The sequence below is a fragment of the Eptesicus fuscus genome, chromosome 4 (assembly GCF_027574615.1).
Source record: "Eptesicus fuscus isolate TK198812 chromosome 4, DD_ASM_mEF_20220401, whole genome shotgun sequence".
Lineage (NCBI taxonomy): Eukaryota > Metazoa > Chordata > Mammalia > Chiroptera > Vespertilionidae > Eptesicus > Eptesicus fuscus.
Genome location: NC_072476.1, coordinates 25,070,518 through 25,134,556, shown reverse-complemented (window position 1 = coordinate 25,134,556; position 64,039 = coordinate 25,070,518). Strand labels below are relative to the sequence as shown.

The following is a 64,039-nucleotide window of genomic DNA, read 5'->3' as shown; positions in this document are numbered from 1 at the left end:
TGTGTGATTTTGTACAAGTATCTTCATCTTCCTGGGATAAAATTCCCTTATTGTTAGGCTTGGCCAGTGACACGGGCTGTGAAAGAATTCATAAATGAGAGAAGAGGTAGATGCAAAGAGAGGGAGTTTATGTTTCACAAAGGGAAAGGGCTAGTGCATTGCTAATCAATAAAAGGGCAAGAAACAAAAGATGGTTTCCCCCTTTAAAGGGTAATGGCTGCTGTTACTAGGTGACAAGAAAGGGAGTAGGGTTTTGGGGGCTGAAATTGAGCAGACATTGGGCGGGGGTTGTAGTTTGTTTTTCAGGAGATAGCCAGGGCATATGTCATAAGGGGATGTTTTATCAGTATTTTCCCAAAGCCTATAAAACATGCTTAGAATAAAAGTTATGAAGAGTTCAAAAGAGGCTTGTTTGAAGGGGAGAGGGAAAAGGAACTTTCTACTAAGTAGAGCAGGGGTGGGGAACATCTGGCCCTTGGGGCCATATAAGGCCAGAGATATCATTTGCTCTGGCCCTGCCAAGGCATTAGGGCTGAATTATTAAATGTTTGGCCAAACAACAGCAGGCTAATTTTTAAGTTGATAATTTTGTATGGCCCTCTAATGATGTTATAAGTATCCAAATGGCCCTTGGCAGAAAAAAGGTTCCCCGCCCCTGAACTAGAGATTCCTTGGTGAGTTATCCCTGAGTTGTAAAAACAGTAGGGAGTATGAGTATGCAAGAATGTTGCCATGAGAGTAGCTTATCTTGCCCAGGCATTTGAACAGAGGGGCTGTTTGAATCAGAGCAGCTAACAATCTTGGGGTTTACTTACCAGGTACTTCTCATAAATTGTGGAAGGCTACATACAGCAAGGAAAAAGAGGCCTTTTTCTTGTCCTAACACTTACCTTTAAATAGAAAAATAAGATACAATCACTTTTATTTCTGAGGACTGAATTAGGGATAAGTATGCCTTTTCTTTTTGAAATTTTGTTCCTCATTATAAAAATATTTGTTTATTATAGAAAATGCAGAGAACATTGAAAGCTGCAGAGGGGAAAAAAGGAAAAATCATGTATAAGCAATATTTATGGATAGCCACTGTTAAACTTGACAAAATTCCTTTTAAGATAGAAAGTACAAAGGGAGGGAAGGAGGATGTGAAGAAAAAATATGTTATTTCTTTTTCACTTAACGTGTTTTCTTTTATCAAAAGTTCTTTATAAACATTTCAGTGGCTACATAATATTAACATCATACAGATAATTTTTTAAAACATTATCTTGCTACTTAACATTTTGTTTCCAAATTTTCCTGATAATAAGTAACTGGGTCATCCATAAATCTTTGTCAACATTTTTCCTTTTAGAGATAAGAGACCTAGAAGTGGGATTACAACAAAACTCAGAACATTTTAATGCTTTTGAGAGCCAGATTTACACTCTTAGGAGCTCTAGATGATAATGTTATATCACTCTCACTTTCAATAAGTATTTGGGTTTAAAAAGTATATTAAAGTGATTTGAAAAAAACTAGCAACTTCAATTATTTTACAAGAGCAGTGTTCCTTACATGTTTTATAGTTACTTGGATAAAAGATTATAAAAGCGTAATATGTTAATTAGACCGGGATTGCAAGGGAAGCCCGGGTCCCGGATGCCAGAGGGAAGCCGGTGCTGGCAGCCAGGAGAAGGAAGGCCTACTCTTGCACAAATTTCATGCATTGGGCCTCTAGTCTACACTAATAAAAGAGAAAGATGCAAATTAACTGCACCTTTGTGACACCCACCAGCCAATCAGGACTGAGTATGCACATTAACCCAACAAAGATGGTGGGTTAATTTGCATACACAGGTGCCCAGCGGCCGGGGGACGCAGGCGTTTTACACCGCCCCAGCTGCTCTGGGCCTCTGGGAAGCGTGGGAAGGAGGAAAGGCGGCTCTGGGCGAAGCGAAGGCAGAAAGGCGGCTCTGGGCTGCAGCAAAGGCTGTGCCAGCAGCCAGGGTAAGGAAAGTCCATTCTGCACGAATCTTCATGCATCAGGCATCTAATATAATAATAAAAGTATAATATGCTAATTAGACCAGACATCCTTCTGGACAACCTTCCAGATGAAGCCATGGCAGCGGGGGACGCGGCGGGCGAGGGCCAAGCCCCTTGCATGAATTTCATGTATCAGGCCTCTAGTATATACAGTATATGAAATCTAAAGGTGTAAAGTAGAAATTGAAAGCCCCTTTCTCACAATACTAACCCTGTGAAGTTACCAATATAAATGTTTTGTTATATATCCTCCCAGATATGCATCTTTGATTTTTTGCCCTCACATACATACTTTACATATTTAAAACATTATTTTCATTGGATAGATGCCTAGAAGTAGGTGAAAGGTTAACATGGTGGTACACAAGCAGGCTAAATAGCCATCTCAGATGTTGGATAAAGAAAAATTGAGTCCAGTTGGCATGGTTCAGTGGTTAAGCAACGACCTATGAACCAGGAGGTCACGGTTCTATTCCCAGTCAGTGCATTTGCCTGGGTTGCAGGCTCAATTCTTAGTGTAGAACGTGCAGGAGGCAGCTGATCAATGATTCTCATAATTGATGTTTCTATATATCTCTCTCTCACCTCCTTCCCTCTCTGAAATAAATAAATATACATCTTTTAAAAAAAGAAAAATGGAATTTATTTACGGAAAGGGGACAGAGGATGGGATAGCCAAAGGGAAGGGCTGCACAGCACCGAGCCAAGAGGACATTGGGTCGATGATGGTAGCACCCAGGAGCTAGAGTTTCATCCTTACAGGCAGTCCCTGGCAGGAAACTTTTGTCATCAGTGGGTTTGGGGGCTGAGGTGGTGGGCTTGGAATGCGGATGGAATGCAGGTGTGCGACCAGGTGTCTTTAGAATAGTTTCAATTCCCTATTATCGTCTGACTCCTGGTGTCCAGCAAGTTTCCCTGGTCTTTTGATCTCCTGTGGTAGGAAGCTTACAAATGGCCGTTAAGGATCATATTGCCCTATAGTCTTAACAGTAGGATTGCTCTATCAGTGGATATGCATTTTTAAACATTTCCAACAAATTTTTTCTAAACACTTAATTTCTTAGAACAGTTTTAGATTCAAAGCAAAATTGAGAGGAAGGTACAAAGATTTCCCGCATACCCCCCTACCCCACACATGCCTAGCCTCCCCATTATCAACATCTCCTACCCAGAGTGGTACATTTGTTTACCACTCCATCCCCTTTCTTAAATTTAATTTTTCTTTAAGAGATATATGTTCATTGATTTCAGAGAGGAAGGGAGAGAGAGGAGAGAGAGAGAGAGAGAGAAACATCATGAATGCACTTTGGAATGCACTTTTAAAAGTATATGTTGCTAAATCTCCTCTCCTCACCCCAGATGCCAGTAAACCAATTGGCACCCATTTGTTTACCAACAGTAAAAGTGGACACAAAAATAATACGTGCTCTCTGCAGAAAATCTTAAGTTGAGAAAATAAGTAGGAAGAAATTTTAAATAGTCTGTTAGCCCCAATACCTAGAACACTTTTGGCCATGTGGTGAATTTAATTTCAGCATGTAATTTCTACTATTTTGAAGTGGATGTAGGATAAAAATAGAGAAGAATCTTTTTCCTTGTTGGTGAAGCACAAAGTACAATGGCTATGCCAATAAATTAATTCACCCATAGTCCTCTTTCCCAGGAATTTAGTTGAGAAATCTTTACCGTCGGAGATGGGAGCGGGACTGGGGGTGAAAAAGGTGAAGGGATTTATAAGTACAAATTGGTAGTTACATAATAGGGGGGTATAAAGTACAAAATAGGGAATACAGTCAATATTGTAATAACTACATATGGTATCAGATGGGTACTAATCAAGGTGATCACTTCAGAAGTCAAATAAATATCTAATCACGGGGTTTTCCACCTGAAAATAATATAATATTGTACTCAACTGTAATTTAAAAATTTAAAAAAATATGTAATTTAAAAAATCTTTACCCTGTCAGATCTTTGGACGAGCAATTTAGCATTCTCACCTCCACGGTAACCCAAGGTTCCTTCGCCACCACCCCCCAAGTGATTGATAGCGACTGCATCCAATAGAATATTTTCATTTGCGATTTCCAACCAATCGAATGGAAGCAGGGGCCTTGGGGGCGTTACCACCGATGCAGATTCGGGCAGCGTCTTCCCTGCGTCAGTCTTGCGTCATCAGTCTGCGCCAAGGGCACGTTTGGCCCGCTTCGCCCAAGGGAGTAGTTGCTTTGTTGTCGCCGACTATGAGCTGCGCCCCGCTGATGGCGTCTGTCTCCCTGTGGCGGCTGTGCTTCGGTGCCCCGCGGCCCCTCTCAGGTAAAGTGGGAGCGCGGCCGCGGCCCCGGCCCCGCGCTGGGCGGGACGCCCGGGAATTTTCGCCTGGGGTTTGGACCGGCGAGGTCACGGGGAAGACGTTTACAGTAACGTCACAGGACTGCGACGGAGCGCGACTGCGAGACCTGAAACACGGGGTGCTGACGGCTAGGGGGCCCTGTTGTGCGCCGCAGGAATGCGGGCCTGGTTTTCCGCGAGGACTTTCTGGGGCGGCCTCTAAGGGTTGGCGCGTTGGGGAACTGCACTGCACACCTGTGCCCCGTCCCTGCAGGTGTCGGGGTTCCCGGCTGAGGACACTTTAGGGTTTTGAAAGTTCAGTGCCCCAGGGTGCCCTCGTTGCCTTCGCTCAGGGCCTTGTCAGGCAGAGTGTAGTCACGCGACCGGCATCTGTTTCCCCCATCCCCACCCCCGAGCTTGTTAGAAATGCAGATTCTCAGGCCCCTCCACTGACCTACTGGGTGCTTTACCAGGCTGTAGTATTTTAACAAGCTCCTGGAATGAACTGTGCACATTAGAAAGTTTGAGAAGCACCAGGGTAGTTGAAGGAGCATCGAATTTGGAGTAGGGAGACTTGGGTTTGGGTCCTGGCTTCTCCTTTTCTTGGTTCATCTGAGCTGCCTCAGAAAATTGTGAGGTCGCTTTCTGCAAGTGAAGTTGTTCGTGTACCACCTTCCGGGATTTTGCCTAATAGCAATACTACTTGTACTTTGGATTATTAAATATATCTTATAACCGTATTCCATTTTTAAATTAAATAATTTCAGGGAAACTAAATCCTTATGATAAACAGAAGACCCAAATTGCCTGCCCCAAATCAAGTAATCAATACACTGAAACCAAAAAGTTGTTAAATGTATTAGATACTGTGGCCTACTAAGGCCTGAGCCCTAGACCATCTTTTTTCCTGGTAAAATAGGGAGATTAGCCTTAGCCAGTTTTGCTCATGGGTAGAGCGTCAGCTTGCAGACCAAAGGGTCCTGGGTTCAATTCTGGTCAAGGACATGCACCTCCGTTGCATGAGGCAACCAATCGATGTGTTTCTCTCACAGCGATATTTCTCTGTCTTTTCAACTCTCTCTAAAAATCAGTGAAAAAATATCCCCAGGTGAGGATTTAAAAATTTGTTTTAAAAGGGAGATTACCAAGTGTTAGGATTTGTCAGCTATAAACAGACCATTGTCCTTGATTAAATCAAGAAGACTGGAAGAGAATTTAAAAGAGAATAATAACTTACCACATGGTCAATATTTAATGTACGATCATAAGCCATGTAAGATCTTCCCATTTACCACTTAAAATCTTCTGGGTAACATTATTGGTATATGTTTCACACTTTGGAAAACATAAATATAAAAACGATGCGTTTGAGAGCTTCTACCACTGGCCCTCAGGTTTATTTTTTTAAAGTGTGTGACAATACAGGCAAACTCATAGGATTGTTGAACATGAATTGTAACGCTTCTTTGTTGAGCCAATGGGCATAACAGAATAAGAATCTTTTTTCATTCATAAAGTTACCTTGCTTCCTGTATCTCATTTTATTTTCATGGTAGCTTAGTAAGAAAGGTTTTGTTATTGTATGTTTCCCTTAAAAGGGAAATAACCTGATTATTACCAATTTGTATGTAAGAAATGGCAATTCTGATTTATCCAAAGTTAGTGTTGGAGACAAAACACATATTTTCTGGCCCTAGCTCTGTGCCTTTTCTAAGGTCCCGTCATGCTTATTAAAGACACCTTGCAGAGATTGTGAAAAGATAGAAATGGCAAGTGTTATGATACTCAATTCTCCACGTTACCTCTCACCCCAGATCATTTATTAGGTGTCTGAATCTGGAAAGGTGGTACAGGCCTAGGGAACAATCTAGTATGTTTTTAATCTAAATATAATCCTACCCAGAAAAAGTCAGCTGTGTGTTGGAATTCATCCTATGTACTTTTTAAAAAGTGTGGTGTTTTTTTTTAATGAGTTGTCTGTAAAGTTCTTTCCCATTGACATGTTTTGGTGTGGGGGGTGGGGAGTAACAAAAGAAAGAACAAGCAAACAAGATTAATTTGAGAAGTAGAGCCAGCTCATCATTTTCAGTGTCAATTCCTGGATCAATTTTTTGCCCCATCCTATATAATAAAGAGCTAATATGCTAATTAGACCTGACAGCAGAATGACCTTCTGGAAGGACCAGTGGGCAGGACCGTGGGGCTGTGAGGCAGCTGGGGCTGCGAGGGCTGAGCCCCTTGCACAAATTTCGTGCATCACGCCTCTAGTCTTTCTATAAGAAGGTCAGATTGATGAGAGCACCAGTCTTTGGACTAGGAGGCAGAAACTTGCAAGAGGCTACCTTGACTTTATCAAATGTCTCAAATTGTTCTCCACATAAAAATATGGCCACAGTTAACATTGACCCATTGTCAGAAGGCAGAGAACTGAGTAGTACATTATACCTGGCAGAATTTGGAGTGCAGGAACTGGAGTCTAGTTTCTTGAGTCAAATATGCTCAGTGAGGTGGAGCAGGTTGTGCAGTGGAGTAGACCAAAGCTGGGTCACCATGCTTCAGTCCTCCATGCCCACCCACACTCTTGTGTTTAGTGAGGCATTTTAAACCACCTGGCCAAAAAATTCAAATGCAGAATAGTTGACCCTAAATCCCACCAGGCCTACCCCATCACCTTATGTCCGAAGCACTCAAGCTTTTTAATGAAAAAACTACAGATGTACCCCAAATGGAAATTTCCACATATTTTCTGGGTGTTGAAGTTAGATTAAATGAAAAATATCTGTTAAAGACAAAGACATGGTTGTCATACATAAGGCTTGGAACACATCTCAAGGTGATACCAATGCAGGTTAAAGTTCACTTTACAAACTAAGTATTTTCTCTGGGTCTCCATTTCCATATCTGCAAAATGGACTGAAGACAACTTACATACCTAAACACATTACAAAACGCTTCTCTCAGGGGAAAAAACTTTTGAGATGCCGCCATATGAGGCTCAGAATACAAATCCAGGTGTCACTATTAGCAAATTTTTAAAGACAATATCTAATCTGTCCTGAAGAATTTACATTTTGAAGGCAAGAATAATTCAGTTGAATTGGATCTGTACCATAATGAGATGAAACCTAAGTTCTAAAGCTTATTTCTCAAAATCAGATGCTCATGGATATGGGCATTTTAAGAGAATTTAAATCTATGGTTCTCAACCTTAGCTGCAGAGAATATTCGTATACAGAGCTTTTTTAAAATATCAGTGTCCCCTTCCAGAAGTCAATTGGGGAGGAGCATTCATGGTTTTGAAAGCTCCCTAGAAGGTTCTGTGTAGCCAGGGTTGGGGTGAGTGAACTAGAGTGGTGGTCGCCAACCTTTCGGACCTCACGGACCACCAGTGGTCCGCGGACCACCGGTCGGCGACCACTGAACTAGAGAACCATGCCTATCTAGAGCCAGCTGCCACATTAACTGCCTTAAGAGAAGTTAGACTCAGTATTTCCATATCTTCATACACTTAAACCAGAAATCCAGGTGTTTAGCTGAAGTCTTTTGATTTAAGTGTAGGTAACAGTCACTTCTTTTAAAAACCAATACTACAGGATAAACAATACACTTAAGGGCATGTCAACTAAGGGGAACTCATTTGTTACCTTTGTTCTAAGGTACCGCTTCCTTCTGTCTGTAAAAAGAAACATCTCAGTTTTACTTGAGAGTAATGAAGAATAAACACTTGCATTGCAGCTTATGGAAGAAGAATCAGTGTCAGATTTTGCAGCTCAAGAATGACTTTAGATAATATCAATCGGGCAGCTGTGGATCGAATTATCCGTGTGGATCATGCAGGTGAATATGGAGCAAACCGCATCTATGCAGGGCAGATGGCCGTTCTGGGTCGCACAAGTGTCGGGCCAGTCATTCAGGTAGGCGCTGCTTTATGTCTCTCAGCCTGGTCTACTGAACAAGGCTTACTGGGTGGGGACCCAAAGGCCTTCAAGTAATGAGTCATAATAGGTCATGTATTCTTAGGGGGCATACTCTTTGTCCCCAAATGAGTAAAAATTGGATATTGGGGAGAGAAGAGTGGAAAGAATATTATTCTTTCTATGTATAGAGCACAGATGGACATCCTATATAATAAAAGCCTAATATTGCTAAGTGTCTGACCGTTTTGTTCAACTGTTTGACCAGTCGCTATGATGTGCACTGACCACCAGGGGGCAGACGCTCTGACTGGTAGGTTAGCTTGCTGCTGGGGTCTAGCCAATCGGGACTGGGGAAGACGGACCGGACACGCCATGGATGAATCCATGCTCCAGGCCTCTAGCTTAGTACATACTATCTAATAAAAGAGTAATATGCAAATTAACCATCACTCCACTACACCCACAAGCCATGACCACCAGCCACACCCACTAGCCAATCAGGAGAAAATATGCAAATAAACCCAACCAAGATGGCTACGGCCACAGAGAGCAAGAGGGAGTCTTGGGTTTCCCCAGCAATGGAGGAAGCCAAGCTTTCCGCCTGCCCTTGCCGGCCTAGGCCTCCACTCAAGGCTACAAAGTTTCAATGATAGAAGATACATAAATCCAAACAGAAATGGCGGCAGCCACCGAGCTGGAAAGAGCAGGAGGCTAGGGTTGCCCCCAGCAATGGAGGAAGCCAAGCTTTCCGCACACCCTGGCCGGCCCAGGCCTCCGCTTAAGGCTACAAAGTTTCAGTTATAGAAGATACATAAATCCCAACAGAAATGGCTGCCACCACGGAGCAAGCAGAAGGCTTGGCTCCGCTCCAGGCTACAAAGTTTCAATTGTAGAAGATAAATAAACCCCAGATACCAGGGCCTCCACTTTGGTTGCCAGCAGGCGTGGCTGGCCTGCAAACCACCACAGGCCCATTGTCCAGGCCGCCCCACGCCCCAAGGGAACCCCTACCCTGATCCGGGACACCCTTCAGGGCAAACCAGCTGGCCCCTACCCATGCACCAGGCCTCTATCCTATCTAATAAAAGAGTAATATGCAGATTGACCATCACTCCAACAACACAAGATGGCTGCCCCCATGTGGACACAAGATGGCCAGCAGGGGAGGACAGTTGGGAGGGACCAGGCCTGCAAGGGAGGGCAGTTGGGGGCGATCAAGCCTGCAGGGGAGGTCAGTTAGGGGTGACCAGGCCGGCAGAGGAGGGAAGTTGGGGGTGACCAGGCCTGCAGGGAAGGGCAGTTGGGAGGGACCCAGGCCTGCAGGGGATAGCAGTTGGAGGGGAGCAGTTAGGCATCAATCAGGCTGGCAGGGGAGTGGTTAGGGGGTGATCAGGCTGGCAGGCAGAAGTGGTTAGGGGCAATCAGGAAGGCAGGCAGGCGAGCAGTTGGGAGCCAGCAGTCCTGGATTGTGAGAGGGATGTCTGACTGCCCGTTTAGGCCCGATCCCGATGGGATCCCTCAAGGGGTCCCACATTGGAGAGGGTGCAGGCTGGGCTGAGGGAAAACCCCTCCCCCCCCCCCCCCCGTGCATGAATTATGAATTTCGTGCACCGGGCCTCTAGTAAATAGATAATAATGGTATATCTGTAGTAGGTAATTTTTATAGTGGGGGTGGGTGATAATGAAAAAGGGGTCGAGCCCTAGCCCGTTTGGTTCAATGGATAGAGCATCGGTCTGCAGACTGAAGGGTCTCGGTTTGTTTTTTTAAAAATATATTTTATTGATTTTTTACAGAGAGGAAGGGAGAGAGTTAGAAACATCAATGAAAGAGAAACATCGATCAGCTGCCTCCCTTTATTGGGGATGTGCCCGCAACCAAGATACATGCCCTTGACCGGAATCGAACCTGGGACCCTTCAGTCTGCAGGCCGACGTTCTATCCACTGAGCCAAGCCGGTCAGGGCAAGGGGGTCTCGGGTTTGATTCCAGTCAAGGGCACATGCCCAGGTTGCGGGCTCAATCCCTAGTAGGGGGCAATCAGGAGGCAGCTGATCAATGATTCTCTCTCATCATTGATGTTTCTATCTCTTCCTCTCTGAAATCAATAAAAAAATATTTTTTAAAAAAAGAAAAGAAAAAGGGGTTGAGAAACAGCTTTAGGTAAAAGTACCAGTTGCTGAGAGATTGCACTCCTGCCCCCGTTGGAGAGCTGCGGAGATATTTTATACTGAGAAGCAGAAGGAAAGACCTTGGCTTTGTACTCACACAGACCCAGCTTCACATTTCAGCTCTCTCCCACCCGCTACTGTGTGACCTTGGGGAAGTCACATAACCTATAGGTCTTCATTTCCATATCTGCAAAATGGGCTGATAACACCTACCTCATTGGGTTTTGGTGAGGAATAAATGGCTGGTATAGAGCAGCTTGATACCATGTCTGGCATGTAACAGACACTCAGCATAATTGAAATTGCCTTTTCTGAATCCTCAGGCAAGTTACTTCTCTGTGCCTCACTTTCCTCATCTGTATAAAGGGAATAATAATGGTTTGTCCTTCACAAAGCAGTTGTGCAGCTTAAATGAGTTGCCTACATTAAACTATTTGACTTTGCCTGGCAGTAAGGAAGTGTTGTTTGTTAGCTGTTATTGTCATCCACCCTTCTCTGATGTACGTGATACTTTTATGCTAGCAATCTGGAAGGAAATTATGATACCTAATATTCTGCCCTCCTAATTTTAAATGAGCTAAACATCTCATTTCTTATGAGAATGGCTCCTCATCCTTCAATAGGCACTTTGTGGGTCTGAGGGCTTCTGCCAGAATCATGGTTCATGGATAGGACATGTAGCTTCCTTGGGATACAGCGGTGGCCTGTATGGAATGCCTACATGTTTTTATTGTTATGTTTCTTACAGAAAATGTGGGATCAAGAAAAGGACCACTTGAAAAAGTTCAGTGAACTGATGGTTGCATTCAGGGTCCGGCCGACGATTCTGATGCCCTTTTGGAACGTGGTGGGGTTTGCGCTAGGTGCGTGTCTATCCAGCAGAGCTTATGGGAGCTGGAAGGTCTGGGATGAGCATATCCTTTAAGTGCCACTTGGCAATTCTTGCTGTGTCCTTCTACGGCCTTTTTTTACTTAATTTTTTTCTAAAGTTAAATTGGCTGACTTTTTTTTTTTTGCTTAAATTTATTTAAGATAAAATCTTAAAATCAGTAGTTTTATAAATAAAAGATACAGTAAAATTAGATACAACATGGGGGAAAACAAAGCTAGACTAATTCAAATGTAGCCAGATAATGTTTCCTGACAAAGTTGTTCACTCTTAAAAAGGGAGAAAAGTAAATGGTATAGGAGAATCAAAGACATACCCCAAATGACGACTTTCTCCTTGCCATAATTGGTTAGGGAGATCATTGAAAAGAGAATAGCCTTCTTCTTGCATTAGTCAAGGTTTAACACTGTGACCTGGTACCACCTAAAACAGTGGTTTTCAATGGGGTCAAATTGCTCTTGAGGATACTTGGCAATATCTAAAGACATTTTGGGTGTCATATCTGGGAATGCTACCAGCATCTTGTGGGTAGAGGCCAGGGATGGTGCTAAACATACTACGATGCATGGGACAGCCCTCACAACAAGGGATTGATTATCCAGCCCCAAAGTTTGTAGTGCTCTCCTTTAACAGGGGTGTCAGTCCCATCCTTTACTGCTCTGGATTTGACAATTCCAGGTGCCGGAACTGCCCTGCTTGGGAGGGAAGGAGCGATGGCCTGCACGGTGGCCGTGGAAGAGTCCATAGCACATCACTACAACAACCAGATCAGGACATTGATGGAGGAGGATCCTGAAAAATATGAGGAGCTTCTTCAGGTATTTGACTCCACTCTGAAAGGGACTGCTAAAGGGGAAAAGGGGCAGACATGCAATTTAATAATAAGAAAAAAAAATAGAATATTAGGAAATTGTGGGACCTTAGAAATCTAGGTCAGCACCTCACTTTAAAGGTAAGCAAACTAAGGTACTGAGAGCTGAAGCTGTGTGCCCTGGTCACATGCTTGGTCAGACATCAGAACCCCGTGTCTTCTGAGCCCGGACCTGTATTCTCTCCATTTCTGGATTATTGGTAGGTCCTGAGCAAATGCTGTTAGCACAAACCCTTCAGATTAAATGACCTAAAAGATACCCTCAGATTGTAAAAAAACAAATAAGTAATCAATTCTTTAAAATTTTTACCAAAAAATAAAAGATCCTCTCAGATAATTTACCACAGCATGTAAGGGAGCAGATACAGGTCTGGCTTTTTAAATTTATTTTATTTTAAAAAATTATTTTTATTGATTTCAGAGAGGAAGGGAGAGGGAGAGAGAATCATTGATCAGCTGCCTCCTGCATGCCCCCTACTGGGGATTGAGCCTGCAACCCAGGCATGTACCCTTGACCGGAATCGAACCTGGGACCCTTCAGTCCACGGGTCAACACTCTATCCACTGAGCCAAACAAACTAGGGCAGGCCTGGCTTTTTTTAAAGCCTAAATCGGGTTGGTAAACTATGGCCTGTGACTGACCACCTGTTTCTGTAAATAAAGTTTTTTTTGAACATAGCTATACCCACTTGTTCAAATGTCCATGGATGCTGTCCCCTCAACAATGGCAGAGTTGAGTAGATATGGTAGGGCCCATACAAAGCTTAAAGTATTGCTTCTGTCTCTTTATAGGATAAGTTTACCTACTCCTATCTTAGATAATAGGAATTTTTAGTCTCACCCAGAGAGTTGGAATGTTGACTTGCTTCTATTTCTTTTTATTTAACCAGGTGATAAAGAAATTTAGGGATGAAGAGCTTGAGCACCATGACATAGGCCTTGAACATGATGCAGAACTGGTGAGGACCTACCTTTACTGTTGCTTGTGGTGCTTTGGTTACCTTATTTGGAAGGCTGAGGGGTGGGAAGGTGTCTTCCCACAAAAATAGATTTCAAAGTGACTGCCTAAGAAAGAAAACCAATGCACTGCTTTGACAAAGAGCAAGCTCCCAATTGGGAAACTTCTTGCTTCCTCCTTATTTTCCCTGGCAGCTCCTCTTCCCTTTGCAGTGAGAAACCAGATGACAATGCTTTGGCAGTAGCAGAGGCATTCTAATCTTTTGACTAGTTCACCCCTCCCAATTAAACGGATTATCTCTTAGACCTTCTGTCTTATCCAGAGAAGTCTCAGTCCTGCCAGGCAGATCTCACAAGTAAAAGTGAACATAGCCCGGCCGGCGTGGCTCAGTGGTTGAACATCGACCTGTAAACCAGGAGGTCACAGTTCGATTCCCGGTCAGGGCACATGCCTGGGTTGTGGACTCAGTCCCCAGTGTGGGGCGTGCAGGAGGCACTTCCTCTCTGAAATCGATTAAAATTATATATTTTAAAAAGTGAACATAGAATGTGTTTCTTTTGTTTGCTTATTGTCTTTAACAGGCTCCAGCATATGCCGTTTTGAAGAAGGTTATCCAGGCTGGATGCAGTGCAGCGATATATTTATCAGAAAGATTTTAAGGTATGTCCACTTTTCCCTGTCTATAAAAGATGATAGTAATTTAACAAGTGATGTTGGCAGAAAAGGAAATGTACAGTTATTGTTACTGAGCTTACTGACCCACATGCATGGGAGCCAATACTATGATGTCATCTTATGAGAAAAGAAAAGGCTTTAATTGTGAGGTCCACTGGCAATGAGACTGGAGGCGAAGCTCAAATCTGTCTCCCTGATGAGGGTTTTGGGCTACAGTTAAAGGAAGGAGCAGGGGAATTTTTGCATATTTATAGAGTTAATTGATTTAACATAATAAGAGCCTCATATGCAGGTGCTTGGGAATCACAGCTTTTCATGAATTGAATGTTTGAATTTGGAGGTAGGGGTTTGTAGTCCACAGTGGATTTTGACCCGGTGACTTTGAAAAGTTATTTTAGGGTAAATTTTTTCTCTAGTGTGTTGTCCTACTATTCCAGTAAGTGGTCTGCAGTCTTATTCTGCTAACTCTGAAAAACAAGTTAGTATTTCATTAGGAACAGAACAAGGCCAGTTTATGCTAGTTTTGCAGTTACAATATTGTTATGTGAGTTTTATTAAATTGCAAGAGGTTTGGTTTTTAATAAAACTCCATTGGTGATTTTTGTGTATGCTGTATGGCTGACAGTTCAGGTGCATTCAAATTTCAGCAAACAAAGCTGGTCAGTGTTTGGTCAATAGCTAATTTTTTCCTAAAACATCAAGAATAAATCATTAAGAAAGTAATAGGAATCTAAAGAAAAAATTGGAGTTTATTGGTAACAAAAGGAAATTGAAAACACAAGGGTATTTAAGTTTGACACAAAGCAAGACTGTCAAGTTCATCAGGTAAGTGGAAGACTCATTGTTTCTATTTTGAATTGTGGATTGAAGGCGGGTTACTTCTACTGGAGAATATACTAAATTGTGGATTATTTGCGAATTTGCGTTATAATAATTTTCTTTAGGGCTGTTACCAAAAAATGGACCAAAACGGACTAAACTTTTCATACTGTGTCTTTTGTGATTTGCACATTTTTAAGTAATTTATGAAAAACCTAGATTAGTGATTCTCCTCTCTAGATGCAATTATAATGTCCTGAGGAGCTTTTTCCAGATGGTAAACCAAAAATTCAAGATTATAGAGGGGCCCAGGATCAGAATGGTTTCCAAAGCTCCTAGGTGATTCTAATGTGAGTCAGGACTAGGGACTCCTGGCCTAGACTCTTAAGCTCAGGGGTCCTCAAACTTTTTAATCAGGGGGCCAGTTCACTGTCCCTCAGACCGTTGGAGGGCCGGACTATAGTTTAAAAAAAACTATGAACAAATTGCTATGCACACTGCACTATCTTATTTTGAAGTAAAAAAACAAAACGGCAAAAAAACCCGCATGTGGCCCGCGGGCCGTAGTTTGAGGGCGCCTGCTTAAGCTTCTTGTAGTGAAGAATTACAGCATTAAGGCTTTTGCCTTTCTGGGTTTAATCAGCACTGCCTGATGGGGCATTACTTGCCTCCCAGGGGTCCAGTTTTGAAGAATAGTGGACACTGGGATAGTTTGGTTTAGTCAACTTCTCTTTTCCTAAAGCAAGAGTGAGTTTAGTTTATGTGATAAGTAAATCAGTCTTCTGATGATAATTGCAATAAGTTAAACATGGGAGAGAAAGGTCAAAGATAATTTAGATCCCCAACCCTTGAGTGCTAGGTTACAGACACATGCAGTATAGTTTAGTGCAGTTGTTTAACAACTGAAAAGCCAAGTTTCTACACAGTGACTGCTCCATGCCTACATTGTTCTATAAATGTTCATTCTATGTCTTTCCTGTATAAGACAAAGAGCTTCTTGAGGGCAAATAATCTTTTCCAGTCCTTAATACATTGTAGGTGTCCATTTTAAGGAAAGAAGACAGGAAGCAATGAAGGAGAAAGAAAAGGAAAAGAGGAGAAAGGAGAAGGTGAGGAAAAGGTCAGGATGTTATTAAGGCCCGACCACTGTTGCTCAGTGATTGAGCTCAGTCAGGTTGCAGGCAGCTATGGATCGTTCTCTCATCATTGATGTTCCCATCTCCCTCTCCCTTCCTCTCTGAATTCAATAAAAATATATTTAAAAAAAGATCTTAAGCAGTTGCAAAACTGCTATGAAAATGGCCTCCTAGGCTGTTCCCCCTCTCCTTTGGATCTCGCTGCTGGTGGTATTTGTTCTTTGATCTTTGAAATGCTGGTAGTATTTGTTGCCCTCATGTCAAAGCTAATTTTGTAAGTATTGCAGTCAGGAATCTTAGGCATATGAATGCACTTTGCACAATCCTTATTAAAAGCCCAGATTTGTTGCTGTTTGTTTAGCATCCCCTTCAGAATTGATGGCTGATGTTTTATGCTTGAGAGCTTCCAAAACAAGACCAGAGAGATTTTATGGATCTCCCTTTGGTTGTTTTTTATTTCATTACAGCTTGTCCTCATGTATTAACAAGGTAATCTTGTCTTTCCCTTACTTTACTGCTCTGACCTTTCAGGGGAAATGTGATTTTAAAATTGGACATCATCCAAAGGATGCCAGCATGACAAAGGATGTTATTCTTGCAAGCAGTATTGTTCCAAAGACGTGATTTGAGCTATCATTCTTTGCATATGTGATTCCCTCTCAACTCAAAGTGTGGTCTAAGACCAACAGCAGTGCTATCAACTATGAGCATGCAGAACTGTGGGCTCCTCCCCAGACCTTCTCAATCAGAATATGCATTTAATAACATGCACTCCAAACCCAGTGGTGGTTTTAAAGTATGTCCACAAATTCCTCGATACTCCTCTGCCCTCAGCAGAACCTAATTCCCCTTGCCTTAGATGGGCTGTCCTTAGTGACTTGTTTCTAGCAAACAGAATATAGTGGAAATGATGAAGTATGACTTCAGGGCTGGTAGGTCATAAAAGACACTGCAGCGTCTACTTTTCTCTCCAGGATCACTCACTCTGGGGGAAACCAGAGGCCATGTGATGAGGACACTCAGGCAGTTACTCTGTGGAGAGGGTCACATGTCTAAGAACTGAGGCCCTCTGCCTACAGCCATATTTGTGCAATATCTTGGTAGTGAACCCATCAGCCCCAGTCAAGCCTTCAGATGACTACAATCAATATCTTGACTGCAACCTCATGAGAGACCCAGAGCCAGAATCACCGGTTAAGTCAGTTTTGAATTCCTGACTCAGCAACCATGTTAGATAATAACTGTTTGTTTTCATCTAGAGAGTTCTGGGCAGATTTGCTAAACAATAGGTAACCAATATGTAACATTTGCAGGTGATTTGGAAGCACAATAAAGTTTGAGAAGCACTGAACTAGACCATGAACTGGAAGGCAGAGACTGTCTTAGTCCTTTCCATGTCTTCAGAACAGCACAGTGTCTGATGCTCAGTAAATCTTTCTTAGACTAAATACAAAGTTAAATTGCCTCTGTTTTTTTTTTTTTTATTGATTTTAGAGAGGAAGGGCGGGAGAAACATCAATTTGTTTTTCACTTATTTATTCATTCATTGGTTGGTTCTTTGTATGTGCCCTGACCAGAGATCGAACCCACAACCTTGGTGTATGGGGACGACGTTCTAACCTGAGCTACCGGACCAGGGCTAAATTGCCCTGTTTTAAAAGATTAAAACTGTTTTTGTAATAATGCATGTGTGCACATGGTAAAATACTCCATATGTGCAGTGACAGGTAAATCTCCATGTAGATTGCTTGTTGGCAGGAAACTGACTGCTTGCCTTACTTTGTAGTTAACTATTAGCAATCTGCCACATAGGACAGCACATTTTTTTTCTTTCTTTTTTCCCTTCCAAAAGTAATGTTTGCCTCAAAATCAAACAGTATAAACTACATATAACTAAAAAAGAAAGCACCCCTGGAAGTAACCACTGTTGATAATTCATTGTGTGCCTTTCCAGACCAAAAAACCCAAACACGACCTTTTATCCATACATGTACATGTTTGGGTTTGTATTGTTCCTCACATGGAGTGATACTGTGCATCTAGATCTGCAATTTGCCTTTTTCATTCAGTGACCTACTTGGCCATCTTTCCAAGTCAATATGTATAGATCTGCCTCATTCTTTTAATTGGTTGCAGTACTTTTCTTCCCTTTTACAGCTGAGCCACTGCGGCTTCGTGCCAGCTCCTTACCTGCTCAGACTATGTACTATTTTAACTGCTTTACCCCTGAATTCTCAGGACCACCCTATGGGACACGCACTCTCCTGGTCCCCCTATTTACTGAGTCTGCTAGGGGCTGAAAAGTTTGCACTTATCAGGAAGCTATCCAGCCTCTTCCTGTTCCCTCTCTTACCCTATCGGTGGACCTCGTGGTTATTAATAACAGACTTTGGGGACCTCTAATGCTTCAAGGGGACCACATTTGAACATAGCTTCTATGAAATTTCAGGAGGAGGGACCCCTCCGAGTTCTTAATCCTTTTGGAGATCCCATACCTCCTTGAGAATATGATAAAATCTCTGGACCCCCACCCAGACTCCTAAAGGTCCTCCTTAAGACCCCGGGATCTGAGTGATTTGTGGAGAAGAAAACATGACCTTTCCCAACAGGAGGGGAACAAAAGAAACCTTTCCTCAAAACCACCTTTTTTGGCTCTGCCAGAGCACAAAGCACTTTTCTATTGAATATGTTTTCAAATGTTTAAAAGGCCCCTCTTGCCTTTGGGACATACGGTATTTCCTTCCACTCCTGCCTCCTGAAATGGCAGCCCTGCAGGACTGTGACTGAACAGGGGGGGCCCTTTGATCCTTGTTCAAGAAGAAAGATCTGCTGCTGGCACGCCAAGGGCAAGGAAGGTCTAGGGCTTCCCAGCGCCCGCCTGTGGCCACCAGAGGGCGCCCTTGTCCCTGATTTCCGAGTCCATTGGCCCCTAACAGCTCTGTCGTTTCCAGAATGTCAAAGGGATAATCCCTGGAGATATTCTGGCCCCAATAATCCCACCTCCTGATTTTTGCCATTAGATGAGAGTGGACCGTCACATTTGCACATTGCAAGATACCGAGGACTTGCTCAGCTGGCTCTTCTACTCTGTGCTGGGCAACTAACTTGAAAGTCCTTGTCAGGGAGGAGGCATTTTCCTTTTCAGAAAAGGGAGAGAGGAAAACGCAGGGGAGGTCGATTAGTCTCTGCCTGGAGGGTACCACATGTGGAGAAACCCGCATTAAGCACCACGTAGTGTGCAAGGGGCTGCACTGAATGAGTATTCATTAGTTGGCACTGCTCCCTGGACCCACTTTGCTCACCCCCACCTTCCTGCAATCTGCATGCTCTGCCCTTCTATTGATTAAGGCTGTTTGCCCTTTCAAACCCCCTATCGCTTAGGTCCGTGGTCGGCAAACTGCGGCTCTCGAGCCACATGTGGCTCTTTGGCCCCTTGAGTGTGGCTCTTCCACAAAATACCACGGCCTGGGCGAGTCTATTTTGAAGAGTGGCGTTAGAAGAAGTTTAAGTTTAAAAAATTTGGCTCTCAAAAGAAATTTCTATCGTTGTACTGTTGATATTTGGCTTTCTTGACTAATGAGTTTGCCGACCACTGTCTTAGGTGAAATCCTCCCGTACTCTCTCCCCTATCCCTGCATATTCTAGCTTCCTGTGTTGGTATTGCATTCTATAATTGTGTGGTTGTTACCTGCTTTCCTACCATTTCTCCAGCCTGGCAGCAAGCTTCTCAAAGGCAAGGGCTGTGGCCAGTTCCTGGAGCTTAGCAGGCCCTCAGCCAACATTCGATAAATGAGTCTAAGCTAAAAACAAATCACATGGGCTCATGGAATGGAACAAAATTAATTGAAACAAGTAATGACAGTCACCTGATCTCAATATGAGCTCACCTAGAAACTTCTGGATCAGAGTATGATGTGGGGAAGGAGGCTCAGACTTCTGGGTGCCCTTCAGTCCTCTTGTCCATCTGTACTCCCTACCCAGCCGAAGCCTGACAAACATTTCACCTGCCACTGTGTCTCAACTCCTCCCTCAGAATGCTTTTTATTTATAGCTGCTGTGTGTGTGTTTTTTGAGAATTTCTCTTCATGATACTTTTTGTTCCTTTTTTAAAAATCTCAATTATATTTCCAGTTATACAGAATTTCCTAATGTTTAATTTTGGAATTCTTAATTAGGCATGCAAATCAAACTAAACTCTTGAGACTAAAAAAATTGCCTGATGCTCCTGCTTCCCCCAGTCCTACTGAAGCAGGTGCTGCAGAGCTGGCCTCAGGGATGGATAGAGTTTAAAAGCTCACACGAGGACTTGACGTGCACCCTGGTTAAGAATCGGTGGTTTAATTCCACAAGGGCTTTATTTTAAATGTGCCCCCAAATTGATGATTTTCCCTGAGGGCTGATTCAAGATTTACCTTCTGTCCCACTTTTCCACTAAGATGTGACTTGCTGTTCCGATTTTCTCCAGTCCACATATTTCCGTGACAGCTGGAAATATGTTCCAGATCAAGTTGTCTTCTTCAGGTGTAAACAATGGTGACAGCAATGCCCCGTTCCACGGGGGGGCGGGGTAGGGTAGCCTTTGTGTGGTATTTTCCATGCCTAGCTTCCAAGCGGCTTTATTGAAACAAAATTTGCATGGAGATGCCACCTGTTGCACTCACTTGCTGATGCTCTTTGTATGTGTTTAAGACAGCATGGGCATTAAAAGATTAATTATATCAGTTATTTATTTGACTGCTTCAAGGGACCATATTCTAAGTGCTGTATAAGAAAAAAAATTTTGAACATGAAATTCTCTCATATCATTTAGAAAAGTTACAAAACATTTCACATTTCTTCTAATAAGAAGAATGAAAAATTCAGAGGTCATTTTCTTCAGGTATGGCTTGACCCAGGAGCTCAAACCAAACACTTGGCTTCTCTTTCTCCTCTTTCTGCTTTTCATAGTGTTGAAATTAGGCTCACAATGGCTCCCAGTGGCCCTCCTCATATATGGCAGCAGAATTGCTGCAGCCCCTTCATCACCTCTTAATACTCCTCCAGCCACATAAAGAGGGCCTCTTCCTCTAGCTTCTACAGAAGCGAGAGAAAACTTTGCTTTCCCAGAACCCACAACAATGCCCCTCCCCCACCCCAGTCTCATTTTTCTCCAATCAGGTCACATTTCTCTCCCTCAACCAATCACTGTGGCCTGGGGAATTGTGATGCTGACATTGGCCAGGCCTGGGCACATGGTTGCTCCTGAACCTGGTGGAGTGGGAACAACTCCACTCAAGCCACATGGCCTAGAGTTGGGTAGGGAAGGTTCCCACAAAGGAAGCCAGAGTCCCCTCACCAGGAGAAGGGAGAACAGACGTTGGGAAGGTAAAAAGGCCTGATGTCCCCTGAGCCCAGGAAGTCATGGTGGAGACAGAACTGGAGTGGATATAAATGGGGCAGTGGGTTCAGGATGGACTGGGTCGGGGAGGATGCGATCAGGGGGGACATTACTATAGTGCTCCCCTTGATGGTGGGTGAGGACTCTTGTGACAGAGAGGCAGCCTAGCATAATGATCTAAAACACCTGGGTGTGAATTCTTGCTCTACCACTTACCAGGTGTTACCTAACCTTTCAGTGCCTTAATTCATCCACTTGTGAAATGGTTGCTCCTGGGTTGTCATGGATGAACCTGAAAAAGTATGCTAAGTGGAAGAAGCCAGTCACAAAGGACCACGTATTATATGATTCCACTTACATGAAATGTCCAGAACAGGTAAATCCATAGAGACAGAAAGTAGATTAGTGGTTACCTAGGGCAGGGAGGGAATGGGGGTGTTGGAGGGTGATAGCTAAGGAGTTCAGGGTTTCTTTTCAGGATAATGTTCTAAATTTGACTGTGGTGATGGTTACAGGACACTGTGCATATACTAAAAGCCATTGAAGTGTACACTTAAATCAGTGACTTGTCTGGTATGTGAGTTATCCTATATAATGAGCTAATATGCAAATGGTCATGACGCCCTCATGCCATCACACCATAACAGCTCAGACACTCAACACTGGGGAGAGAGGAATGGGGGCCAGCCAAGCTGCGGCCCAGGAGAGGGACAAGCCGCCCGCCCTGTGGTCCCAGGCGCCTGTGGCTGCGGCCCAGGCAAAGCCGCCCTCCCATGGTCCCCTACGGCTGTGGCCAGCCTGGGTCCTGGGTACTTGCGGCTGGCCAGAGGGAGGGAAGCCCGGGTCCCGGGTGCCTGCAACTGGCCAGAGGAGGGAATCCTGGGTCCCGGGTGTGGGGTGAAGCAGAGGCGGTTGGGGTCATCAGGCCAGTAGGGGAGCAGTTAGGGGCAATCAGGCAGGCATACAGAGGTGGTTAGGGGCGATCAGGCAGGCAGGCAGGCAGAGGGGTTAGGAGCAATCAGGCAGGCAGGCGAGCAGTTAGGAGCCAGTGGTCCTGGATTGCAAGAGGCAATTGGACATCCCCTGAGGGGTCCTGGATTGGAGAGGGTGCAGACTGGGCTGAGGGACACCCCCCACCCCCCATGCACGAATTTCGTGCACTGGGCCTCTAGTGTCTCAAAACTTTTTTTAAAGGTAATATGTGTAGCATTGGCTGGTATGGCTCAGTTGGTTGAGTGTCATCCCATGCATAGAGAGGTCCCAGTTCCATTCCTAGTCAAGGCACATGCCTGGATTGTGGCTCATTCCCCAGTAGGGGATGTGCAGGAGGCAGCTGATCAATGTCTCTCTCTCTCTCTCTAAGGTCAATAAAAAAAGCATATTTTTAAAGGTAATATGAGTCAAGTGCTTTGAACATGGCTGGCACATTCCCTCTGTCTGCCCCATCAGACCCGGAAGTCATAAAAGCTTCCAACTGTCTCAGGACCTTGGAGACTTCACCACCCCTCAAGTTTAAGTTCCCTTCATCCTGCCCTCACCTTTCTGAACAAGTCTTATCCATAAACTCCACTCAGTTCTCCCATTTGAGTGCCTCTCATTTCTGCCAAGACCCTGACTGCATAGAAAACACCTCTCCAGAAGAAGAGCAGGACTTGTTGGCTAGTCAATCAGGTGCATTCATAAAATTAGCTAGCGATGGTCAGTTTTCTGTGTCCACTTGACTGGATTATGGATACCAAACATTTTTCAGACATTATTTTGGGTGTTTCTGTGGGGGTGTTTTTGGTTGAGATTAACAGTTGAATTAGTAGACTGAGTAAGCAGATTGCCCTCCCTAATGTGCGTGGGCCTCATCTAATCAGTTGAAGGTCACATAGAATAAAAAGACTGACCTTCCTGAAAATAAAGGGAATTCCTCCTGCCTGGCTGCGGAGCTGGGACATTGGTCCTTTTCTGCCTTCAGGCTTGAGCTGAAACATTGGCTCTTCTTGGGTCTGGAGTCACCGGCTTTCAGATTGGAACTCCACCACCCATCTGCTCTGCTGAGTCTCCAGCTTGTCAACGGATTATCTTGAGACTTGTCAGCCTCTGTAATCACGTGAGCCAATTCCTTTTATATACACCACCCCAACCCCCATTGGTTCTGTTTTTCTCGAGAATTCTGACTTAATACAGGACCTAAAGGAAACATGAGTCAGTGGCAAGTTTTAGGCTGAATAGGAAAATAATAAAAATATAGGACAGAAATAAGGAAATCATGTCAAGGGAAGTGACTAGTTTTGAAAGGTTGTGTGTGTGTGTGTGTGTGTGTGTGTGTGTGTGTTTTTCCATTCACAAAATTTATTTAGCATCTGCCTTATGCCAGATAAAGGGCCAGCCACTGGGGATTAAAAGATATACCCAGCTGTGTAAACTAGAGGCCAAAATCCAGCCTTCTGACTTTCTTCAGCCTCACCATCCACATCGAATTAATCTTAAAATCTATAATTTTTCCTCCTCAAACTGCTCTCAAATCCATTTCCTTGGCAGGTAGAGAGGGCTTTCATTGGAATTGCCATCCCCCATCCTTTTAGATCCACAACATTTTGTACTAATTTCACTAGGATTCAGGAGGAGCCAGGAACCTGTTTGAGCTGTTTGAAGAGTTACTGTATGTGAAATTAGGAAATGGAAAGTCACGGGTATTGGTTAAAGTATATAGGCATAAAGTATATTTCCCATTCACTATTACTTAAGGTGATAAGGAAGTGTGCTGCTAACAATGTTAAGTGTTTATTAGGGGAAGAGATCATGTCTGAAGAAAAATTATCTGAAGTTTTTTTTATGAAATGCCATTAGTTAAAATGGACTAAAGTAGAGGAAAGATGGGAGGGGGAGAGGGCATCTCCAGATAGGGAGAAAAAGATACCCACGGTGACGGCTAAGGCTGAGAGTCTGGCCTCCTGACTTTATCTCCATACTTTATCCCCATCTGAGGGAAGGGAACCTTAAGAAAGCCACAGCAAGAAGGGACAGCTTGGACCACTCCCACCTCCTTGGAGTCACATGGGACATCGTGCTTATCCATCCATTTCCATGAGAGCCCAGGGGAGGCCCTCAGACTTCTCTCTCCACACTGCAGCTGCAGGTGCCCATGGGACTGTGTTTGGGTCAGTGATACATGAACAGAAGCTCTTAGGTGGGATTTTCAGGGAAGGGTCAGACAACTGGAAGCTGCTTTTTTTGCCTTCCCCCAACTGTTCCATGCAGCCTGCGATATGGATATCAAGGCCGAAATTCCAGCAGCCATTCTGAAAATACACTACAGTTCAACATGCGCAAAATGACTTGTGTAGCTTCCAAATCTAGTAAATGTGTGTGTTTGAGGTGTGGTGGGGCAGGTCAGGGTGTTGGCATTGAGTTGAGCGATGAGAAACCAATGGTTGTTAAACCTCTATAGCAGGTCCTTGAATGGCATCATTTTGTTCAACATCATTTCGTTATAACATTGATAAGATGCTGTAGGAGCTTAACTCTTGTTTATATCCATTAGCCTATAGTAAAATTGGTTTCATTATATGTCACTTTGCTTAAAGTCACTGAACCTGTCTATGGTGTTAAGTGCCATGTGTGGGCTAGGTCTTTCCACGTGTTACTTCACGTAATCCATACTACTAGGAAACTTGAACTTCATCAGAGAAGGGATGAGTAGTTGATGACACTCAGTAAGTCTCTGAGCTGAGACTCAAACCCAGCACTGCTTACCTTCAAAGCACATGGCTCTTTCTGCTCTAGAAGCACCTGATTACTGAGCAGTGTCCACTACCAGCAAAGCCTTCGGCTGCTGCACACCTCCCCTGTGGTTTGCCCAGGATGGTTCTGGTCTGTGCTTGTTGTCCAACTTAATAATCCTCAGCAATCAGTTTCCTTCTCAAGAGTGTCTGAGTTTGGGCAATAAATTCTATGGCCCCACTATAATGGACAAGGCTTTCAATGCCAGCTCAGTGCGGGCTGAGATCTTGTTTTGTTCACTGAGTATATTCCAAGCACCTAGAACAGTATGGCACGGAGTAGGTGTTCAGTAAGTATGAGTTGAACCAATGAATGTTGAGTGAATTATCGGTAATCCACACAGGTACCTTTCAGGTGAACAAAAGCCACACAGTGGGATGAGGATGAGGATTGTCCTATTAAAATAGCTCTGAACATATATGGATGCCTGGCTCTTGGTCTCTCCCTGTGGTTACAGCAAGCTGTGCCTAGTTTGAGTCTTGTGTTTTTACTCATGCAAATCAAACACCTGCTTCATTCCGGATAGTCCAGGTTGGTTATCGCAGGTGAAGAAGGAAGTGAGCATTGTTCAAGGCCTCCTGTAGGATGGGGTATTTGGGGTAGATCCCTCATGCAGGGTCAGAAATAAAACACATCAAATTGAGCCCCGGGTGGCTTTGTGGAAGAAAAGGGAGGTAAATTATGAGCTCAGCACAGCCCTGATGTAAAGGTAAGGCTGATAATCTATCCCTTTTATAAACACAGTGTGTTGAGGGCCACTTCCAGCCACAGGAGAAAGCCTGACCTTTGGAGAGGCTATAAAAAGTCCCGTCTTTCTTCCCAGTGTGCCTTTAACAAAGGGAAAAGTGAAGGGCTCCCGTGTCCCAGTGAAAGGTACACACAGGCAATTCAGCATCCTGTCAAGCTGATGGCCAGATGCTGCTTAGGTTCTGGGCAGCCTGATGTGGCTGGAGAACCCGGCAGTGTGGCAGTCAGCAGAGGGGCATCCTTTCACGCTGCCCTCTGGAGCCATCAGGATAGGAGCAGGGGGGCAGTTTGGGAAGACTACTCAGGAGCTTCAGGGCGAGGAGTCTGAGTTTACTGGCAGTGCTGGCTTTTGGAGTCTTAGAAATCACATCTGCATTAGTGATGGGCTCAAGCTGTCCAATGTAGGGTGTCACATCCTCCAGTGAAAGTCTTCAAAGCTACAATTGATAAAGATATTATAAAGGATGAGAGTGGCAGGCTTCAGAGAATGTGGGTGACTTGTTCCTGTTCCCCATCTTTTCCAGTGTGGAAATGAGATAGGGGAGGTTCCAAAGTCGGTAAGGATGGAAGGCACGCATTGACAAAGACTCCCTTCTATGAAATAATTTTACTTTTTATTTATTTATTTTTAAAACCTTTATTGTTGAAAGTATTACATATGTGTGTCGTCCCCCTCCCCATCGACCCCCTCTAGCCACCCCCGCTCACCCCCACCCCAGGCCCTCGCCACTCCATTGTCTGCCTCCACTGGTTATGCATATATGCATAAAGGTCTTTGGTTGATCCCCTCCCACCCACCAACTACCCCGCCCTCCGAGATTCTGCAGTCTGTTTCATGCTTCCATGTCTCTGGAGCCACTCCGTTCATCAGTTTATTTTGTTAATTAGTTTCCACATATGAGTGAGATCATGTGATACTTGTCTTTTTCTGACTGACTTATTTCACTTAGCATGATACTCTCCAGGTGAAACCATTTCTTAAACTCCCTAGACAACACAGCATTGTGCTGTCTCCCAGAAACTCCCTATACCTAGTAGATTTTTTTCCAGGGCTGGAACCCATCACTGTGTTTCTCTAGTTGAGCACTATAAGACGGTGTTTCTTAGGACCATGTTGAAGGGAAATAGCCATCTTTAAATACTACTTGCACCCAGCAGGTGGGAACTGGGATGGAGTGAGGGAACAAGAGCAGATACACAGTTTCTATCTTATGCCCACCAAAAGGTGTGCTCATAGACAAAAACAGTAGGTAGATGGGTAGGTCCCCTACAATGTTTACATGGTGATTCATATTCATATTCTCTCTCTCTCTCTCTCTCTCTCTCTCTCTCTCTCTCTCTCTCTCCCCATTTTTGTTCCTACCTCTTCCTGCCACATACTAGGATTGAATTCACATAAACTAGAAAGGATGGCTTCTCTATTTGACCCTAACAGGAAAACCATAAATGGTAGAGATTTGGGTGCTATGGATAGATTCAGATACCACCAAAAAGTGACCAGTGTCCAAAACCAGGCACCCTTTCCAGGTGCCTGCTCGTCATTAAATTAGTATGTTACCATATTCCTGACATCTTTCCTGAAAAATCCCTGCAGACTTACCCTGTCTCTGTTGAAATCAAAGCAAACTCTTCTGTGAAACTCACCACACCTGTCTTCCTTACCAGCCTGTCCCTCCCATCTCCATGGAAATCATTTATTTCAGTAGAAGGATACCAAAAGTTAGGCCATGAGCTCAAGTGGAATTCAAAGCTAAATGTCTGTGTACCCCCAAATTTATATGTTGAAATTCAAACTCAAGGTGATGGTATTAGGAGATGGGGCCTTTGAGAGGTGATTAAGGCATGAGGGTGGGCCCTCACATATGAAATGTGTCCTTATAAAAGGGACCCCAGAGAGCTCCTTGCCCCTCTGCCATGTGAGGACACAGTGTCTCTGAACCAGAAAGTGGGCTCTCACCAGACACTGAATCTGCTGGTGTCTTGACCTTGCATTTTCCAGTTTCCAGAACTGTGAGAGAGAAATTTTTGTTGTTTATAAGTCACCCAGTCTATGATGCTTTGTTACAGCATCTCACACTGACTGAGAATGACAGCATTCAATTATGGAGGACAGCTATTGCCACCGTTTAAGAAGTGGGCTATGAGATGCTTTGGGAGTCTGAGGGAGGTATTCAGAAGGAAAGAAACCCTCTTTTCTCTCACTTCCAATCTCAGAGGAGAGACTCAAACCAACCTAAATATAGGCATGAGTGGAGCTCAAATGAAACCAGCAGCAGTTTCTATCTCTAGTCTTGGTAGTCCTTTCCTCTCCAACAAGCCTTTCCCCTGTGTTTGCAAAGCTGCCTGCCAGCATCTCGGGGCTTACAGCCTAATGGATCAGCAACTCTGATAGAAAAAGGACTTCTCTTTCTCAATTTCCCAGTGAAAATGGACACTAGAGTAAATTGCAAATGGCCTCAAATTCTTTGCAGCTTCTTTCACCAAGAGGTGGAATTTATTGCACCGTTTATTGCTGGATGATCTTATACTTGTGTTGACCAATGGAATGTAGTAAAAGTGACAGTATATGAGTTCCAAGCCTAAGTCTCAATCTGCTTTTCAGTCTTTGCTCTGGATTTCTTTGAATGCTGCTCCCACAGCAACAAGCCTGAAATAGCCTACCAGAGGATGAAAAATTACACGGATCAGAAGCATGCTGTTTCACATGTTCTTAGACAAACCGGTCTACCAACAACTGGACACTGAGAAGGCCATCCTAGACCATTCAGCTCCAGGCAAGCCACCAAGAGACCACTGCAATCAACTGAGCTGGCCTAGAGCAGAAGAACCACCCTGCCTACCCACAGAATTGTGAAAAATAATAAATGTTTGTTATTTAAGCCTTTAAGGTTTGGGATGTTTGTTATGTAGCAAAAGCTAACTAAAACTTATGGATCAACTTGGGTCACCTTTTCACTCTGAATCACATAGTGAGCAAGGGAATACTGTACTCTCAACCGACTGGCCTAGGTCATGTGTCTGTTCCTCAAGCTGGGGGTTGTGACCAGTGACATCCAAATCAAACAAACAGAGCTGAGGGAGGGGAAGTTGCCAAGAAAAATCAAGCTGTTACCACCAGGTGGATACCAAGAAAACAGAAACAAGAGATAGCTGCTAGAATGATCTAACCCATACTGGTAATCTAGGGAGCTTGCATTAATGGCCTCAATTCTAGTTCTCATTTGCATCGTAGGCCTAAGGACAACACTGCCTCTTTGACATTCAATTCAAGGAGCTGTCATGGTAAGGGCATTGGGGTGGAAGTCCAATGGAATTGAGTTTAATTGTTGGTTTTATCTGCTCTTGGCTGGATGGTCTTGTACATGTTTTGTAATCCCTTTGAATTTTAGTTTCCTCCTCTGTAAAGTAGGAGATGACATTAATACCCACCTGTTACATACAAGTTGGCTATGAGCATTAGTGATTACACATATGGAAAGTACAGTGCTTGACACACAGCAGGGGCGCAGGAACAGTTGTGGGTTTGTAGATGCACCCAGGTGCCGGGAAGCCAGGTCTCATGAGTAAGTGGCAGGATTCCCAGAGTGCAGGGAAGTATGGTCCCCAGTGGTGGTCCTGGGGTTCCTCTCTGCTGTGCCTCCTCTTCCAGAAGAGATGCAAATCCCAAGTGATCCTTTTTTTGGTGTCAAAACACAAGGATCCTCTGGGCTTCTGAGGCACATAAAAGAGTCATATTTTCCCTCCTTGGGAGAAAGTTGTCTCAAGTGAAAGGTGTGGAGTATGAGTTACACTGGGAGGATCCTGGACAGGCTGTGGTTCTTTCTGTTCTTGCTGGTTGGAATGCCTTGACAACTGTGTCCTTAGATGATCACAGGATGTCTGTGTGGGGCCGGGCCCTAGTGCAGGCCCATCTGTCTATTGGTCCGTGGGTTTAGTAATGACTTCTTGCATCCAGGTGCAGGCTTTTTTTTCTCCCCAACCCTTTCGATTTCACAGGCCGGTAAAATGATTTCAACAAATATTTATGGAGTGACACTTGTGCCAAGCACTGGTGAGATAAGGGGCCACAAAGCAGGCAGACAGAGCCCTGCCCACATGCAAGTGGCGGATGAAGTGATTTATTGACCTAGGATTGCCAACTTTTCATTTTGCTGTTAGGACCGAAGGAGAGAAACCAACTTCCCATGATTGTTATTATTATCAATTTTTCCTTAGAAGAAAATGGCTTGTTTGTTTGTTTTTTGTTAATCCTCACGCTAGGATATTTTTCCATTAATTTTTGACAAGAGTGGAGGGGAGGAAGGAAGACTGAGAGAAACATCAATGTAAGAGAGACACATCAATTGGTTGCCTCTCACACACGTCCTGATTGGGCCGGGGATCGAGCCTGCAACCTAGATATGTGCTCTTGTCTAGAATGGAACCCAGGACCCTCAGGCTGATGCTCTATCCATTAAGCCAAACTGGCCAGGGCAGAAAATGGTTATTTTAACCTTCAACAGAGTGGAAGGGCATACTCTGGATTGATTTTTTAAATGACTGTATTAGAACCAAATCATTTGCAAATTTAAATTGTTGTGGCTTAGCTACATAAACAAAAATGCTTCGGGTGTGGGAGAGAGCACTTTAAATAGTATGGACAATACTGACTGTACTTAAAGAGCTGATCTCGTCTCCCCTTGTCCATGTCTTACAATGGCTCATTCACCATGCTGAGTGCTTAAAGATACATATTAATTCACATAACTTGGCCCATGAACTCAAACCAGTTCCTTCATTGGGTACTCAACTGATGAAACTTTGGTTTTGATGCTGGAAAAAAATCTGACTGTGATGGCCAATGAGAGACAGGATATCAGTTTCCAAACTAGCAACATCCTAACAGATTTTAAATGTTTGTTTTTTCCCCTCTCAATATTATATTAAAACTAATGGCCCAGTGCATGAAATTCATGCATGGGTGTGGGGGGGTGTCCCTCAGCCCGGCCTGCACTCTCTCCAATCTGGGACCCCTGTGGAATCGGGCCTAAACTGGCAGTCGGACATCCCTCTCACAATCCGGGACCGCTGGCTCCTAACCACTCACCTGCCTGCCTGCCTGATAGCCCCTAACCACTCTGCCTGCCGGCCTGGTCAATCCCAACTGCCCCCCCTTCTGGCCTGATCACCCCCACCTGCCCTCCCCTGCCGACCTGTTTGCCCCCACTTACCCCCCTGCCAGCCTGCTTGCCCCCAACTGCCTCCTCCCTCCCCCCGCTGGCCTGCTTGCCCTCAACTGCCACCCCCCGCCGGCCTGCTCGCCCCCAACTTCCCTCCCCTGCCGGCCTGATCGCCCCTAACCGCCTCTGCCTCAGCCCCACCACCATGGCTTTGTCCGGAAGGACATCCAGAAGGTCTCCTGGTCTAATTAGCATATTACCCTTTTATTAGTATAGATATTTTTTCAAGCAAACAGGGAAATCAAAAGACCTGTACAGAGAATATCCATACATCAACCACTGAGATTCTACCATTAACGTTTAACTTCACTGGCTGTATCATATGTCTATCCACTTATCCATCCCTCTCTCCACCTGTCAGTTCCTCTGATTTTCTTATATATTTCAAAGGCAATTGCTGAGACCAGTTCACTTCACCCCTAAATACTTCTGCATGCATTTTACTCAGTAGAATCCAATATGTGTTTGTGGTATTTTTTGAGATAAAATTTAGATACAGTGAAATGTTTAAGTTGGAAGTGGACCATTAAATGTTTTGACAGATGTGTAATCCTAACCCCTATGCCAATCTGGCAAGGGCAATTTGAACTAAATGCAATTTTATTTTGCTACATGCTGACTTTGAAGTGTCCCTACCCTGTAAGAGGAGACTCCACTGTAAATTGGGCATTATGAAAAATTCCCTTCATATGTCTTACTTTGATCTTTTCCCCCACGTCCTGGAAAACATTATCTAATGTCCATTTGGAAAATAACTGACTCAAGATAGTGTGTAGGGTTGTTAAAGGTATCATGGGAGGCATGGGTTCGAATCCCAGCTTTTCCACTTTCTGGCTATCTGACCTGGGACAAAGTGTGTATTCTGCCTATGCCTCAGTTTCTGCATCTACAGAATGGAGATAAAAATAGAACTCACCTCATAAGGTTGTTCTGTGTGGTGAAGGCTGAATGAGTGAAAACCATGTAAATTGCTTAATTAAGATGTTGCTTGTGGAACAGGTAACACTCCGGACATGCTGACTCTTATCTCCACGCTGATAGCAGGAGGCAGGGAAGAAGGGGCCTCGTATGTGACTCTTAACTTTGCAGACAGTGGTTTTCTGAACTCAGTGATTCCATGTTCCACTCAGATCTGAGTCTCTTTTGGCCCTATTGGCCCTGCAACCAGAAATTAAATGACTGTCAAAATTCTCATCGTGATATCACCAGACAATGCCAGTGGGAAATCTATGTCCATAAAATGATTCAAACTAGAAGAACTGGAGCAGGTGGGGAAGTGGGTTCTTACTCTCTAATTGTGTTGGGTTTATAGTGTAAATCTCATGGCCTTGAATTTAATATTGCACCATTTTATTGGCAAAAAATTGCATTACAGACTCATTAGCTCTCTCTTGGCCCTTCATCTCTGCTGGACCAAAGCTCCCCTTTGACTGATGCTGGTTTCATTATTCATGACTCATAAACAGTGGTTTTGGAAATACAGACCAGGGAAGAATATTCTCTAGTGAAAAGCTCTTTATGGGACTACTTTGCTGGACTTCTGAAATAAGGATTATTCATTCATTCTTTCATTTAGTTGGTCATTCAACAATTAGTGATTAAATGTGTACAGGACAGATAAGGTCACTGTTCATAAGAAGAGATTACAGTATATTTAGAAATACAAACATTTAATTAGTAATCACACAAATAATGAATCGCAATTAGGATAGAACTGATCCCGTAGCAGCCCCTGGAATAGATACTGTTGGTTGACTACCATGGCAAAGGCTGATTGTCCCCTAATATTCATTCTCTTTCTTTTCCATAATAATAAAACACATTTTTTAGCAGGATACATGCTTTAGGATAATGACTACATTTCTCAGCCTCCTTTGCTGTTACATGTGGCTGTGTATGTTACTGGAACCAATTCCAATGTGTGGAAGGACATATTCCCACGTCACCAAGCAATTCTTGGACACCAGCTGGGTGCCCTATAATTGAACTCAGTTTTTACACTGTCTACCTAGAAGTAGCATCAGATTCCACAGATTAAGGGCTCAGGCCTATAAGACTGCCCCTACCCCCCATTTCAAATGCCAATTGCAAGTCCAGGTTGTCCCCTGTGCTTCTGACAGGCAATGAACCCTCTTCCCCTTGGATTTGATTAATTTGCTATAATGGCTCACAGAACTCAGAGAAACATTTTACTTACTAGATCCCTGGTTTATTATGAAAGGATAGAACTCAGGAACAGCCGGATAGAAGGACGCAGAGGGGAAGGGCCCCAGCTTCCATGCCTGCTCCAGGCACACCACTCTCCCCACATCTCCACGTGATCACCAACCCAGAAGCTCTCCAAACTCATCCTTTTGGGTTTTTATGGAGGCTTCATTATTAATTAAGTCACTGGATATTGGTGTTTGAGATCAATCTCCAGCTCTTTTCTCCTCCCTGGGGATGGAGGGCGGAAGGGGGAGTGGGGAGGAGGAACTGGAGAGGTCTGAAAGTTCCAACCTTCTAATCACATGGTTGGTTCTCCTGGAAAACAGCCCCCATCCTCAGATGCTGGTGAAAAATGTCACCTCAGTAACATAACAAAAAACACCTTGACACTCTGGTCACTTAGGAAATCCCAAAGGTTTTAGGAGATCTGTGCCAGAAATAGGGACAAAGACCAAATTTATCTTTCTTATTAAAGATCACAGTACCATACCATGTGACTAAGTTCTGGTCAATGTAATGTGCAGTGTGCAATTAATTCCTTCCTTTGTCCGTTTACTCCTTCCCATGGGCTGGAATGCCATCTTGCACTATAGATGTCAGGGCAGCACCTAGGCAGGGTGGAACAAGGAGATGGAAGGAGCCCGAGTTCCGGACACCATGACTGTTTCATGAGAGACAAGAAAAGTGTCTCTGTAACAACAGCAGAACTTACATTTTAATTAATATTTTCATTGATATTATAGTCCTCCTCCTTCCTTACTAAGAGAACCCCACATTTATTCAGGTATCTACTCTTAACAAAGGTGACTGTAGCCCTAGCTCAGAGGTAAGTCCTCATAAATATAAGCCAATCAGGGCAACTCCCTTCCTCTGGCCAGTGATGGGTTTGGGCCTGGACATGATGCAATTGTAGACCATGAAACTTGCAGAAAGTTCTGCTGGGGAATTCCTGTGAAATATTTCCCTGCTCTAAAATAGAGATCCATAGGAGACAGCCACCTCTATAAAGTACCAGACATGGTGCTTGGTCCATCTTCTGATGGATGTTTGTGTGTCTGGCTGTGATGTTGGACCCATGGCAGCTATAGTGTAACCAGGAGAGCTAGTCTAGAAGGTAGAGCAGAAAGATGGAAGGAACCTAGTGATGTGGGCGAGCCATTGAATTAAGCAAGCCTGGAGCCACTTCACCTCCAAACTTCCATTTGGTGAAGTGGTAACATGTTATTGCTATTTAAATCAACTGAGTTGGGGTCTTTTATTACTAGTAACCAAGAGTTTCCTAACCAAACAGTATGGTACACAGGTTGTGACCAGATCTTCAGTCTCATCTCATAACATTTCTCCCTCCAGCCTCAAACTTCAGACCTACTGAAATCCAGACCATGCTCTCTCATCTGTCCAGGGTTCCATACACAAAGGGACTTCTGCACGTTCTATCCTCCTCTATCTCCTTTGTCTGGCAATGGCCAGTTCATCTTCCAGAATCAATTCAGCAGACACCTCCCCAGGAAGCATTCTGCACCACACCCAGTTGATGGGCCACCCAGACCATTTGGCCTTGTCTGCTGGCCTTGCTTCTTGCCCAGGGCAGCTTTAGTGACAACTTGCTCCATTATCAGTCACAGTTGGAAAGAGCCATCACTGCCACCAAGCAAGGCCTTCCTTTGCATGGAGCCAACCAAGAAGTAGAGACTGACCGCATGTGTACAGACTAGGCTAGACCTGCAGAGGCTCTGGCTTCTCCGTCGACCTGGAGACACAGCCAGGAAGTGCTGGCATTTAATGCCCAGTGGGCATACTTTGACAGATGAGGGACAGGAAATGGGAAGGAACCATCCACTGAATTGGCTGCCTTCTTTTTCAACGGCTGATTAGAGATAAAGGGGCTCTGTGCAGCATCTATGGTGACTGTGGAGCCAGCTGTGTTTGCCACAGAGCTGTGGCCAGCTTGGTAATGCACCACATGTATACACCCTCCTCCCCTCCCTGCTTTACTTCCCCTCTGGTTTTGGCTTTGTACTCCCCAGAACACATTCACATGCAAGCTGTCCCCTTAGGTCCTGTTTTCTAGGGGACTGAGTGAAAATGTCTCCCAACTCATGCCACAGCCACCCCTGAGTCTAGCAGGGGTTGTTATAAGATCCACAGGGAACCGAGGCAGCAGCTGCTCGCTCAGATGGGACGATCTAGCTTGTCACACAGGCACACAGCAGCCCTTGGGCCCCAACATCCAACTCTGATACCCACCATTCTCAGATCAGCTGCTTGCTGTCCTCCTTCCTACCCTCCCCTGACCTGCTATGGTTTTTATTTTCTCAAAGCCTTTGTCTGTTCCATGCCTGCTGCTTAGTTCTGAGTTCCGCTTCCTCATGGTTTCTGTGTCCCATTCAAACCAGGGAGCCAGCTATGTCTGCTGCAAAGCTGTGGCCAGCTTCGTAAGGCACCGGAATGTATGTACCCTCCTTCCTCCCCTTGTCTCTGCCCACACTCTCGCTTAGATAGGTTTAGGTCACTTGGTCACCATCCCGTATTGGGTGGCATTGTTGGCAGAGCTGTGTGTCAGGCCCCTTGTTACTGGCTGCTCTGCTCCTGTCACTTTAGAGTAAGTGTTTATAGACATCTGCATCAACTTAATATTGCTCTGACAACCACAAAAGTGTGATTGATGGGCTCGTCTCTCTGAACAGAGGATAGGCCATGTGGGTGTTCTGAGTAGCATGTGCCATGGGCTGTGTAATAGTCATGAATAGTAGAACCAACAGGACATTTTTAAGAAACAGCAACAGATCATTTATTCCAGTTAGTTTGAGAAGCTGTGGGAAAGCTGCAGGAAAGGACTCTGGGACTTCCAGAAAGGATTCCTAAGTTACACAGCAGACTGGGCCACTGAGGGAGCTGCCGCCTCCACCCACCAGGGAGCTGCCTGTGGAATCAGGGCCCAGCTGTGGGCTTCAAAACAACCCACCTCTGCTGCCAGCTGCACTAGCAAAGCAGGTGTCCTGGGCAGCTCCTGTCCCCGTGCCAGGGAATGTGGGAATGCGTTTCGCTTTCCAGCCCCAGCTTGCAGAAGAAGGCTGGAATGGATGGTCAGTGAATGCCACAGTATCCACTCACCAACTCTAGACTTCTACAACAATAGGACCGATGTCCTGTCTCCCCCAGCCCCCAACTATCACATGCTCCTGGACCTGAGCATTTACACATTTTGTTCCCATTACCTGGAATGGCCTCCCTGAATTTCTACTGGTAGAAACATCATTCATTCATTCATTCATTCATTCATTCATTCAGAAAACCCCTATAACGTTCCAGGCACAGTGTTGGGTGCTTCTGATACGAAGATGACTATGGCAAAGTCCCTCCTTCCAAGAACCTCATCCGCTGGTTAGTGAGATAGATACAAACATAAATTAACCTGCCTTCCCAGAATGCTCTCTTTCTGTGCAATAAAACCCTTTACAATGTGAAAGGAAAAAAAGCACCAGGAATAAGAGCCCAGCTCTGAAGTAGCCTTGCCAGCTATGTGACTCATCCTCTTAGCCTCACTTTCCCCATTTGAAAAGGCATTGATGACAGCACCTCTCTCACTGGGCTTGTTCTGAGCATTTTAGGAGAAACTGTATAGGAAAGGCTGTGTCCAGGAGGCACATGGTATATGTGATACACAGTGTTGCCTTTTCCCATCCTCCACAGCCTAGTCATATGTCTCCTCCCGAGAGCCTTCCTGGGCCTCCATGGGAAATGAGTCACCTCCTCTTTCACTTTTCCTCTCCTCGGTGTTGGGAGACACACCTCTGGGATATCAGAAATGTTGGGAGGGCTGTGTGTATATATTTGCTAAGCTGTTAAAAAAACAATAGGAGTGGCTTTTGTCAAGTATTAAACATTAAAGGAAATTTTTAATGAAGTAATTATCAAAAGTCTACAAAACCGTTTTCTGAATCCACCCATATTGTGCGGTGTTTTAATCTGTCAGCTGGGAGTGCCCTGTTTTCCTTCAGGTTCCCCTCTGCCTGGCATACAGTAAGAACCCACAAAAGTGGGTAATAAATAAATAAGTGGGCTTGTATTTGCTCTGACACATACAGTAGATTTTCCAAGGTCAAAGTTCTGAGGCCTGTACCTGAACTCTTTGGAGGAAGTAAGCTATGGGAACCAATTACGGGCTGGAAAAGCAGTAACAGAAACACATCATTGACTCAGTGCAGTGGGGTGAAGTGTTCCATGTGAATTGATAAAGAAGATACAGGAGGGAAAAGTGAGCTTTTTTCAGTATACCTCCAAAAAGCTATGTCCACATCCCAACACTTGGAACCTGTGAATGTTACCTTACTTGGAAAAAGGGTCTTGGCAGAAATAATTACGTTAAGGATCTCTGCATGAGACCATTGGGATTACCCAGGTGGGCTCTAAATTCAATGACAGGTGTCCTTATAAGAGAAAGAAAAGAAAAAAAATATAGACACAGGTCCTGTCTGGGTAGTTCAGTTGGTCCAATACACCACAGTTGCAGGTTCAATCCCTGGTCAGGGCACATACAAGAATCAACTAATGAATATATAAATAAATGGAACACAAATCGATGTTTCTCTCTCCCTTTCCCTCCTTTTCTCTCTCTCTCAAATCAATTAAAAAAAAAGATACAGACACAGAGAAGCGAACATGTGAAGATGGAGGCAGAGGTTAATGTGATGCAGCCACAAGCCAGGGAATGCCTGGAGTCACCAGAAACTGGACAAGGCTGCCAGCCGGTGTGTCTCAGTGGTTGAGCATCGACCTATGAATCAGGAGATCATGGTTCAGTTCCCAGTCAGGGCACATGCCCGGGTTGTAGGCTCAGTCCCCAGTGTGGGGTGTGCAGGAGGCAGCCAATCAATGATTCTCTCTCATCATGGATGTTTCTATCTCTCTCCCTCTCCCTCTGAAATTAATAAAAAATATATTTTAAAAAAGAAAAGAAAAAAGAAGCGGATCAAGGCAAGGAAGGACCCTCCCCTAAAGGCTTCAGAAGGAGTACAGCCCTGTTGCCCTTAAGAACTGTGGGAGAGCCCTAACCGGTTTGGCTCAGTGGATAGAGCATCGGCCTTTGGACTGAAGGGTCCCAGGTTCGATTCCAGTCAAGGGCATGTGCCTTGGTTGCAGACACATCCCCAGTAGGGGGTGTGCAGGAGGCAGCTGATTGATGTTTCTCTCTCATCGATGTTTCTAACTCTCTATCCCTCTCCTTTCCTCTCTGTAAATAAATCAATAAAAATATTAAATAAATATTTTTATTGATTTAAAAATAAATCAATAAAAATCAATAAAATATTATTAAAAAAAAGAAGAACTGTGAGACAATAAATTCCAGTTGTTCTAAGCCACCCAGTTTCTGGTACTTTGTTACAGCAGCCCCAGAAAATAAATGTAGCTGCTTTGGAACTACAGCAGCCAACCCCGGTAGTTGTAGCAGAGATTGTATGGCCCACAAGCCTAAAATATTTACATAGAATGTTTGCTGACCTCTGATCTAGAGCATCGCCCTTTTTGTATGGTTGATGATAGCATGCCACCATATCTACTAGGAGAAAAACAAGTCACCCTGTTAGTATTACTCCTATTTTATAGATGGGGAAATTAAAGCAAAGTGAGATTAAGGGATTTATCAAAATATGGTGGCCACCTGTTGCTTTCAAATGCCAAAACACCCCCTCCCTCTTCTCCAGCAAAACATACTGACTTCTTTGGGGAACACCCCACCACAGTCCCCATGGTCTGGGCAAGGCTCATCTCATCTCCTGGTTCCAGGGTTGGGTATCCAACTGCCTTGGTCAGCTGGGGCTGTATATATAACAAATACCACAGACTGGGTGGCTTAAAAAACAAATTTATTTTCTCACAGTTCTGGAGGCTGGAAGTCCAAGGTCAAGGTTCAGCAAGGTCAGGCTTCTGGTGAAGGCTCTCCTGGCCTGCAGACAGTCACCTACCTGTGTCCTCGCAAGGCCTTTCCTTGGTGTGTGGGAATGAGAGACCTATCTCTCTCTCTCTCTCTCTCTCTCTCTCTCTCTCTCTTTCTCTCTCTCTTCTTCTTCTTCTTCTTCTTCTTCTTCTTCTTCTTCTTCTTCTTCTCCTCCTCCTCCTCCTCCTCCTCCTCCTCCTCCTCCTCCTCCTCCTCCTCCTCCTTCTTCTTCTTCTTCTTCTTCTTCTTCTTCTCTCTCTCTCTCTCTCTCTCTCTCTCTCTCTCTCTCTCTCTCTCTCTCTCTCTCTTCTTATAATGATACCTGTCCTATTGGATTAGGGCTCATCATTCTGACCTCATGTAATCTTAACTACCTCCTAAAGTCCCTGTTTCCAAATACGGTTACGTTGGGGATAAGGGCTTCAACCTATTAATTTTGAAGGGACACAATTCAGTCCATAGCTCCATCACAGGCCAGGCTAATCATTGCATTCTCTAACTTGGATGCTTGTAGCATATGACCCAAGGCTATCCCTAGGCATAGATAGCATTTGCTGCAACTTTCAGGCAAGCGAAACTTTCTTTTTCTTCGCAGTGAAGATAAATGAGGCTCAAGTGAAGCTAGAGCAGCCAGGGGCATATGGAGAGGACCTGGGTTGTGGGCTCGGTCCCCAATGTGGGGTGTGCAGCCAACTTAGAAGAAAACAGCTAAGAAGCCTATGGAGAGGAACTAAATCCAGCCTTACTGAAGTAGGATCCCCTAGATGTCTGTTAACATGATACAATCAATTCTGTTTGAGCTGTGTTTCTTTCACTTACAACCCAAAGAATCCTGACTGACAGACTACTGTCTGATAGCTAATAGTAGTGGAGATGGGATCTGAAAGCAGATTTGCTTAGCTCTAACAGGCTCAGCTCAGGATTTCCTGGGAGTAATCTTGGTGCTTAACCCAGGAGCCATCCTCAGTCTTGATTCCCAGGTGGCAGCTGGATTCTGAACATTTTTATTGCCTTCATCCTGCTCTCCTTAATTGATGGTGAGAGCAGGGAAGATGGAATGAGTGTTAACTAAATAAAGATGATTATTTAAATTTAGATAAATTCAGGGAGTGCTCCCTGATTATGCAATAAAACAAAGCTCCCCCTGGCTGAGGTCCCAATGTAGTTCTGACAACGGATACAGACAAATTCCCAGCAGTTGAGGAAGGGGAATTCTGGTCCCCTCCCTGAGTCCTGACCCTGGTTTTTCTGAGCAGCACTCTAGTAGGGACCCTGGTGCCCTGTGTTCAAGGCATAGCTCTGCTAAAGCTGTGTGACCTTGGGCAAGCAGCTGACCCTGCCTGTGCCCCTGGTTCCTCATCTGAAAAATGGGAATAGTGCCCACTTCATAGGATTAACATGAGAAGCGAGTGAACATGTGTAAGGTGACAGTACTATCAAACAGTAAGTCCTTTGTAATGGCTGTTGTTATTGTTCTGGAGGCTGGCTGCTCCTCATGCAGTTCTCAGACCAAATGTCACCTCCAGCTGCCATGCGACAAAACCCATCTTCTCACTCCCTCCTACAGTTTTGTTTCATCCAGAGCATTTTCTTCTATGGGACCCCTTCTCTTTTGATTCTTTTTCTTTTAATCTCTCTCTCTCTCTCTCTCTCTCTCTCTCTCTCTCTCTCTCTCTCTCTCTCTCTCTCTCAAGGCTGCAAGTTTTATGAAGGACAGAAACTATATTTTGTCAACTGCTATTTTCCCAGCACCTAGCCTCCTACTTGGCACATAGTAGGTGCTCAGTAAATATTGGTTTGAATAAAGACAGCGCCACTCTGGTAGGGACTGCTTTCTTGGAGGGCCTGCCACCCAACCAATACCACGCCACCACGACTTGCTGCGGGTGGAGGAGAGACGGTCTCCGCTTGAGCTCTTTTCTCCTTTTAACTTCCCAGTGTAACTTCATGTGAGTACACCCCAGAAGTTCCCTGGACAAGGCCACCGCCCCGGAATCTGGGCCTTCCCAGTTCTGCCTTAGGGGAGGGAGAATGGGGGTGGCCCGCAGAAGACCAGTTCCAAGCGCGTCCTGAAGTCCCTCCCGCCGTCCCGCGTCGCTTTAAGGCGGAGGCCTGGGAGGGGGCCGACCCCGCCCGCCGGCTGGGCGCGCGGCTCCAGACTTCGGCATTTCCTCCCCGCTAGCTGGCGCGGCCTCGCCTCCCCTCGGAAGAGGAAACTCCCGGGCCCGAGTAACGGGAACGAGCGCGGAGGAGAGCAGCGGGGGAGCCCGGTGTCAGGAGGGCTGCCCAGGGTAGGAGGCGGGCCGGGCGGGCCAGAAGCTGGCCGTGGGCAGCGCGCCGGGGCGCTGGGTGGGGAGGGCCGCCCGGCCAGACGCTGCGCGCTGCCGGCGCAGGGCGCGGCCCGGTGCTTGGGAGCCGAGGGCGGGCCGCAGCTGGAAAGAGAACTTGAGCTGGGAGAGGAGGCCGAGCTGGAAGGCGGCTTCCCCCAGCCCTGCGAGGGGGGAGCCGCCGCGAAGGCTAAGGAGACCGGGACAGCGGAGCTGTTGGGGTGCTGCGCGCATGCTGGGACGGGGGCACCGCCGGGGCTGGCGCCCGGCATGTCGGTACATTACACCCTCAACCTGCGCGTCTTCTGGCCGCTGGTGACCGGCCTGTGCACTGCCTTCGTGTGCCTATACCATGTCCTGCGAGGGAGTGGAGGCGCCCGGGCCGAGCCCCCCGACGGCGCGGACGGTGGCTTTCCGCTGCTCAAGATATCTGTCCTGCTCCTCCTTGGCTACATCCTCCTCCGCTGTCGCCACGCTGTCCGGCAGCGTTTCCTGCCCGGGTCTCCCCGCCTGGGGGGCCACTCCACCTTCTCTCCAAGACACTTCCAAGAGCCCAGCCTCGACATCTTGCTGGAGAGTTACTACGAGCATGAGGTGCGCCTGTCACCGCACGTGCTGGGCCACAGCAAGGCACACGTGAGCCGGATCGTGGGCGAGCTGGTGCGGGCTGGCCGCGCTCGGGGGTCCCCAGGCCCTATTCCTGGGCGGACACTGGCCTTGGCCTTCCGCGGAGACTTCATCCAGGTGGGCAGCGCCTATGAGCAGCATAAAATCCGCCGGCCAGACGCCTTCGACGTTCTGGTGCCGTTGCGCCTGCCGCCGCTGGTGGCGCTGGAACCGCGGAGCCTGGGCGCGCAGCCCGCTTTGGCCCCAGCCTTTCATGGCTGCTTCGTGTGCGCACTCAAGGCGCCGCCGGGGGCCTCTGGGGGTCACTGGCTCCGGGACTGCAAACCCTTCGCAGAGGGCTTCTGTGTGGACGTGCGCGGGCGGCGCCACCTCTCGGCCACCCTGGTGCTGCGCTGGTTCCAGTCGCATCTGCAGCGATCCCTGGCCACCGTGCGCTACAGCCTGGAGGAGCGCTGCCGGGTCACCCTGACTCCGGGTGGCCTGGAGCAACCTCCCACCCTGCACATCCTGCCCTGCCGCACCGATTATGGCTGCTGCAGACTTTCCATGGCCGTGCGACTCATTCCCGCCGTCCATTTGGGCGATGGTGTCTTCCTCGTGGCTCCACCACCGCCATCCTCACCCGTTGGGCCCCTGTCGGAGCTCCCGGAAGGCCTGCGTGCAGATGCGCTTTGGGGCGTGAACACAGCCCGCCAGGAGCAGAAGCTGCTGGGCTGGCTGCAGGAACGGGCCCCTCCAGGTGCCTGCTACCTCAAGTGCCTGCAGTTGCTTAAAGCCCTCCGAGACCTGGGCGCCCGCGGGCTGGACCCAAGGGCTGCCACCCAGTGGGGACGCATCCTGTCCTCATACGTGCTCAAGACAGTGCTGCTGGCGGTGCTGCTGTACGAGAGGGCGCCGGAGCAAGGCTGGGATGAGGCTCACCTGGGCAAGCGCATGGACCAGTTAGTTCGGTTTCTTAGGGACTGTCTGTTGGGGCGCCAGACACTCTTCCACTGTGTCCTGGGCCCTGGCGGGGCAGCAGCTGAAGTGGGCCCACTGCCCAAGGTACTTCGTGAAGCCGCCCCAGTTGACCTCCTGGCTGCTTTCGATGGTCACGCCCGGGAACTCGTGGCTGCACGGTTGCTGTCCACATGGCGAAGGCTGCCCCAGCTTCTGCGGGCCTATGGGGGTCCCCGCTACCTTGCCAGGTGCTCTCCACCCCGGAGTCAGCGCCCCCAGCACACCCAGGGCTTCCCCAAAGATGAACCATAAACCCTGACAGTGCCCCTACCTGGCCTAATGCTCCTAAAGCCTCTCCCACCAGGTGGGGGTGGGGATGGCCATGAAGCCAGTTCAACTCCAGAAAGATGAGCTGCAGAAGGTGTTGGAAAATTCGGAGGATGACATTTGGTGGCTTAAATGACACCCTTGGGTCCACAATCCACTATAGTTATGGCAACTTCTTCACACCCACCAGAGTGTCCTAGGCAGGCTCCAGAAAAACATCCAACAGCAGCAGCTAAGAGTTGGTCCAAATGTTCGTTTGTGTGGAATGATTCTGTGGAAGGATCTGCAGATTTTAGGAAGGCCCAGTGAAGAAAGAGAGAACTAGCAGCAGGGAAAGTTCCCTCTGTTGGTTTTTGTGTCACAGATCTCTCTGGCCCTCAAATTTAAAGAAGTTGTTATTATTATTATTTTTTGTCATGACTACTTGCTAGGTCTTGGGTTCCTGATTGATTGTTTAAAAAACATAAATATCTACGCCTGGAATTGAAGTTCTAGTCTAGGGGCTACTGTTCTGAGGAACGTAGTTTCCACTCTTCAAATGAACATTAATGTATTTTTTAAATGATGCAATCATTAGTGTTTGATGGGATTGTGAAGAAGTGAGTCACAGGTTGAGAGGCAGTCAAGAATTGATTAGAGAAACTTCCAGAGCAAATAGCACTTTATTTTGATCAATTCTTTTGTTTTGTGGTAATCGCTAGTGCCAAGTGTTGCATCTGAAAGGGAGACTAGCTACATTTACTATTAGGAAAGGTGCAGTCTTGAAAAGCTGGCTTGCTTTATTTACATCCCTCCAGGCACATGCCAGAATGTGTACCAGCCATCACCCATTCATTGAGCCCATGCTGTGATCCAGGCAAAGTAGCATCAAAGTGGTGAGGGTGGAAAACAAGTTGGGTCTCGAGAAAGATGTATTTTAGTCTTTGCTTATCAAGGAGTCTCACTGGAACTTGCTGCTGGCTGGAGACAAAAACCTTTTTTTAAGGCTTTTAAGCAAACTCCTTTGCATGAAGTTTCTTTCGGAGTTTAATGAGGTCATGAAGAGGAAATGCCTACTGGAGTGCCTACCTTGTAGTTAGTGCTCTCGGTGCTCAGTAATGGTTAGTGGTTGAAAGTTATTCTCCCATTGCCCAAGCTGCCTCTAAGTGGTCCTGAGGCAACTTTGAAGAGCGGTTGTCAGCACAGGTCTTGCAAAGCATTTCATTATGTATAGTTCAGTATCTGGGGTTCTGTATTTGAAGATCCACGACTCCCTGGTCAATCAGCAGAGGAGAAATACAGAAGAGAGCCTGAGGAGATGGGTGGAGATGAAGGGAGATGGCCCTTGTCAGCTTTTTTTCCCCTCCACACCCCCGTTGGACAGAAATATCACCAGGTTGGGTGTGTCTTGCAACCAGGAGGAGCTCCTTCTGAAATCCCTCTTTGTCCTCCCAAATTTCTAACAGCCCACAATTCCAAGTTTAAAATGGTCCATCCTATGCTCTCCTACTAGAAACTGCAGCCCGTCCCAGTGTTATACTTTGGCATTTTTTAATTTTTTTTTAAACAAAGACATGTACTCTCTTAGGCTCTTAAAGGGTGAAACTTGGGAGACAGAAATAGCCACCTGAATAGGGCCATTGTTTAAATATATTTTATTGATTTTTTACAGAGAGGAAGGGAGAGGGATAGAGAGCCAGAAACATCTATGAGAGAGAAACATCCACCAGCTGCCTCCTGCACACCCCCTACTGGGGATGTGCCCGCAACCAGTGTACATGCCCTTGACCGGAATCGAACCTGGGACCTTTCAGTCCGCAGACCGACGCTCTATCCACTGAGCCAAACCGGTTTTGGCAAGGGCCATTGTTTAATTCCTGAGTTATTTTGAGGGAACTCTAAACTTTCTTTAAGGGACCTAGTTAGCCACTGCAGGAAATCATTGTGAATAAATTATTTATAGGAAATCCTCATCAGAACTGCAGAGACTTATATCCTTTGCAGCCTTGGACTGTAAGAGAAACAGTTGCAGATGTTCTGCTTTCTCCTTGAGGTTGTTTTGGGGAGAGTTCCCCTTGAAACCACAAAGGTCATTCCTAGCTTTTGAGGTCAGTGTTAGGTTATAAGGTACTGCATTTAGCAAAGGGGTCATTCTATCAACTTTCTGCAAAGATATAAACTGTCCAGTGTTCAGTTTCCCCTGTAGTCATTTAAGTCTACTGGAGTGGGGGACATTGAGGCTCTGGAGGGGTTATAAAGCTTTAAAAGCTGAATTTTCCAAATATTTCTAGCTAAGTTGATAGGTTCCTTTTTTATCTTAGTAGTGTTTTGAAGTTTAAGTCTGGTAACATACTGTTCTTGTAGTTTTTGTTTTTTTTTCTTCAGGTTAATTACCCAAAGCCTCATCCATCCTCAAGATTTTAAATTTTTATTATTTTTTTAAATTAATGGGCATTGTGTTTGTTAATTTTTTTTTAATATTAATGTTTTATTTAAATGCCATGCTGAGCAATTGTTCTCTGGACATGGTAACCAAAACTTAAGAGTTTTCGATCGATTTTGATCAATGTTTAGTAATCCCAAACATGTACTGTGTACAAATGAAATAATATGGCATATTAGCCAGCTGTGATGGTTGCCCAAGGCACTTAAATTAAGCTCAGTTCTGTATTTTATTAGGGCTCCGTCATGATCTTGATCAGAAAAGTACACATTTTTGGTGTATACCTGGTACTGGAGATTCATATTTGCAAATATTCTTATACAGGAAGGCTCAGAATTGCTCATGTTAAAAAAAAAAAAATTAATTGTCCAGCCAGTGCCCAAAGAAAATGTTTGGAGAAAATGACTCAGCCATTTTGCCACGAGACACCCTTCAGTAACTCTACTGAGCAGTCTGGGCGCCATCCTAGAATGCTCCAGGGCTGAGAGTAGGAGGTGGGGTTTGCAAAATGAAACTGAAGTGAAAGAAGGGAGAATGTGAGTGAACCAAGAGAAATCTGAAGGACTCGGGAAGTAGGATCTAAGATGGAAATGAAAGGAAGGAGAGATGGGGTGGAAATCATGAGGGTGGGAGAGAGGTTTGGGTTAGGAAACATATTTTTAGGTATGTGCTATATCAAAATCAGGGGTCACAAACTCAGCAGTCTGCAGAAGCAAGGTAGAGAAAGGGTGGGTGGGCAGTGGGGACCCCCTGTCTTAAGGGGAAACAGCCATTACTCGGCTCCATGCAGGGGAAAGGAGTAGAGAAGGGCTGGAAATCAGGATTTTTTTAAAAGTGAAATTTTCTGATTTTTAAACTAAGTCATTTTTAAATTTCCAAATTACCGTGTGGGCCAAACAAAACTTGGTTAAGTCTGCAGGCCACCAGTTTACGACCCCTGACTTATACAGTTAACCCCCCAAGTATGTATAAGGTTATATTTATTGTTATGGATATGATGTTGTTATACTTAGTTGGGGGAGTGATATCTCAGTATTCTTTATCTCTCAGAGCTAAGCTTTATTGTAGAAACAAACCAAAAATATTAACATGGCCACAGATGACACTTAACTCACAATTCCCAGAAGGACCCTCTCTCCTGGAGCTGTTCTTTGTAGCCAGATCCTCCAGCAAACCACGGGGCCGGTTCTTGGCATTTCCTTCCTGGTGAGTCCAGGCTAAACTCCTAGGCTGTGTTGGAGTTTGAAGATGAGTCATCAGGAAGGATTGCAGAATAACTTGTTTCTTTTTTATTTGCATTTTATTCTTATTTTAAAATATTATTATTATTATTATTATTGTTATTATTTTTTATTTTTTTAGTAGTGTCCTTGCCTGTGCCTTAGCAAGGATAGCTGGTGGCCTTGAACACCAGAAAAACAGTGGTGGGTCTTTGGACCAAGCTTCTTAGTTACGCTTGTTACCATTCCCATTGCCAAGAACACTGTCCTGATCAGATGTGTCTATCCCTTTCTGACTCAGTGGCTCCCACCAAAATTAACACCCTGAAGGAATGAACCTAACAGCTTCCAGAGCGTCTCTTTTATCCTCATGGAGTAAGTCACTTTTTCTCTAAAATGTGGCTTTTGACCTTGATGCTGAAGGTTTAATTTTCCCCACCCACCCATGAAGAGGAAAAAATTGTTTCCCAGTGGTGGAAAAAATGAATCTCATTAACATTTCCAGTGTCCCTTGAGAGGGAAAGAAGTTTAGTGTTATCATGTGGCATTTGTTAATTTCTTTAAAATCTCATGTCTGTTACTAAGACACTACTGTTTATTTTTCTATACCTACACAGCACATGATTTGGTGGGGATAAAGCAAGTATAAATTGGGAGCAGGTGAAGATACATGTGATCATGTGTACAGAGAGAATAGACTAAAATGTGCAGCTAAATTATATGTAATCTGGTTTTTGAAGTATCAGATATTCAGGAATATTTTGAGCATCTTTTGCTTTAAAAAAAAAAAAGTGCCTTGATTTAGTCACTTGACTTTAAACATTCCTCTTATTTTATTGTGATTTTTAATGTGTGTTCTGACCCCAAACTGTGTATTATGATGCAGTGTGTCAGCTGCAGTCAGAGCATATGTTTTGTTCCAATAACAGAGACTAAAGAGTTAATAAATATGGTTCAGCTGCTACAGTTGTGTGATTAAAAGGCGTTTTAATCACACCAAGTTTCTATGGCCCAAATAGCTGAGGCCTGCCATTTGTTTTCTGTTTCATGTTGGAGTAAATTTGCACTTTTAACCACATGGATCGTTTGGGGGCCTTGTTCTTTTATACTTTGCTTTGTTAATAAAGGAACTTGTAGAAACCTCTGGAATGGACGTCAGATTTGGGGAGGGGTCTCCTGTTCCCTGTGGCTGCCCTGGCTTATGATTCCTTCCTGAAGCCTTACCTGCTCTCAGCGTCTGGGTGTATGGGAGGCTTTCCCATGCAGCAAAGCTGGGATTGTCGCTTGTACAGAACTGGCTCCGTCCACAGGTGGGAAAGGCCAGTTCATAGCTCTGCAGGCTTACAGGCTGGAGTTCTGCCTCCCAGTCTTTGTTTTCCTTGCCTAGAACCTTCTGCCCATGCCCCTCTTCTACCCTCCTCTCCCCCCACTTCCACACACACTCCTAAATGCAGTTCAAGTCTTGGCCTGTGGCTAATTCACAGCCCAAGAATTTTACCCAGAAATCTCTCAGGCCCTCAGGCCCTCTGCAAATGGTAAACATTTGCTAATATGAAAAACCACCGGTTTAGTGAGAGATGGCAGCTTGGAGGCTAGGTTGGACTCTTCAAAGCCTTGGAGCCTGTGGAAGTTCGGGGAAACTTGTACCCACAGGCTGATTAAACAGTAGCTGTGTAGGACACTTGCCCAGTGGAAAAGAGGGTGGGGTGTGTGTTGCCTTTAGTTTTTTAACAAGTAGTTATTCAGTGGCTATTGCCCTGGGCATGGAGGACACACGCAGTGATGACCAAGACAGATGTAGTCTCTTTCTCACGAGCACACAGACAGTTAAGAGAGGCAGGCAGTTAAGATGTCCGCATACAGCGGTGGATGTTAGGTGGGGGGAGGTTTATGGAAGCACAGAAAAGGGCACCTCGTGCAGTTCAGGTTCAGGGAGGGCTGCTTGGAACAAGTGATGTCTAAGTCCAGATCCAAAGACACGTTAGGAACTGGGCTGGAGAAGAATGCATCAAGCACAGAGGTGAAAGGAGCATTTGGCTGGAAAGTGGGGATGGAGTGTGAGGATGCTTCAGAGACCAAGGATGAAATGGGAGAGTTAGGAAGGCACCAGGACACCAGGGGTATTGAAGCCAGAGCTGCTCAAACTGGGGTGTGCAAATCACCTGGGAGTCTGTTAGGATGCAAGTTCTGATTCATCAATGATGAGAGAGAATCATTGATCAGCTGCCTCCTGCACACCCCTTACTGGGGATTGAGCCTGACACACAAGTATGTGCCCTGACCGGGAATTGAACTGTGACCTCCTGAGTCATGGGTCAACCCTCAGCCACTGAGCCACACGGGCCCGGCGAGACTGCTTTTCTAACAAGCTTCCGGCTGAGAGTGCTACTGCTGGTTCAGGGGCCATGCTTTGATTGCAAGGCTGTAAACCACACTGCAAGTTGGGACTAATCCAGAAGATACTGGATAGGCAAGAAATGGCAGGGTCAACATTTGAGTTTGGCTCACTCTGGCTGCAAGGAGGAGACTGGATTAAGCAGGGGTTGGCAAATGATTTATTTCTTTATTTTTTTTGTAAGTAAAGTTTTATGGGAACACAGCCACACCCATTCAGTTACATAATGTCTCTGGTTGCTCTCACCCTGTGGGTAGAGTTGAGTAATTGGGACGCAACACTGAAAATACTTAACTCTCTGGCTCCCTACAGAAAAGATTGCTGGGAGTAATCAAACTGACGTCATCAGAGGCTGCAGTGGTCCGGGCCTGGATGGGGCAGGTTGAGTGGGATTGAAATAGGAACAGCGAGACCAGTTACCGTAGAGACAGAACAGTGTCCGAAGTAGGGCCAGAGCTTTAATGCCAAGAGACCAGTCTTCAAGTCTTGCTTCCTGCACTTCTGTGTCTCTCTTTGCAAATTACCGAATCCTCTCTGAACCTCAAGTCCCTCCTCTGTAAATGGGATTCATAATGGAACCTCCCTCATAGGAGTCGTTGGGGATTAGGTGAGCTCGTGCCTGCAAAGTGCTTAACATGTATTAAGCACCCAGTGCAAATCAGTGTAGAAGTAATGATCAGAATGGGATTGTCCTTTAGTCTGTGTCTCCGGCCTCTTCCTCTGCTCCCTTTCCTGCTCGTTCTTTCTCCACTGCAGGATTGTTTCCATTTTGTCCATCCAGCCATCTCTCTGCTACCCAGATTTTGTTCATCTCTTTCCTTGATGCCCATGATGTTCCTTCTATGAGAAGCTCTCACTCTGAGTACTGTAGTGGGAAGATTACAAAAACAGTCCCTGTTCTCCAACCCTTCCTATACCCATGCCCTTTGCAAGGGACTTTGCAGTCTCTCCCATGAAACAGGGGAGGGGCCTCCTGCCTACCGCTTGAAACTAGAATGGCTTTGTGACTTTTCCCTAGTCAATAGGATGTGGTGCCGCACATTCCTTTAGAGCACGATTTAGTATGATATCACACTAGCCATTGTGCTAGGTCCGGGCCTAGGCCTCAAGACGCCTTGCCTGCTTCTCATTGTTTTCTTGGAAGCCTGCCACCACCATGTGAGGATGAGAGACCTTGTGACCCAGCCAGCCCTCTCATCAGAGCTGATAGCCAGCACCGGTGAGACAGGTGGTGAGGCCATCCCAGACCAGCCCCGCAGCCCCCTTTTCCCCAGCTGACATGACCACAGACTGATTGAAACCCTTGCGGGAGCCCATTTAAGACCAGCTAAACCTGGCCCAGGTCAGCAGAACCACCCAGCTGGCCCGCAGCAGTAATAGACATTGTTTTAAGCCACTGAGTTAGTGGTCGTTTCTTGCTCTGCAACAGCTAACTGATGTGGAAGCTAACTGATATAGATGCTAGCTAGGGCTGCACTGGAGTAAATGCAGGCTGTCCTTGACTTCTGTGCTTCTGACTTTCAGACAGCCAGACTTTGATATAAGCACTTACCTGACAGTGAACCACCTTCCCCACAGCGAGCCCAGGTTCCCTCATCAGCTGAAGCCCAGTGGGCGGCTGGCCTCCCATTCAGTGGTCAGGTGTGGCAGCGTTGCCATCTCTGAGCAGTGTGTTTACACAGCTGTTGCACTACGTTCCTGTATTTGCCCTTATCTTGTAAAAACAAACGGAAGCTGGGAAAACTAGGCGCTGATTCAGGTGACAAAATGCCACAGGTCTCAAAGGTAATGCAATTACGATACTGATTCAGTATCCCCAACATGGCTCAGCTTCGGCTCCAGTCAGATGCTGGCTGGTGGTAAGCTGGTGGGCATCGCGTTCAGTTATAAAGGACTGAAATGGCAGTGATGAAGGGCATTTAGGAAACAGTGTCACTTAGGGATACATTTGGCCACAATTTATAAAAACCCAACCTATAGTGATAAACAAATAGAGGCTTATATTTTCTCATCAGCCGGAAGCCTCCAGGTAGGCAGCCAGCAGTACAAGGATGAAGCTGGGATCCAGGCATCGTTTTGCTCTGCCATTTTCATTTTTATCCTTATGCTTGTCGTGTCAAGATCCCACAGTGGCTAGGACAGGCATGGAGAAGAGAAAATGGATTAGGGAACACCGCAGACTTCCTCTTACATCTCATTGGCCAGAATGGTGGCACGTGATAATTCTTAGCAGCAAGGGAAGCTGGGAAAGAGAGCCTGGTACTGTCATACAGCAGCTCTGAGCAAAATATGCAGGAAGAATGGTGTTTGTGGGTAAATAAGATTCTGCCTCATAAGTGCCAGAAACAAATAGAAGATTATGTCAAAGTAGTGAGAAGTAATTAGAGAATTTATAATTCCATAATTATATAATTTATACTTGCCTAAGTCCTAGAATATAGTAAATGCTCCAAAGATGTTAGGGTTGATATCTCAGCTCTACCATTCACTGGCCATAGTCTTTTGGGCAAGTCAGTTAACTTTGGGCATCAGTTTTCTGATTTGCAAAATGGGAGTGATAGTACCTCCTTTCATAGGTTTGTTGTGAGAATCAAAGAGTAATGCATGTGAAATTGAGAAGTGCTATCCAAATGCTAGTTGTGGTCTCTCAGGATTGTGCCCCAGCAGCTTTGAGACAACGGAAAGGGAAATCCATTTCTTAAGAGGGAGTCACCCTCAGGCACTCTGTCCAGTGCCTTCCCATCCCCAAACCTCCCTTCCCACAGGAATGCGAGTGAGCCTGCAGTTGTGAATATTTGTTGCACATGTTCCCAGAAGGGAAGGACATTCGTTGAGAGGACTGACCGCCCCCATATCTCTTTTAAATTGTGTCATCTTCTTATAAGCTTTCTCCCCATTTCATTTCTCAAATGAAATTTGATTTGCATTGCTTGAGTCCTGGCGAAAAGCTCGAGCTAGTGGTTCTCAGTTCTGGAGCTATAATAACATACCAGGGGCTTTGTACGATTATCCATGCTCAGAACTCCACCCTCGCCCCATGAGGTCAGAAGCTCAGGGGGTGCAGCCAGGCATGGGCACTTTGCACAGCTCCCCGGGTAATTCTACTAGGAGAATGGAGCCAGGGTTGAGAACCACCGACTTCGGTTCGATGGCCCTTCTGGCGCCGTTCAGTAGAGAACCTGCGATTTCCCCACCAGGTGTTGTGGAAACACCAGCTGGCGGGTGTGAAGTTTGCTTTGTGGTAGAGACAGACGGCTGAACGGGGGTGGTGGTGGAATAAAGTCCTAGGACGGAACTCTTTAGCTGAGAGACACAAGGCAAAATATCATTGCTAAGTAGGCACAGGGTTTAGTCCCATTGGCAGTTTCCCTTTTCTTCAACCCCAGGGAGATGGACATGATGAGAAATATTTTGAAAAAATAAAAATAGTCATTAGAGTCATCCTGATACTTCTCAGCTAAGAAAGGCCTCTATATTTGGAGGGACAGTGACCTCAGTCTAGTGTGGAGAGAACATGTATCCGATACAGCCTGTCTTCACAAAATGCTGGCTCTTTTCATGAAAATTCAATGGTTTTGCCCACACTTTGTCCCAGTCTCTGCCCCCACTGTCCTCAGATGCTGGGACTTTGAGCTAGCACTTAAAAAAGTTAAAGTCCATCAAGACGCCTTCCAATGAAGTCAGTGGGGTGGGGTGGGGGAGGGGCGGGGCGGGTTGTGTGCCAGACTCAAGCTAAAAGCTTTTAGGGACCTTGTCTCATGAAAAGATTTTATCTTCATGGTTTTTTTTTTTTTTTTTTTTTTTTTTTTTTTTTTTTAATGAATCTTTATTGTTCAGATTACAATTGTTTCTCCTTTTTCCCCACATATCTCCCCACCACCCAGTTCCTACCCCCCCTCTTCTCTTACCTCCCCCCCCTCCCGCTGTCCTTATCCATAGGTGTATGATTTTTGTCCAGTCTCTTCCCATCCTCCCCACACAGACACCCCTTTCCCCCTGAGAATTATCAATCCACTCCCATTCTATGCCTCTGATTCTATTAAGTTCACCAGTTTATTCTGTTCCTCAGATTTTTAATTCACTTGACTTTTAGATTCACTTGTTGATAGATATGTAATTGTTGTTCATAATTTTTATCTTTCTTCTTCTTTTTCCTCTTTTTAAAGAATACCTTTCAGCATTTCATATAATGCTGGTTTGGTGGTGATGAACTCCTTTAGCTTTTTCTTATCTGTGAAGCTCTTTATCTGCCCTTCAATTCTGAATGATAACTTTGCTGGGTAGAGTAGTCTTGGTTGTAGGTTCCTGCTATTCATCACTTTGAATATTTCTTGCCACTCCCGTCTGGCCTGCATGGTTTCTGTTGAGAAATTAGCTGATAATCGTATGGGAGCTCCCTTGTAGGTAACTAACTGTTTTTCTCTTGCTGCTTGTAAGATTCTCTCTTTGTCTTTTGCTCTTGGCATTTTAATTATGATGTGTCTTGGTGTGGTCCTCTTTGGATCCCTTTTGTTTGGGGTTCTGTGTGCTTCCTGGACTCGTAAGTCTATTTCTTTCATCAGGTGGGGGAAGTTTTCGTTCATTATTTCTTCAAATAGGTTTTCAGCATCTTGCTCTCTCTCTTCTTCTGGTACCCCCATAATTCTGATGTTGGTTCGCTTGAAATTGTCCCAGAGGCTTCTTACACTATCTTCAACTTTCTGAATTCTCTTCACTTCATGCTTCTCTGGAGGAGTGTCCTTGGCCTCTTTGTATTCCAAATCTTTGAGTTGATTCTTGCAATCCTCTAGTCTGCTTTTGGGTCTCTGTATAATATTTTTTATCTCAGTCAGTGTATGTTTAATTTCTAGTTGGTCCTTTTTCATATCCTCAAGGGTCTCATTGAATTTATCGGCCTTTTCCATGAAATTCTTGAAAAACCTTATAACCGTGGTTTTGAACTCTATGTCCAGTCGCTTATTCTCCTCCATTTCTTTGGTTTGTGATCTGTTTCCTTGCCTTCTCATATTCTCTGCTTCCCTGAGTTGGTAGGGTAGTTTTGTGTACTAGGTGTCCTATTGGTTCAACGGGTCAGCCTCCCAGTTACTTGAGGTGGACACTCTTGGTGTACCCTTGTGTACTGCGTGTCCCCCAGCAGGAGCTACAGCAAAGGCTAGTTTTCTCCTCCTTTGCTTGGGCGGTTTTGGAGCAGTCTGGAGCTGTAGTTGGTTAAGCTGCCACAGAACAGGCCATTTATATGCAAAAGCCGCTGTGTGGAGCCTGGGCGGGTTTGTAGAATGTGTGGGGCGGGGTCTCAGGGTGGGGCGGGGTCTCAGGGCGTCACTAGGCTGGGGCGTGGCCAACGGCGATGGCTGCCCTCAGCCGTCTCTGCCTTTCCACGTTTCCAAGTCCCTGCGCCCCGCGCTCCAGCGCAGTAAACAATGATTGCTGGGCGCACCACTGCAAAAAAGTCACTCTCACTTTCCGACCCGATGGCCGAGAGTCCAGCCTCTCCCCGTAGGCGTCTGGGTCCCCCGAGTGTCCCCAGAAACTGGATTTCAGAGTGATCGGGAGCTTGTCTCCCTGCGGGTTGAAGAAAAGCCGCGCACCCAGCCGCCCGCCGGCCCGATTCGCGTGCCTCCGTACCTCAGCTTTTCAGCGATTGTGCTCCTTTCTCTTCTCAGCTGTAAATCTTCCACTCAGCCAGCTTTCCCGTGGTTCTGGGTGGTAGACGTTTTTGTCTTTTAGTTGTGTTTTTGAAATTGTTGTGTGAGGCAGCAGATTAGTTGTTTAACTATGCCGCCATCTTGGTTCCTCCTCCCATACAGTATTTTTTTATCTTCATGGTTTATTTAATCATTGGTCTCCTGGAATTAGGGGCTATGCCTCTGACGAGCAACTGTGGATCCTTACCGAAAGGAAAGGACGAAAACATTTCAACCACGTAGAAAAATGGTGTGGCACTTGGAGATGAGGTCCCTCAGGTTCTTGATGTCCTCAGGGAAATCACCTCGCTACTGGAAGGTTCCAGAGGCTGCACTGACAACACTGCTACATATTTTAAGCAAAGGATTTGTGATGATTGTTTTTCCTCTGATAAATACCAGGTTTTTCAAAAGCAGTCTAATTACTAGGAGTCTTCACTTGCCAAGTCTTCAAAACGCATCTGCATATCATCTCACTAAACCCGGCCCCTTGAGACCAGCTGAGAAGTCTGAGCCCTTCCCACACGTGGCACAGGTACTTCTGCTTGCTTAATATCCTTGAGGAACCCCAAATCGCCCAGCCCCCCTACAGGTAGGAGGGCCAGGTGACCGGTTCTGACCAATGGGCAGGGAACAGGAGGGACTTCTGTGTGACCTTGAGAGGCGATAAAGGCCAAGTATGAAGATGCAGCATCACCAGATGGAACTGAGTCACTACGAAGAAACAGGTGCCCTTGACAGTCACCTGATTCATACTGGACTTCCCATGAGTGACAAATAAACCTTTGTGATGTAGGTAGGGGCTCTTTGATACTGCAGCCTAGCCCCACCTAACCTAACTAATGCGACAGGAGGCTGAAGAGGGCTCCTAGTGTCACCTTATTCTGGAAGACCCCATTGGAAGGTCCTCAAATGGATGTGTTGATTAAAAACGGGAGAAGATGCTCTTCTCTAGGGCCCCAGGGAATTCCAAATTATGAAGTGCTCCATCTCCATTCACTCACTCAGTAAATAATCATTGAGTGCCTACTACGTGCCAGGCCCTGTGCTGGCACCTGGGATGGAGTGGTTAGCAAAATGCATTTGTCTGCAGTGTCCAGTCTGCTGGAGGAGACAGATTCTTGCCAAATAAGCATGCCAGTGAGCGCTGAATAACAGAGGTGAATGCTTTGAAGGAAAGAAACAGGTTTCTGTGACACTAAATCAGAAGAGACCTTACTGAAGCCCCGAGGGATTAAGACAGGCTGCCCTGAAATCTGGAAGCCCAGCACACTACACCATGCGGGTTTGTCTCAGAGTGTCACCTTGCAGGGTACTTACTCCATGCCAGATGCTGGAGACACATATCATCTTCAGTTAATCATTGCAATATTCCTAGGAAGTGGTACTAACATCATCCCCATTTTACAGATGAGGAAACTGAGGCCCAGCAAAAGGAAGCCACGTGCCCCAAGGCCACTTAGCAAAGTAAGTGTAGATAGGGATTTGAATCTGCAACCATCACTGCTTCCTAAAGGAGCACTTGCTGCGCTTCTGGCCCTTGCAAACCCAGCCAAGGAGGTTAGTCATTCAGGAAGTAGTCTCTCGTGAGTCCCACAGTGGGAGATCAAAATGAAACCAGCAGGCAGATGTTTATAAGTTGCCTAAAAAAGCCACCCACCCAAGAAGGGGGTGGGGAGATAGCTTTCTCCCCACCCCCACCCCAAGCCCTTCCTTAAAAGCTCCAGAGTTCCTTTTTCAGTTTTACAGTGTCCCCTCCCCCTCTCCCTTCCCTTCCCCCCAGAGAGGTGACCTCATCCTCCTTTCTGCAGAAGGGAAGGCGTGGGCTGCTGGCTCTACAGTAGCCCAGCCACCAGCGATGGCTTCCCTCCAAACTTAACCCAGATGGACAGGGACATACCAGCTCTTTCTTCTCTTGGCTTTCTAAGATGCTTCCCTTTCTCCCCAGAATAGAAGCAGGAAGGCCTGGGGTAGCTGCCTTGAAATGTTGGCTGGTACAGCTAATTGCTTTGTTTTTACAGGACTGAACAGATTAGGCACATAGACACATTTACACTTATTCAGACACATGCTCCCCACACAGATATGCATGTACATATATGCATGCATAGACATCAATGCTCTTGAACTCACACATACACATGGATAGCTAACACTGGGCAACACTTTTACAGCACTGTGTTCCAGGCAGTTTTCCAGGTCTGGGCAAATGACTGCCAGTGGGCCAAAATCTAGCCTGCCTCCTGTTTGTGTAAATAAAGTTTTACTGGAATGCAATTGTGCATTTTTATCGACACAAACCATCTTCCACTGATCATTGCAACAGTCCTAGTCATTATCTGGAACTGCTTTTGCAAAACCTGAAATATTTACCACCTGGCCTTTTTAAGGAAAAGTTTACCAACTCCTATTCTAAGTGCTTAAAAACTCTACAAAGTATCAGTTATATATTTTGACTCTAAGGAGGAATAAACCTGTCAAAAAGGACTCCTGTGGTTAACTAGGCCCAAATTTATAATCAGTCTAGCAGTGCTGTTTATAGGGGACCTCTTAAGCACGATGCATTTCAGGGGAAAGCCACAGACTAAACTGCCAAGCCTCCTGCACTGTGTTCCCGCCAGCTCTGCTGACCCTTATAAAGGAATTCCTTGTATATATTTCAATCAATGGGCTGAGACAAGTCCCATCAAATTGGAGCTGCACAGCTCTATCCTTATTTGCATCTTTACTTGGTGCCATAATGACCAACCAATCAGGATACGTTATTCTGACCAATCCAGACAGTGCAATTTGGACCAATCAAACTCTGCAAATTTAGATCCTCCATTTGTATAAAAATGGACCAATCAAGGACCAGGGTGCCCCTTCTCGGTATAAATAGGCCTCCTCTTTGTCTGGAGGAATGTACTCTCTGTGGCTTTCTTTACCCATTTTATAAACTGTTTACCTGAATAAAGTCTCTCCTTTTACTGTACCCCGGATTGGGGCAGAGGATTGGTGGCAATGACCTTTTGGTAGCAATTTGCTGCATAACTAACCATCCTAAAATGGCTTTAAACCAACCACCACCATTCTCCCACAATTCTGTGTGTTAACTGAGATCTGCTGAGGGCTTTGCTCAGCTGGGACCACAGTCTTCTGAGGATCCACTGAGATGGATTATCCTGTCCAAGAGGGCTCGCTCCAATGGCAGGCAGTTGGTACTGTGGTGGCTTGTGAGCTCAGCTGCCACTGAGGACCAGCATGCCTCAGTTTCCCTCCCTGTGGCCTCACCTTTTAACTCTAGCTTCTCATGGCTTGGGCACTGGGTTCCAAGAGGCAGTGTTTCGTGTGTGCAAATGCAGAACTGCGATCTTTCAAGGCCCAGATTCTACTGGTCAGAATGAGTCACAAGTCCAGCCCAGATTCAAGGGGAACTGACATGGACCGCCCCCCACACCTATCACTCAATGGGGAGAATGGCAAAGAATTTGTGATCTCCTTTAATCCACCATGGTAAGTACTTGCCTTCATTTTACACAGGGAAACTGAGGCACAGAAATGTTAATTAATTTGCCAACCAATATCCAGCTAGTAACACACACCCTCATATACATACAAATATGCACATGCTTACATGGTGACACATTATACATATATCCATCGCATACACATCCACAATTTACATACATATGTACACGTACATAGTCACTTGTTCACATCCTCATATAGACAAATCCTCATGCAAAGTCACATACACGTGCATTCATATTTGCACATAAGCATTCACAGACTCACTCCACTGCACGCACACACACACACTCTTGACATTCACACACTCAGAGACAGCCCCTCCAATCTCACATACATAATCACATGTATACTAGTATGAGTACATGAATACACATATGCACACACTGTTTCCTCCCTCTCCACTGACCACAGTAATTTGCTGCATGGACGCAGGAGACCTTTTTCTTTCCCTTTTACACAAGGTGTTCTCTTGGTGCCAGAAAACCCTCCTGCCTTCCCACTCTTGTGCAGTCTCCCTCTACCTCAGAGAGGCCCATAGGCTCAGGACCCTGAATCCCCAGCCCTACTTGTAATGGCCATGGGACTTAAAACCCAGGCACCTCAGTCCATTTGGATGTGGAGGAAAACAAAGCACAAGAAAGTTAAGTTGCCCATGTTACCCAGCATGAGCTGGGAGTGCACACTGAACTCCCAGTGTTCAGCTGGGCCAGGCCTAATGAATGAATAAATGAGTTGAAGCACTTGTTCAAAATTGATTTAAAAAAAAAAACTTTATTCTTTTAGGAGCAGTTTTAGGTTCACAGCAAAATTGAGAAGAAGGCACAGAGATTTCCCATATCCCCTCTGTACCCCCCCCCCCCCTGCCACATGTACAGCCTCCCTCATTACCACCATCGACCACCAGAATGGTACACTTGTTACAATTGCTAAATCTACATAGACACATCATAATCACCCAAAGTTCATAGTTTACATTAGGGTTCACTCTTGCCTCGTACATTCTATGGATTTGGACAAATGTGTAATGACATGTATCCACTGTTATAGTATCACTAGAGGCCCAGTGCACGAAATTCGTGCACGGAGGGGGGTTGTCCCTCAGCCCAGCCTTTACCCTCTCCAGTCTGGGACATCCCTCTCACAATCAGGACTGCTGGCTCCCAACTGCTTGCCTGCCTGCCTTCCCGATTGCCCCTAACCGCTTCTGCCTGCCAGCCTGATCACCCCCTAACCACTCTGCTGCCAGCCTGTTTGCCCCCAACTTCCCTCCTCTGCCGGCCTGGTCACCCCTAACTGCCCTCTCCTGCAGGGTTGATCACCTTCAACTGCCCTCCCTTGCAGGCCAGGTGCCTGCCAACTGCCCTCTCCTGCTGGCCATCTTGTGATGGCCATCCTGTGTCCACATGGGGCAGGATCTTTGACCACATGGGGGCAGCTATATTGTGTGTTGCAGTGATGAACAATCTGCATAGTACTCTTTTATTAGATAGGATAGAGGCCTGGTACAGGGGTGGGGGCCAGCTGGTTTGCCCTGAAGGGTGTCCCTGATCAGGGTGGGGTTCCCTTGGGGTGTAGGGCGGCCTGAGCGAGGGGCCTGTGGTGGTTTGCAGGCTGGCCACACCCCCTGGCAATGCAAGCTGAGGCCCTGGTATCTGGAATTTATTTTCCTTCTACAATTGAAACTTTGTAGCCTGGATCAGAGCCAAGCCTGGGGATCCCTCCGAGGCCCGAAGCCATTTGTGTTGGGGTTATAATTGAAACTTTGTTGCCTTAAGCGGGTGGGCCTGGCCAGGGTGTGTGGAAAGCTTTGCTTCCCCTGTTGCCTGTGGCAACCCTGGCCTGCTCTCTCAAGCTCCATTCTGCCGCCATTTATTTGAATTTGTTTACCTTCTATAATTGAAACTTTGTAGCTTGAGTGGAGGCATAGGCCTGCAACCGCTAGCAGAAAGCTTGGCTTCCTCTGTTACCTAGGAAACCTTGCTCTCTGTGGCTGTAGCCATCTTGGTTTGGGTTAATTTGCATACTCGCTCTGATTGGATGGTGGGCGTGGCTTGTGGGCGTGGCTTGTGGGTGTGTCAGAGGTATGGTCAATTTGCATATTTGTCTATTATTAGATAGGATACAGAGTAATTTCACTGCCCTAAAAACCCTCTATGCTCCATCTATTCATTCCCCCCCCCCAACTCCTGATCCTTTTAATGTCTCCATAGTTTAGCATTTTCTAGAATGTCCTATAGTTGGAATCATACAGTGTGTAGCCTTTCCAGAGCAGTTCCTTCCACTGAATCATATGCATTTAAGGTTCTTCTATGTCTTTTCATGGCTTGATAGCTCCTTCCTTTTCAGTTCTGAATAATATTCCATCATCTGGAAGTTCCACAGATGATTTATCCATTCATGTACTGAAAGACATATTGGTTGCTTCAGTATTGCTTTCTTGTTAGTAGTTGTAGAGAGCAGGTGAGACAGAAATGCTCCTCAAGCCTTATGAGTCAGACACCAGGGACGTCAGAAAGAGACATAAGATGTAGAGAAGAAATATCCATCTTTACTCCTTCGTTGGGTGACCATCTATCACAGTCATCTTTAGCCCTAGCCAGTCATTATAGTGACCTGAAGATTTTAAAATACCAATGCCTGGGTCTCACCACAGAGACTGTGATTCACTTGGGTGCAGCCAGGGGAACAGGACTTTTGAAAGCTCCCCAGATGATTCACATGTGAAGGCAGAGTCAAAGAGCCCAAAGCAAGGTCAGAGAGAATCAGCTAATGGAGGGACCCCTCAGGGAAGTGACATCAGACTGAATTCAGACTTGGGGAAAGGACTTGCCAGGCAGAAGATGCAATGTGGTTTGACTTCAGAACTTTGGGAAATCCCTTTGTAACTGGACAATCAGTGGGTCCGGGCTGCCTGTCACTACTTGAGCCAATTCAGCAGAGACAGGGTTGAATCATATATGAGCATTTACTCCAATACTGCCGGCAGTATGGGAGAACAGCAGGTCATCTGCAAACATCTGCTCTGCCCCTACCATAAGCCAGCTGCTTATATTGGGACAAAGATTCCATGGGGAAGTAGGCAAAAGGGTATGCTAGATGGGCAGTTTTCAGGTAAATGCGGGCTGGGGGTTTGCAAAGGCCTGTGGGTATGCAAAGGGCTGGGGGTCTTCAAAGGGCTGGCGCTCTGGTTTCTGCAACAAGGTTGTTAATCTTTCCATGATAATAGGCAGCTCCCAGGTGTGGAGAATGGGTGCATTTCCAGGTCCCACATGCAATGCCCAGCCAGGTTAGAATGTGCCTTCTTTAATCAGAACAAATCAGTCAAGGTTAACAGAGCATGATTAATATTTCATACAATTATAGCTGATCCCCAATATTCTATTTCTGCCCCTATCATGTTTGCCTCTCTGACTCTCAGTTTCCTCATCTGTAAAATGGGAACCTGCCTCTTGGGCTCTATGCAGATTAAATAAAATAAAGCATGCAAGGCATTTGGCATAGAACATAATGAACATTCATGAATAATAAAAATGCCATTTGTTGAGTGCTCATTATGTGCTTGGCACCTTGCTAAAAAGTGTGTGGCTCATTTGGGCCTAGGATGTGACTGCAGAAGCATGTGAGAAAGAAGTAAAGATCTTTGGACACCCCTGAAACTTCTGGTCCAAGCTTCCCGGGTGAGCAAGCAGGAAAGAAAAGGGCTGCCCTACGAAGGCCCCTCCCACCTGCCTTGCCCATCCTTTCAGGACAAAAGCATGTTCCCCTGACATCATGTTTCTGCCTGGAGGCTATGGTGTTAGGGACAATGTCAGGATGTGGGCTTCTAACTTCGAATTCTGACTTCAGCCTGGTTGGAAAGGGCTTGGCCTGGAGCTGGGTCTTCCCCAGTCCAGGCCTCCAGGAGGACTAGTTCAGCTTGCCTCCAGATCTGTTCCCAGAGTGACTAATGATGATGTTGACTGCACTCTCACAATATACCCAGAATCACTCAAAAGGTGAATTAACTCCTTGAATCCTCTGAGGTGACCACCCTAGCAGCCAGGTACTGTGGACAAAAAAGGGCCACATACTAAACCCAACAAGCTCAGGGGAGGCCTTACAAACTCAAAGACCAACAGTAACCACATAGGATGATCTGAAGTTAAAACTTCCTAACTAAAAGTGAGTCATGACAGGCAGTCACATCCTAAGCCAGTATCTCCTTAACAAAGGTCAACCTTTACCTTAGCTGAGCTGGTCTATTGTCATTTTGCGTCTATGATAACATACCTTTGAAATGTCAGAGTAATCTCCTTTTCCCGACCCCTCAGGACACACTCATGGCACTAGAGCGCAGACCACACAGCCCTTATTGTTATCTTGTTCCCCAAATACCATATCTCTATGTGCTGTAAATGTTAACTATTAATTATCCTGTACCCACCAATATAAAATAAGTATCTTCTCCGTTTTACTTTTTAGCCAGTCCCAGATATTTTCCCACTTTGCTTTCTTCTGCCCCTTAATATACCACCAATGGATTTCATATAACTCTCCTTATGCCTGCCTCCTCCTTTGATTCTAATGTACAGAATAACCTGGAAAACTGCCATTCTCCGCAGCATTTTCTCAACCTGTTGAGATTTTGCTTCCTAGCAATTGTCATCCATTTGGGTCAAATAAACCCATAAAAATTCTCTGCAGGTTTAGACATTTCTTAAGTTAACAGTGCCATTATACCCTTCTTGTAGAAGAAGCAGGCTCAGAGAGGTAAAGATATTTGCCCAAGGTCACACAGCTGGTGAGCATCAGAGCCAGGATTGGTGCTGGTTCCCAGCCTTGAGCTCTTCCTCACAAGCCTTATGTAATGTTCAGAACAGCCAGATGTGGGCTCGTGTATTTAGAACCCTCATTAGCTACATTAGGAAATCAGGGCTTTGAATGGCTGAGTGACTTGCCGAGGAGAGAGCCAAAAAAGAAGTTTAAGTTCTTAGTACTGAGAGCCAACTCTTGGTACTGAGTTTCCCCAGCTCCAGTCCTTGAGGTACCACCTTCATAGTCTTTGCTACATCAGTGTACCTTACGTAGTTATTTTTTTCTTTAAAAAAATTTTTTTTAAATTGATTTCAGAGAGGAAGGGAGAGGGAGAAAGAGAGAGAAACATCAATAACAAGAGAGAATCATTGATCGGCTGCCTCCTGCATGCCCCACACTGCGGATTGAGCTCACAACCCATTGAGCTCACAACCCAGCTCATATGCCCTGACTGGGAATCGAACCTTGACCTCCTGGTTCATAGGTCAACACTCAACCACTGAGCCACACTGGCCGAGCAATCTTTTTTCTTAATGTTGCTGTTTTTCTTCTGGCCTCATTCCAAACAATATCTGTAAAATGATTGTTTTATTGTGCTAGTTACCAGTATATATATTTTTCTAATTAAACCTCTACTGAAGTAAACCATCAGCGTACCGTATGTAGTTAAGAACATGTATGTCATATGTTCTACCAATTATACATGTATTCAACTATAAAAAAACACAAGTTTGTGTAGCCA

General features: G+C 45.5%; 2 protein-coding genes across 7 annotated transcripts; both read left to right on the top strand.

Moving 5' to 3' along the window:
- Nucleotides 1–4,105: 4,105 nt before the first annotated feature.
- COQ7 (coenzyme Q7, hydroxylase) lies at nt 4,106–38,033 on the top strand. 6 transcript variants are annotated; one of them, XM_054714782.1, is made up of 7 exons: nt 4,110–4,341; nt 8,092–8,270; nt 11,190–11,304; nt 12,009–12,148; nt 13,092–13,160; nt 13,741–13,819; nt 37,752–38,033. In XM_054714782.1, exons 1-6 carry the CDS (start codon nt 4,125–4,127, stop codon nt 13,816–13,818), a joined length of 798 nt encoding a protein of 265 aa, XP_054570757.1. In that variant the 5' UTR covers nt 4,110–4,124; the 3' UTR covers nt 13,819; nt 37,752–38,033. The 6 variants fall into 6 exon arrangements, with proteins under 6 accessions (XP_054570759.1, XP_054570757.1, XP_054570758.1 ...); XM_054714783.1 differs by lacking the exon at nt 37,752–38,033 and adding an exon at nt 27,068–27,387; XM_054714781.1 differs by lacking the exon at nt 37,752–38,033 and adding an exon at nt 17,103–17,120.
- A 3,194-nt stretch (nt 38,034–41,227) lies between these two features.
- Nucleotides 41,228–48,054, top strand: ITPRIPL2 (ITPRIP like 2). The gene has a single exon (XM_028145426.2). The coding sequence runs from the start codon at nt 41,647–41,649 to the stop codon at nt 43,252–43,254; it is 1,608 nt and encodes a 535-aa protein (XP_028001227.2). The 5' UTR covers nt 41,228–41,646; the 3' UTR covers nt 43,255–48,054.
- The last annotated feature ends 15,985 nt before the right edge of the window (nt 48,055–64,039 follow it).

Excerpts from the sequence above, each read along its gene's own strand:
- COQ7 (XM_054714782.1), top strand. The coding sequence starts at position 4,125 with ATGGAAGCAGGGGCCTTGGGGGCGTTACCACCGATGCAGATTCGGGCA. Across the intron at positions 11,305-12,008 it reads CGTGGTGGGGTTTGCGCTAG|GTGCCGGAACTGCCCTGCTT; the intron begins GTGCGTGTCTAT and ends TGACAATTCCAG. Across the intron at positions 13,161-13,740 it reads TTGAACATGATGCAGAACTG|GCTCCAGCATATGCCGTTTT; the intron begins GTGAGGACCTAC and ends TGTCTTTAACAG.
- ITPRIPL2 (XM_028145426.2), top strand. The coding sequence starts at position 41,647 with ATGTCGGTACATTACACCCTCAACCTGCGCGTCTTCTGGCCGCTGGTG.